Source organism: Bombina bombina, chromosome 9, assembly GCF_027579735.1.
Source record: "Bombina bombina isolate aBomBom1 chromosome 9, aBomBom1.pri, whole genome shotgun sequence".
Classification (NCBI taxonomy): domain Eukaryota; kingdom Metazoa; phylum Chordata; class Amphibia; order Anura; family Bombinatoridae; genus Bombina; species Bombina bombina.
Window position 1 is genome coordinate 282,927,381 of NC_069507.1, and position 72,089 is coordinate 282,999,469.

The window sequence follows — 72,089 nt, forward strand, 5'->3', positions numbered from 1 at the left end:
AAAGGGGCTTATTAAAAAGAAGATAAAATATTAATGAGGATGAGATTCTAGAGCTCAGAGCATAGAGAAATCATCAGTATTAGAATGTATAGCGTCTCTCATTAACATGACGTATATTAGTGACATACACAGCTCCCAGGGTACATATCACCATCAAACAGTCCCTGAGGGGCCCCATAATACTGACTTATAGAATCTCTCCAGACCAGAGAGCTTTAGAGAATCGGGCACTAAGGGGCGTTTCCCTGCATTTCTATATGTGATGGAGTCACAAGCCCAGTGCAATATGAAGGTTCTGCTGCGTCTACACGTTGTATTTTATATCACTTTACACTGGAGAAGATTATGTTTTTTTTATTACATTTAAGCTTTGCACTTTCTATTTTGTATGTTAATGCATTTAGATTCTGTATACAGCAGTTTATTTAGGATTGTGGTTTTACAAATTCCGATTATGCTTTGACAGTTTCTGTGTAACTTTAACAAATAAGGATCATACTTCTATTTCTGTTTATTTGGAAAAAAATTACAAATGACATTGAACTTTATATTTGTTCTGTGTAAAATAAAACATAGTTCCAGAAATTGTGAGACACATGGGAGTCCCCAGAGTGTGTCTGAATCTCTTTCAGTACTCATTATATTCTCTAAGCACCTTTAGATCTCACTGATTTATCTGCTGTATGATGTTGATGTTGGACAATATTTACACTAATCTACCTGTAATGAATACTAAACTAGAGGAAAATACAAGTTAAAGTGCCAGGAACTCCCCTGGTAACCTCTCCCTTTTGAGATTCTGTACACCAGGGAGCCACATTAATTTCAATGGAAGGCATCTCTCATCTCTCTGTGACGTCCAGGTTATGTCCCATTTATTAGAGTTTGGTGAGTTGAGCCCCTGTGCACTATAATTTCTTTAAATCAATTTATAAAAATGTTTTACAGAATTATTTTAATATTTTTATTTTCTCTTAAGTTTCATATTTATTTTCCTTTTGTTCTTTTATTTAGTGAACGATATCTAAACAAATAAAAAAAATTGCTGACTTTTTCTAAAACTAAACTGTCAGTCACAAAAACCTATACTCTCAAAACAGAGGAATTAACAGAGCCAGGAAAGGAAGAGGGAGTTTTCCCGGGCGCTCCCAATTTTGGCACAGATTACAAGTGGAGCACTATTGCAGGGTTTGCTATCAATATCGCTGACCCACTCTAGGATTATTAATCTTGTGTTACACAGAATTACTAGAGTGTTTAGCGCCCCCTATACTTTCAGTGGGTAGTACAGCTGCACTAAACCACTTATATTACAAGTTGTAAGCTACGTAAGAAGTGTTTGAAAGTGATACAGTATATGACAAGGTGTTTGACAGGGAAGGGCTCAAAGGTGTGTGTGTGTATTCTTACCCATATGCACATTACATACACACTTACCCATATGCACACATATTTACATACACACTTACCTATATGCACACATATTTACATACACACTTACCCATATGCACATTACATACACACTTACCCATATGCACACATATTTACATACACACCTATATGCACACATATTTACATACACACTTACCCATATGTGCACATATTTACATACACACTTACCTATATGCACACATATTTACATACACACTTACACATATGCACACACACTTACCTATATGCACACATATTTACATACACACTTACCCATATGCACATTACATACACACTTACTCATATGCACACATATTTACATACACACTTACCCATATGCACATTACATACACACTTACCCATATGCACACATATTTACATACACACTTACCCATATGCACACATATTTACATACACACTTACCCATATGCACATTACATACACACTTGCCCATATGCGCACATATTTACATACACACTTACTCATATGCACACATATTTACATACACACTTACCCATATGCACACATATTTACATACACACTTACCCATATGCACATTACATACACACTTGCCCATATGCGCACATATTTACATACACACTTACCCATATGCGCACATATTTACATACACACTTACCCATATGCACATAACATACACACTTACCCATATGCACACATATTTACATACACACTTACCTATATGCACACATATTTACATACACACTTACCCATATGCACACATATTTACATACACACTTACCCATATGCACATTACATACACACTTACCCATATGCACACGTATTTACATACACACTTACCTATATGCACACATATTTACATACACACTTACCTATATGCGCACATATTTACATACACACTTACCTATATGCGCACATATTTACATACACACTTACCCATATGCGCACATATTTACATACACACTTACCCATATGCGCACATATTTACATACACACTTACCCATATGCGCACGTATTTACATACACACTTACCTATATGCACACATATTTACATACACACTTACCCATATGCGCACATTTTTACATACACACTTACCCATATGCGCACATATTTACATACACACTTACCTATATGCGCACATATTTACATACACACTTACTCATGTGCGCACATATTTACATACACACTTACTCATATGCACACATATTTACATACACACTTACCCATATGCACACACACTTACCCATATGCACACATATTTACATACACACTTACCCATATGCACATTACATACACACTTACCTATATGCACACATATTTACATACACACTTACCCATATGCACACATATTTACATACACACTTACTCATATGCACACATATTTACATACACACTTACTTATATGCACACATATTTACATACACACTTACTCATATGCACACATATTTACATACACACTTACTCATATGCGCACATATTTACATACACACTTACCTATATGCACACATATTTACATACACACTTACCTATATGCACACATATTTACATACACACTTACCTATATGCACACATATTTACATACACACTTACCTATATGCACACATATTTACATACACACTTACCTATATGCACACATATTTACATACACACTTACCTATATGCACACATATTTACATACACACTTACTCATATGCGCACATATTTACATACACACTTACCTATATGCGCACATATTTACATACACACTTACTCATGTGCGCACATATTTACATACACACTTACTCATATGCACACATATTTACATACACACTTACCCATATGCACACACACTTACCCATATGCACACATATTTACATACACACTTACCCATATGCACATTACATACACACTTACCTATATGCACACATATTTACATACACACTTACCCATATGCACACATATTTACATACACACTTACTCATGTGCGCACATATTTACATACACACTTACTCGTATGCGTACATATTTACATACACACTTACTCGTATGCGCACATATTTACATACACACTTACTCGTATGCGCACATATTTACATACACACTTACCTATATGCACACATATTTACATACACACTTACCCATATGCACACATATTTACATACACACTTACTCATATGCACACATATTTACATACACACTTACTCATATGCACACATATTTACATACACACTTACCTATATGCACACATATTTACATACACACTTACCCATATGCGCACATATTTACATACACACTTACCCATATGCGCACATATTTACATACACACTTACCTATATGCGCACATATTTACATACACACTTACTCATGTGCGCACATATTTACATACACACTTATTCATATGCACACATATTTACATACACACTTACCCATATGCACACACACTTACCCATATGCACACATATTTACATACACACTTACCCATATGCACATTACATACACACTTACCTATATGCACACATATTTACATACACACTTACCTATATGCACACATATTTACATACACACTTACTTATATGCACACATATTTACATACACACTTACCTATATGCACACATATTTACATACACACTTACCCATATGCGCACATATTTACATACACACTTACCTATATGCGCACATATTTACATACACACTTACTCATGTGCGCACATATTTACATACACACTTACTCATATGCACACATATTTACATACACACTTACCCATATGCACACACACTTACCCATATGCACACATATTTACATACACACTTACCCATATGCACATTACATACACACTTACCTATATGCACACATATTTACATACACACTTACCCATATGCACACATATTTACATACACACTTACTCATGTGCGCACATATTTACATACACACTTACTCATATGCACACATATTTACATACACACTTACTCGTATGCGCACATATTTACATACACACTTACTCGTATGCGTACATATTTACATACACACTTACTCGTATGCGCACATATTTACATACACACTTACCTATATGCACACATATTTACATACACACTTACCCATATGCACACATATTTACATACACACCCATATGCACACATATTTACATACACACTTACCTATATGCACACATATTTACATACACACTTACCTATATGCACACATATTTACATACACACTGTTAGGTGTTTCCCCATGGGGGTAAGTGTCAAGTCAGGCCGAAGCCACTGTACCACCTGAGGCAGATGTAGATTATCTGATAAGGATCCCTTAGAATGACTCAGACCACGCAGCAATATGATCTAAAGCCAATCATGTTTATTGAACAGTGCAAGCCTATCTTATAGACTTCAGTAACAGCATACAGGGTTAAGGGGATGACACGTTAGGACCGCGTCATCTTACACAGTTCTATAGAGTAAAGCACAGTGTGATTCTGGAAATTCCCCAGCTCATAACAATATACTATAGTCATAATAAACCATGCATCTGCAGATACACCAAGGTCGCTGGACCATCTTATTGACATTATATTCTTCTGGGAGTACAGCCAGGGACATCTACAAGGTTAGCTAGCTCTGCAGAATAAGATGACAAGCATATATTTCTCACTACAGAATGAACCATTATAATAAAGTCTAATCATTACAAAATGGATGCTAATCATCACAAGATGGCTGCGAGGAACAAGATGGCGCCCAAAAACAAGATGGCGCTAGTCAGGTTCACATTAACCCCTAACATACCATCCTTTTATTCTAACAGAATAACATAAAAAATAGACAGGCATAGAAAATTAGTAAAGCCTTATATTATGGTAACAGAACTCTATGTGAGAATACTAAAGAGAAAAATATTCCTATGTCGTGATATACTTTTATAGGCTAATTGTCACTACATATAGGTACAGCCCCTCCAATACCTTCCATCTATCTTCCAGCCCTCCCAAAACTACCGGTCTACCGGCACAGAGACCCAACCAGCCCCCCATCTACCCCCAAACAACGCTGCATCGTTTATTTCTCCACCTGCATTGCTAGCACCCCCCAATATGTCCAACAGTTCCTTCTCCACAGTAAAGCATGACATAGCAACAGCACAACTGTCTCTAGGTGGCCTCTGATCCATTTAAGAACAGTCTTTGTCCATTGAGAGCGCTTCACCTTGGCACTTTGCTATAATACAGTTCTCCAACAGTTCATTTGCAGTAGGGGTGCTTATCCAGTGTTCTTCCGCAGGGAGATGCTGGAAATCTGATGGTTTGTTCATGGGGTAGACAAGGCAACCAGTGGATACCCATGGCAAGCAAACACTCGAGTCACAGGGAGTCTAGGAAGCAAACAGAAACAGTACAGGATGAGTACACACCGCAATACAATCACAATTATGTCCCAATAAAACGTCACTTTCATCCTATGTCATTTAAAATCAAACAAAACATTGTTGATATATAATACAAACTAAATACATTGACATTTCTCAGAGAATAATTTACAACTTCTCTATACACTTTTAAATGATACTGCATGAATACTACGCAAGTGAAAAACCTGCCAGACTTCATCAAGGGCCTGAATGGTTATGCTAAAACTTATGCTAAGGCCTGCCCTGTAGCAAAAATGAAAAAAAAGAAAACAGTCAATAAAAATAAATGAATTTCTTTATACTGTCACTTTTAACTTCTAAAAAATAAAAGAACCTCATGTTGCTTTATTCTGCATGGCTGCTATCTATAATGTTTATAATTCTCCAACTATGATCTTAATATTCAACAATCTCATCTGATATAAACACTACTAGTTTACTAATTATTTTATGCAACCTAAATTCTCTCACACTCCTGTATGAGGAAAGCATACAAACAGAACATCATTTCAAACTACAAACTCTTTTAAAGGTAAACACATCTTTATGGTAAGATAATTACTCTCTTTGACAAACATCAGAAATGACCAAATTCACTTTGCAGATACCATACTAATTAACAAAAGGGAAAAATACATTTGCTTTCATAAACTATAATTATGCTATTCCCTAAACAAATATTTCTCCGTATATTTAATATAAACTTCTAGCTGAGATGTGTCCTCCTTATGTTCTAGAGGGTGAAGGGTCTAAAATATTATGATATATTACAGCATTTTCCTTAAACATATTTTTATACTCAGTGGGCCATTCAATAGGGTACAATACTGCGAAGTTCACAGTTACATTTATCTAAAGGGTAAATTTGTTAAGCACATAAACTACAATGTGCATTAATACCAATAAAGCATATGATTTCTTATACCAAATATGATCAATAAAAATAAAACAAATACAAGAGAATACAAAACAAGCAATATAAGGAATCGAGTTAAAACAATACTCCCCTAATTTAATTGGTTGACCCTGTAACAGCATAACAGGTCCTCCATATCGAGCAGCAAGGCACAGTCCAGAAAAGGATAGTCTTTATGTCCCGAAGACACACATCAGAGGAAACAGTCATGGATTACCCAGAGTCCAGTTCTGGGACTGGTACCATCATGCAAAGCAAAGAATGGATCCAAAGATAGTTCAGCAACTTTTACTGCAGTATGGTGGTTAAAACAAGCTTGACAAAAGGTCTTTCATCTTCATCTTTTCTTTCTTTAAAGGTTTACTTGCATTCAATCTTTAATCTTTTGAAGAGTGCACTTATGGAATTTTATCTGTACAGATTTTACCTAAATATGGAAACTCAAAAATAATTCAGTTAGTGTCTTTTAATCTCTGGATACAGCAGCATACTCTCATCCTGCAAATACAAATATAGTGTTAAGAACCAAATAGAAAAATTAAACATTTTAGGCATCTGAAATATGAGAGCAAAATACAACACAGAAAGACAATGAAGAGATCTAATCCACCAGGGAGGGAAAAAAGGAGTGGGGTTTGGGTATACAGGCTACGACCGGGGTGGCCATCAAGGTAGATGATGTCCGTGGCCAGATTCCCAATGAAGGAAAGTTCTAGACAATCCTAGGGACGTAGTGCATCCTGCATAGGGGTAAGACAAGAAAATTTAGGGCACAGCTGGTGGTTAGGCAATAACATTGTAAGAGGAGATTCAAAACGTCTTAGGTTCACCTCCTAAAAACAATCACCCCCATTACATAAAGATACTCATCAATACTTCCCCCTTGTTTGCGTGAAACATCTCATGTGACACGCAAACACAACATAACAAGAAACTAAACGACAAATCATGCACTCCACTCATGCAGAGACAATTCTCAATAGCAAGCAAAATCAAAGACACTTCACTATTCAATATGCTGTCCATATAGCACGCTTCCACACACAGTCACAAAAGAGAAAAACATAACAAACAAACATTGAAAACCAATTGTTCTTGTCTTTCACAAAACAAAACATTAGCTGCCGACACAAATTTCAAACAACCACAATTAACCTAAAATTCAACACATATTCTGACATTCGCTGAAATGCAACACTCACAAAACACTACAAACAATTAAAAACATCCCCCTAAGAACCATCTATACCCAGGCTCTGCAATGTCTACTATGTACAAAACTTTGATATCACACAGATAAAGCAATCACAGCAGATGCCCAAGAAACTTCAGTTGCATATTGTACAAATAAAATTGCGCTTATTTGGGAACGATCAGATAACCATGGTACAGCCACCGTTCTCCTGCCGCATGCACCATGCAAATCCACTGTTAAAGGGACATCCTAGCATAAATGAAAATTTCATTATTCAGATAGGACTTTTAATTTTAACCAACTTTCCAATGTACTTTGATCATCAAAATCACCTTCTTTTTTTTTTTTTTTTCTTGGTAGTGTTAGATTAAACCAAACATAGGTAGGCTCATATGCTAATTTTTAAGCCTTTGAGGGCTGCCTCTTATCACAAGCTGTTTAAATCTCTTTGCAACACCAGGAGACAAAATACACGTAAACCATATAAATAAAACTGTGTGGTGGAAGAAGGCCCCTAGACACAAGGCATGTCAAAACTATCATCAGATAAATTAGCAAGTTATGTAAATGCAGTAGAATCAGATAAATTGTGCATCATTTGTTTGCCGTCCCCTATTGCCTTAATATAGGGGTGTTTATAGCAGTGATGTGCAGTCACTAGAGGCAGGTGAGGCAGTGCTTCACCTCTCATATGGGCAAAAATATATATATTTTTTATTGGCTTTAAAAAAAAAATTTAAAAAAAATTGAAATTTATTTTTCCCCAGCATTTTTTTTTTACAGCTAGATGTTGTGCAATGGAGAGGCACAAGCAGGTCTGCCCACCATTACACAACATGCTGCGCCACCTACTGGATGAAAGTGGTCCTTAAGTGCTTTATTTGAGGCAGTCCTATTTGGGCTGACCCAATCCAGTGAGAGGCATTAGTAAGTGGAACTTAGGGTTGGGGCTGGATGTTAAATCATATAAAACAAAATAAAAACGGAAAAAAACTACTTTCATTTATTTTGTTGCTGTCCTGTGAAGCTGCCAGCTTTTGCTAAAGTGAAAAAGAGAGTTCTGTATTTCCCCTCTAAGTGCAGTGGAATGTTCCACTGTCACTTCCTTAATACAGACAGAGGCAGAGCAGGAAGAGAGATGCAGTCAATGAGCAGTGTTTTAGCCACATCTTAGTAAGTTCTGCAACCTTAGATTTCACTGAAAGGGATTCTGTTAGTGAAAATTATAATTTAATAATTTTTTTTTTTACTGTTTTACAACAGTTAAAGAATCGTTTTTGTATTTTGTTTCCTCAAACTTTACACCCACTAACATAGCAGCTTGCCTCTGTACTAATTTATAGTCTTACTTTCTGAACTCTCTGTAGCTCTGCTGTTTCTTCATATTCTGCCATATCTTCAGAAGGATATTAACAAACTTGAATCTGTGCAAAGGAGGGCTACCAAAATGGTACATGGTCTAAAAAATAAAACTTACCAGGATAGGCTCAATGACCTAAATATGTATAGCTTAGAGGAGAGAATGGAAAGAGGTGATATGATAGCAACTTTCAAGTACATTAAAGGGTTTAGTAAAACTGAGGCTGTGGGTATTTTACATAAAATGGAAAATTCAAGAACAAGGGGTCATGAGCTCAAGCTAAAGGGTAGTAGATTCAGGAGTAATTTGAGGAAGCACTTCTTTACAGAAAGAGTGATTGATTTATGGAATAAACTTCCTCAAGAGGTAGTAGCAACAAACACTGTGGGGGACTTTAAAAATGCATGGGACAAGCATAGGGCTATCCTATGAACTAGATAAGTTTATACTGTTAGGTAAGGTCGGGCAGACTTGCTGGGCCTATGGCTCTTATCTGCCGTCAATATCTATGTTTCTATGTTTCTATGTTTTATTACTTAAAAATGCAATGATCCCTCTTCCCCCCCCCACCCTTGTGTGTGTGTGTCTCTCTATCCATCTCTCTTCTTATGGGTTGTTCTCCCGCATGGTCTCTTTCTCTGTCTCTCTTCCTCCCCCTCTGACTCTCTCATCCCTTATGTGTCTCTCTAACCCTCTGTGTTTGATTGTCTGTGTCTCTCTCTCTCTCTTTCTCTCTCTCTAACTCTCTGTGTGCGATTGTGTCTCTCTCTCACACCCTCTGTGTGTGATTGTGTCTCTCTCTCTTTCTCTCTAACCCTCTGTGTGTCTCTCCCCCCATCTCTCTCTCCCTCTCCCCCCCCCCCGAGTGCTTTTCTGTGTTTCTGTCTACCATTCATTTATTTAATTAATGAATTGGTAGTGCCATCTGATAGTGTGGCTTTATTTAAAGGGGTGGGGTCAAGCGCCCCACCATCTTTAAATTTCACCAGCCGCCACTGGATCAAGACATTTTTATATTTACTGAATAATGAAAGAATCTATAAGCATAATTTGCAGCATTAAAGTAAAAAGTATGTTTTAAACATATTTTAACCCTTTGAGTGCTAATGACGGCTCTGAGCCGTCACACAGTTTCTCACTCTGGTGCTAATGACGGCTCAGAGCCGTCATGAGCACTCTCCCACCTTGAGGGAGATCTGGGGGCTCCTTACTGATCCTACCCCAGCGATCGTGCCTGTAGAGTGACAGGCATCGACGGGGCTTCACGTGATGCGCAGTGACATCACACGCAATTACGTGATGACGTCACCGCTCAACTTTATTTATACTTATCAATTTTAGGTATAGGAGGAGGGGGCATGCTGCTTAGAAGCCTGTATCTCAGAAATAAAAAAGTTTAAAACATTTTTTTCAAAAATAAAAATAATTAAATAAAATATTAGCACCCAGGTGGGAAATGGCTTAGCAGCCAAAGGGTTAATGGGTTGGAATTCTATATCTCATAATCAGAGCTAGCATTTTGTTATCTGGCAAGTGTTTCTGTTACAATCCTTTAGACTAAAATCAGATGTTTACTAAGTTGACCGATTTTCCAAGAAACCATTTAAAGGGACATGAAACCCATATGTTTTCTTTCATGATTTAGAAAGAGCATGCAATTTTAAATAACTTTCCAATTTACATCTAATATCTAATTTTCTTCTTTCTTTTCATATACTTTGTTGAAAATCATATCTAAATATGCTCAGTAGCTACTGATTGGTGGCTGCACATAGATACCTTATGTGATTGGCTCACCCATGTGCATTGCTATTTCTTCAACAAAGGATATCTAAAGAATGAAGGCGTATCCTAGCCACTGCCTCACCAGCCTCTGACGTCACTGCACGTCACTGGTTTATAGTAGACACATTATAGACCATGGCTTAGCTGTTAAGCAGCAATCAAACTTATTGCAATTATAGTTGTAGACTAGTTAGTAACCAAATAACTATATATATTTTAAAGTGTCACTTAAATCACTTCATTAAATAATATCTCATTTATTTATTGAACGCAGTGGGGGTTAGTTTAAATAACAAAGAGTTCTGTAATATCTGTGAGATACAGTTTGACAGCAGACGGCAACAGAAACAAAATTATCAGTTTTAAGCTATATTCTGTGACAGAATATAATATAAATACTGGTTTCTTTGTAGTGAGCAATTTATATTTATCATTTTTTATAACATAGAACACCAGTACTACCGCTTTAAATGTAAAGTACAAATCATTCTCTCTGCGACAAAGCCAAACACAAGAGAGAACTTTTTTTTTTTTTTAAAGAAAACCAAAACATGCACAGTGTTATCATTCTTCTCAAGGATAGTAAGGCAAGCTCAAAGTTTCATTTTTACTTAAAGGAGAAACACTGTTTACTGCTTAAAAATATAAAATTCACACTAAAACTTTATAAATGCTACTTATTTCAACAACAACAAAAATATTGGATCTAACGATGTGTATAATTTGATATTCAACATTCTGCAGCTCTCCAGCCAAATATAACAACCGCATATAACACAAAAATAAGCTTTCTACTCAAGAATAACAATAAAATTTCCCCTTTAAATTATTCCCAATGATCCATTGGTCTTACTTATAATAAAAATGTATACTGACGTTCATTAAATAGCCTAAGCAAGCATAAGCAGCATAAAAACGCACTCACAGTGGGATGCAGGCTAGTTAAAGGGACATTTTACCCCAAACTAAAAAATAATCTTTAATTGAAGCTGCTAACACAGTGAAATATACTAGTGTTAGGCTTACAGTAAACCTCATTGTCTTTTCTGTAAATATTCCCTTAAATTCTCAGATGTTATATCAGTTTGCCTGTATCCCTTTAAATATTTTCACTCCTCTGTTTTTTGTTTTTTTTCTTGTGTTTTTTTTTTTCCGCTAGTCTCACAGATCGCTACACTAAAATTGTAGACAACTTATCACTTCAGTTTGCATTACAGAGAGAATTAAGTTATACTGCAAAAAGAAATATCTGCTATCTAAACAGCAGATTTAAAATAAATATATACAAAGAAAGGTCTCTTAAAATATATTTTGCAAACTACTAATACAGTGTTATTGCTGCTCCTGAACTCCTTTCACATTAGTCAACTGATCCTTTAAATAATAAAATGACAATTTTCTATTGCTCCGTCTACGCACTGAGCTCTGATTTTACAGACAAATATAAGATAAGGATTATCCGAAATTCAACCCATTACAATTTACATCAGCTATACACAAACTTACAAATGCAACTTCTCCTACATTTTATACTATGCAGCTTGTATAACAAGTCATTGAAAATACACTAATATAAAAACAATTGTACAGTGGACTGTCCCTTTAAGGACTAACCATTCATCATGTAAATCTCATATATATACCCTAACCATAATTTAGGCTGCTTGTATGATTTACCACACAAATTCCACCTCTGTACTGTAGCATGACCTGCAGATTAATTTACTTGCAACAAAAACGGACGCACTTTTAGATAAACTTTCAATTACAGCCTATAACTATATTTCATCGTGTGCACTAACTCCGTGCACAGACCTTACAAATACAACATACGTTAACCCACTAATCATACAAGAAACAGTTTCATATTTACCAGAGCGTGACAAACGCACTTTCAAAGCCACTTTCAAAGCCGTTACTTCACTTGCTAAAACAATATCATATATTTACATGCCGAAAAACAATTATCACTTAAAACTAAAACTGCTTATTAATGCCACATACTTAAAACATGCTGCTGACTTTAAAATACAGGTATAAAAAAATAACACTACAAAATACCTTCTTACAACGTCTGATTTCCCAGCAGAGAAACAGAAAGAAACATTTTTACAGCGATACAGACACACAAGCTCATTCCATCTCGCATACCAGAGATTCACTCCTTTTTTTCTTTCTCAGAAAAACATCTATTTCATAGCGTAACAAATACCAAATATAAAAAGACCACAAGATTAACTTGTCACCAAGTTCAAAATGTATTGGAGTCAGAAGAATCCCCGCAGAATGGCCATTTCTGCAGAGATTGTAACCAACATTTTCAAATAATACATTCTGTTTTTTGGTTTAAAGTAAATCTGTTACACGCATACCACAGTGAGAACCGACAGACCATCACACATTATGCATCTCAATATACAAAATTTCCTTTTCATTACTGCAAACAAACAAAAAGTCTTACAAACGGAGCTGCTGTAACAGTTTTTTTCTTTTTTCTGTTCTCTGATCTGTGTACACGCTCAGTGGTGGCCCCCCTTCTTTGCCTGCTACATTTTTTAACACAGAGATTTCTCTATTTACCACACAGCAGTACTCACTGACAGTGTTTTGAAATGCTTCTGTCTTTTGCAGAAACTATTAACTCTTTTTTTTTTTTTCCGACCTTATACATGTAATTTTCTCTGTGCATTATTATCTATAAGCAGATCCCATTCCTCCACACAATAATAGCCACAATAATAACATGCATAGCCACTTAATATTTTCTAAGCAATTATATAGCAGCAAAACACAAACAAAGCAAAGCAAGTATCAGATATCAACATGAGTTTCAGGTGGGTAACAAAACTCTATTATGGGAATGAATATGGGAAACTTTAACACACGTGAGACTCACTCACTGCCAACTTTCCTGGGGGAGCTTAACTTAAAATCTTTCGTCAAATGGCATTCATTTATTTCTTGCGCGCTTATCACAGACAGGACTCACAATACCTGTCGTAACCCAGCACAGGACTCTTAACCTGTCTGGAGGGGTTATCACAACTGCCGGCAGGACTATAACCTCCGCAAACCTGCATCTCAACCACAGGAACCCCTTAACCCTTTATCATATATTATCAACACCTATTACCAGACTAAATTTAGGTTCAGATTCACAGAAGGAAAGCATGGTAAAAGCACTCATACTCACCCACGGTGAATCCCACATAACTGACACCAAAATTGTTGGGTGTTTCCCCAGGGGGGTAAGTGTCAAGTCAGGCCGAAGCCACGGGCCCACTGTACCACCTGAGGCAGATGTAGATTATCTGATAAGGATCCCTTAGAATGACTCAGACCACGCAGCAATATGATCTAAAGCCAATCATGTTTATTGAACAGTGCAAGCCTATCTTATAGACTTCAGTAACAGCATACAGGGTTAAGGGGATGACACGTTAGGACCGCGTCATCTTACACAGTTCTACAGAGTAAAGCACAGTGTGATTCTGGAAATTCCCCAGCTCATAACAATATACTATAGTCATAATAAACCATGCATCTGCAGATACACCAAGGTCGCTGGACCATCTTATTGACATTATATTCTTCTGGGTGTACAGCCAGGGACATCTACAAGGTTAGCTAGCTCTGCAGAATAAGATGACAAGCATATATTTCTCACTACAGAATGAACCATTATAATAAAGTCTAATCATTACAAAATGGATGCTAATCATCACAAGATGGCTGCGAGGAACAAGATGGCGCCCAAAAACAAGATGGCGCTAGTCAGGTTCACATTAACCCCAACACACACTTACCCATATGCGCACATATTTACATACACACTTACCTATATGCACACATATTTACATACACACTTACCTATATGCACACATATTTACATACACACTTACCTATATGCACACATATTTACATACACACTTGCCCATATGCACACATATTTACATACACACTTACCCATATGCACACATATTTACATACACACCCATATGCACACATATTTACATACACACTGTGCCTGCTTTAATAAACAATATTAAAAGTATAAACCATATATAAAAAACAATCATTATGTTAAAAGAAAACAATATGTCTAAAATACTAGGTGCACCTAGACATGGGTAAAAGTCTAAATGTAATACAAATAATTGCACATACTGGAAGATGTAATAGTGTTCCCTCAAATATGAGTACAATGAATCCCAAATTTATCTGATGGAATTAGATTAGCTTGTAGTCACTCCATTCAAATTAGTCTGATATTAATGAGTCCAAAATCCATAAATCAGTGCTGTGGATCCTCTGCTGATTATCCTAGTGTCCAAAACAATCGTGTCCAAAAAATAGTGATATAATCCAATGTGTGAAAAAATGAAACATGTGGAAGCTAAGCAATGTGAAAAAGCAAAAATAGATAAAAAGTGTACACAAAATGTGAAGATACAATCTATGTGAAAAATCAGGAGAAAAACAAAAAATGAGAAAATGTAAAACATGAAAAATATGGAAAAAATCTGGAAAAAATCTATGAAAAGATCGTCTATGTGAAAAATAGTCTATGTGAGAAATGGTGAATATCCAATAATGATAATGTTTGGTGAAGTTTGACCAATCCTCTAGTGGATGTCCTTTATGGTGAATCTCCCAATCCCAGTGAGATATCTGTAAATATATAAAATAATAGTGCAATACCGCTACTAAAAATTCCAAATATTGAAATAAGGCTTACTAGTTGGTCAACGCGTTTCTGCCCTTAAGTGGGGTCTTTTTCAAGACTAAAGTGGTTTACTTGTGGGTAGCCTTATATACCTTAATTTACTTGCCATTATTTCCATTTAGGTTATTATTTGGCGCCAAACTTTTGGTTCATTTCCTGTGTTGTACTATTTCTCTTCCCCTTGCGTTTTAGTCTGTCAACATCCTTTTCTTTACCTGATTTCCCTGTGTTACATTGTTTATCCTCCCCTACGTTATGTGTGTATTTGCTTCGTTACCTTTGTGACCGGAAGTTCTATCAAACACTACGTCATGTCTGTTTTCAAGCCTGTGATGTTTTGTTTGGTGATAGCTTATTTCGTGTTGTCACTTCCTGTACTGTGATAATGTCTTCCCTATATTGATATGTATTCCTTTTCGTTATGACCGGAAGTTCTGTTAAGTGTCGTCATCTCCGTGTGTACCATCAATCATTTCACCCCTATTTAATATGCTTTCGATTTGTGTTAGTAATTTGTTTTGTATGTGATCTGTCCGGTTTCTGTATATATGTATTTTGTTTCCTAATGATTATTTGTTCCATATATATATTTTGTTTCTTAATCTTTATTTGTTCCATAGTTACCGGGTGAGAGTTGGAATTACCTCTATGTGTTTTTCTTTGTATTCTACTTTGTAAATTTCAAATGTCGATAAACATTATGTTCTGCTTAATAAATTCAGAATCTCAATAACATTAAATATTAATGAATATAAATGCATAGTTGGTTCCTTATTCTTATTTTATTGTCTTTGTTCCTACAGTGTGCCGTGTTCTTATGTGTGTTAATAAAACATAATGTGTGATGACCTCTTTACTAGTGTTATTAGTCTTCTACAATTACATATGTATAACAGGAGTGAATATGCTCAGAATGTTTAACATATTAAAATATTTAGAATCTTATATATTAAATTATATATATATTCGGAAATTTTAAAAATATAAATATTCAGAAATTTTAAAATGATTTGGGTATATTTATATTTTCTTTTTCTATTTGCAGACTCTTTTACTTTTAAACTGTTATATTAGCTTCAGCCTATCATATTATGACCACTTGAATAATAACAGTGTGCACAATTATTAATTCTTAATTAGGCAGGCTCCTTGACTCAGTAATATCAATGATAATATTAGATCCCATATGAAACCATTCTCCCGGATTTAGTGGTAGTGAATATGTTCAGAGTATTTGAATATTGCAAACATCTAGAATATTTTGAATATTTTAAATGTATTCATATTTTCTTTGATTATATTGAGTATATTTATACTTTATTTCTTTCTTCAATGCAGGTTCTTTAGCTGCATTATCATAAGTAGTATTTTATCTTTATGGTTATATCATTTATGAATTTTGAATTTTTGTTTTAGGTTTGTATTCGGCCCTAGAATTTGCATCTTTTTCTGTCAGCTATTCTCTTAGCTTTAACTCCCAATTAAATTAGTGTGAAAACACATATAAGTCTGGGTTTTATCTGCCAGATGGATAGTGACTTTACCACGTAACCTTTATATATCTTAATTTCTTGTTTCATTATCTTTCAAAATTATGTTTGACCCATTCTGCCCCATTTTGTGTTGAGGTTATTTATAGTATATACTATGTGGACATGTGAGTTACCTATTTTCACATTGTGGTAAAAACAGATGGTGTGGACTTTCTTTGCCATGTCTATATATTTGTGATGTGTGTCATTTTATATATATATATATATATATATATATATAGGCATCAAGTAGTTAGTGAAGCACTCCAGGTATCCAGCAAACAAATGCAATTGCAAATTGCCCAGGGTGCTCGTTAGGTAGTCATATAGGTAGCAAGAATTGAACGGCACTCACTGGGTCTTGATATAGAATATTTAATAATATATAACGTTTCGGGGTCTCCCCCTTTCTCAAATAAACAAAACACGAACAGTGAACAAACTTACCCATTCCTATATACAGACATTGAATAGTGTGAGCGCGGCGCTGCCGACAGCGTCCGGAAGTGACTCCTCCCCCTGTGTGGTTGCGCTAAGCAACTTCTGTAGTCATAGCAACCAGATGCGTGTGCTGCAGCGTCTACAAGTGAATACAAACATTATGGCATAGCAACAGGGTATATGGTATAACACATTACATTTATGAAGACTCTCAACCTGACTTAAATTCTATAGCAATTATAGCGCAGTGTATATCGCAAATGTAAGTGCAATAATCAGGCCAATATGCACAGGCTAACTCAGTAGAATACACTTTCAAAAAGGCATAATTGAAACCTGATTCACAAAGTGTTACTCATAGGCACAAATAGCGGTTAATAGAACAGCAGATGACAATACTAGTAAATAGGAGCATACCCTAGTATTGAGATAAGCATATGTAGGAAAAGTCATAATTCTATATAAATATTCTAGAATGCAAAGAATACATATATAGGTTTTTGGGAAAAATGGATTAATTATTCTAAAACCTATAGCTACAGAGAATAAATTGATCATACAAAAATAGACTATACAAAATATATGGGTAATTTCTGGATACTAAAAAATTGATCTAGAGAAAAATTGATCAAAAATGATCCAGGGAAAATTCAATCCCCAAAAAATGGATCCAAAGAGAATTTAACCAAGAAAAAATTAAGTCCAAAAGAAAAAATTGGTCCAATGTAAAGGTATAGATCCACTGTAAAAAAATAGTCCAATGAAAAGATTTAATCCAATAGAAAAAATAATAATCTGAGAAGAAATAATAAAAATTACAAAAAATTAATCCAAGAGCAGGATATTAATCCAAGGAAGAAATCCAAGAAAAAAACTCCTGTTAAAAGAAGAAAAGCACTGTTATCCTTGGTCATACATCACAAGGTTCCACGGTGGCATAGATCAGTCGTAATCAAGCATTAATCCTGCAAACCACACAACTCTATGCAAAACTGGTGAAACTAAAGAAAAAAGAACAAGATCTGATTCTACATGGATCATTCTTATTAGAATACCATTGTAAGAAATTTATACCTAGAGGATTCAGGATAAGGAATACCCCTACAATAGGGAGAAATAATCCTGGGTTTTGCACTAAATGGTGTAACATTTTAAATAAATGTTTTCTGGACCTATTACTTTTAGTAATAGAAAAGGTAACAAGATTACTGGAAATTAATAAATCAGAATTACAAAAATTTGAAGAATTACACCTTCACAAACTACGTGCTGAAGAGGATAAAAACTGGATCACCAAACTGAAAGAGAAGGTGGACAAGTATGATTCAGAACTTATTGCCTTCAAAAATAAAAAGCTTGAAGATGTCACCAATGATTACAAGAATAAAACTGTATATAGATGGTTACTGATAGTGATGTCGCGAATAGTTCGCCGGCAAATAGTTCCCGGCGAACATAGCATGTTTGCGTTCGCCGCGGCGGGCGAACATATGCGATGTTCGATCCGCCCCCTATTCGTCATCATTGAGTAAACTTTGACCCTGTATCTCAAAGTCTGCAGACACATTCCAGCCAATCAGTAGCAGACCCTCCCTCCCAGACCCTCCCAGCTCCTGGACAGCAGCCATTTTAGATTCATTCGGAAGCTGCATTGTTAGTGAGAGGAGGGACAGTGTAGCTGCTGGTGATTTAATAGGGAAATTGATAGCTAGGCTAGTGTATTCAGTGTCCACTACAGTCCTGAAGGACTCATCTGATCTCTGCTGTAAGGACAGCACCCCAAAAAGCCCTTTTTAGGGCTAGAACATCATTTTTTATTTTATTTTTTTTCCTGTGTAATCTAATTGCAGCTGCCTGCCAAGCCACTTGCCCAGTGCCACCACTCATATCTGGTATAACAGTAATGTAAATTTTAAAAAAAAAAACGTTTTTGACTGTGAAACATCAGTCTGCTAGTGTAATCTAATTGCAGTTGCCTGCCTGCCTGCCAGCGTGTGTGCCAGGCCCACTTGCCCAGTGCCACCACTCATATCTGGTGTAACAGTAGTGTAAATTTAAAAAAAAAAAAATGTTGACTGTGAAACATCAGTCTGCTTGTGTAATCTAATTGCAGTTGCCTGCCTGCCAGCGTATGTGCCAGGCCCACTTGCCCAGTGCCACCCCTCATATCTGGTGTAACAGTAGTGTAAATTTAAAAAAAAAAAACTTTTTTGACTGTGAAACATCAGTCTGCTACTGTAATCTAATTGCAGTTGCCTGCCTGCCAGCGTGTGTGCCAGGCCGACTTGCCCAGTGCCACCACTCATATCTGGTGTAACAGTAGTGTAAATTTAAAAAAAAAACTTTTTTGACTGTGAAACATCAGTCTGCTTGTGTAATGTAATTGCAGTTGCCTGCCTGCCAGCGTGTGTGCCAGGCCCACTTGCCCAGTGCCACCACTCATATCTGGTGTAACAGTAGTGTAAATTTAAAAAAAAAAACTTTTTTGACTGTGAAACATCAGTCTGCTACTGTAATCTAATTGCAGTTGCCTGCCAGCCAGCGTGTGTGCCAGGCTCACAGCGTATACTGTGCCCACTTGCCCAGTGCCACCACTCATATCTGGTGTAACAGTAGTGTAAATTTAAAAACAAAAAACTTTTTGGACTGTGAAACATCAGTCTTCTTTTTTGTGTCAGGCTCACAGCGTATACTGTGCCCACTTGCCCAGTGCCACCACTCATATCTTGTTTAATAGTAGTGTAAGTGTACATTTAAAAACAAAAAAAAATTTTGGACTGTGAAACATCAGTCTGCTTTTTTGTGTCAGGCTCACAGCTTATACTGGGCCCACTTGCCCAGTGCCACCACTCATATCTTGTTTAATAGTAGTGTAAGTGTACATTAAAAAAAAAAAAACTTTTTGGACTGTGAAACATCAGTCTGCTTTTTTGTGTCAGGCTCACAGAGTATACTGTGCCCACTTGCCCAGTGGCACCACTCATATCTTGTTTAATAGTAGTGTAAGTGTACATTTAAAAAAAAAAAACTTTTTGGACTGTGAAACATCAGTCTGCTTTTTTGTGTCAGGCTTACAGCGTATACTGTGCCCACTTACCCAGTGCCACCACTCATATCTTGTTTAATAGTAGTGTAAGTGTACATTTAAAAAAAAAAAACTTTTTGGACTGTGAAACATCAGTCTGCTTTTTTGTGTCAGGCTCACAGCGTATACTGTGCCCACTTGCCCAGTGCCACCACTCATATCTTGTCATACCTGATGTTTTAAAGCACGTTATTCCAAACAATTTAGGAATGTTAGGTGATTTATGCCCTTTATGGATTAAAACCAGACTCTGCATCAACTATGTAATTTTTCGTGGGAGTTTTGCCATGGATCCCCCTCCGGCATGCCACAGTCCAGGTGTTAGTCCCCTTAAAACAACTTTCCCATCACTATTGTGGCCAGAAAGAGTCCCTGTGGGTTTTAAAATTCGCCTGCCCATTGAAGTCTATGGGGGTTCGCCCGGTTCGCAAACTTTTGTGGGAGTTCGCGTTCGCAAAAAACGGGAAGGTCGAGGCAGTGTACCAGGAGGGGGCGGTTCAGGCAGACCCCCAAGAATGTTTCGGAGGGGGAACAGAATACGGATCTGATCATAATTCTCAGTGTCCACATTCTTACCAAAGATGAGACCAATATTCTAAACAAAGGACTCTCGTTTGTGCCTTCTACAAGGGCGAATGACTTTGACTTATATGTGGACACTCAGAAATTCACAAGAAAACTCAGACTCAAAGAATTTTTCAGAGAAGAAACCGAACCTAATGAAGATAGAGGTCTTAGGAAACAGGGATCTTTTGATCCCCAGAGTAATAATGCCTCAATCAAAACCTTCAATCGTTTGATGACACAAAAATCTACTGAGGTAACATCCTATAACGTACCCTACAGAAACAATATGTCTAAAGCTGAAAGGGCAGCACTAAAATCCATACAAGAAGACAACAGTATTGTCTTGCGTGAAGCCGATAAAGGGGGTGCTGTGGTTCTACTGAATTATAGAGATTATAGAGAGGAGGTGATGCGCCAACTTGGTGACCTGACTACATACAGAAGACTGCAAGGGGATCTGATGTTACAATTCAAGAAACAGGTAGATGAACTAACCAGTGACCTACTTACAAGTAACTGTATCGATAAAAAACTACGAGAATACATGGTCACGGATTTTCCTAGAACACCTGTACTGTACATGCTCCCAAAGGTACACAAAAGCCTGGAGAAACCACCTGGTCGACCCATAGTGTCTGCCATCAATTCAGTCCTACAACCCATAGCAACCTATTTGGACAAGATCTTACAACCTTTGGTACGCAACACGGAATCATTCCTTCTAGACTCCACAAGTATGATACATCTTCTACTCCAACAACCAGAGGTAGATGAAAATCTTATATTAGTGACCCTGGATGTCTCATCTCTATATACGAAGATTCCCCATGATGAAGGAATAAGGGCGGTGAGAAACCACCTACAGGAACATCCATATATAGGACCAAATATTGATGCCTTGATTGAGCTTCTTAAAGTCTGCCTGGAACTCAACTACTTTCATTTTGAAAGAGACTTCTACCTCCAAATTGCAGGAACAGCCATGGGGTCCAATGTGGCCCCATGTTATGCAAATTTATTTATGGCAGAGTTGGAAACAAAGAGAACAAATCTCTTCAGGGACGCAAGAATAACCTTATTTCGCAGATACATAGATGATCTGTTTTTCCTATGGCACTGATCAGAGGTGGATTTATTACATTGGACCGAGGAACTAAATAGAGTGCACCCTACTGTAAAATTCAAACTAACATATAACAAGAACACAGTGGATTTCTTGGATCTACGGATTTACAAAAATGAAGGAAAAATCTGCACAACACTCTATTCTAAAAGTACAGACAAGAACTCGATACTCCATGCGACCAGCTGCCACCCACCGAGCCTAAAAAAAGCACTGCCAGTATCACAGTTCAAAAGAACTATAAGGAACAATACAGATCCACAGCTCCGAACCAAACAACTGATGGAAATGGAAGAAAAATTCAGATTGAGGGGTTATCAAAAAGGCCTACTAAAAGAATGCAAAGACAAAGATTCCCATCTGACCCAACAAGAGGCACTAAAAACCAAAGAATACACTAAAGAAGAAGAAAAAATGACCTTTATCACTACATTCACATTGGGCAAAAATGATTTTGTACAGGAATTGAGAACTAACTGGTCATTATTGTCATCAGATAAAGATCTACCATTCCAGACCATGGATCCTCCTAGAGTGGGATATCGGAAAGTGCATTCCCTAAGAGACAAACTGATAAAAACGGATCCCAGGAGTTGCTACATAAAGGATACTTGGTTGCAGAATAAACCAGGCTGCTATAGATGTTTAAGCTGCACAACCTGTAATGGCTTAACAACAGGCAGCACATTTAACCATCCATATAGGACAAAGAAATTTCCTATTACATTCAGAGTAACCTGCACCACTAAATATATCATCTATCTTTTGCATTGTATCTGTGGCCTTTTTTACGTCGGGAAGACGGTAGATGATCTCAGGACCAGAATGGCCAATCACCGGTCTGCAATTAAAAGAGCCATAGAAACCGGGGATTCAGACCAGCCGGTTGCAAGACATTTTTCACAGGCCAGACATACCATTAAAGATTTGAAATATGTCATAATTGACCATATACCACCATTAACACGGGGAGGAGATAGAGCCAAACTACTGCTTCAACAGGAATCAAGATGGATCCACACCTTGGGTACGATGTCCCCCCAAGGACTCAATATTAACTTGGATTGGCACTGCTTCTTGTGAACCACGACTGATCTATGCCACTGTGGAACCTTGTGATGTATGACCAAGGATAACAGTGCTTTTCTTCTTTTAACAGGAGTTTTTTTCTTGGGTTGTTTCTTGGATTTCTTCCTTGGATTAATATCCTGCTCTTGGTTAATTTTTAGTAATTTTTATTATTTCTTCTCAGATTATTATTTTTTCTATTGGATTAAATCTTTTCATTTGACTATTTTTTACAGTGGATCTATACCTTTACATTGGACCAATTTTTTCTTTTGGACTTAATTTTTTCTTGGTTAAGTTCTCTTTGGATCCATTTTTTTGGGATTCAATTTTCCCTGGATCATTTTTGATCAATTTTTCTCTAGATCAATTTTTTAGTATCCAGAAATTACCCATATATTTTGTATAGTCTATTTTTGTATGATCAATTTATTCTCTGTAGCTATAGGTTTTAGAATAATTAATCAATTTTTCCCAAAAACCTATATATGTATTCTTTGCATTCTAGAATATTTATATAGAATTATGAATTTTCCTACATATGCTTATCTCAATACTAGGGTATGCTCCTATTTACTAGTATTGTCATCTGCTGTTCTATTAACCGCTATTTGTGCCTATGAGTAACACTTTGTGAATCAGGTTTAAATTATGCCTTTTTGAAAGTGTATTCTACTGAGTTAGCCTGTGCATATTGGCCTGATAATTGCACTTACATTTGCGATATACACTGCGCTATAATTGCTATAGCATTTAAGTCAGGTTGAGAGTCTGCATAAATGTAATGTGTTATACCATATACCCTGTTGCTATGCCATAATGTTTGTATTCACTTGTAGACGCTGCAGCACACGCGTCTGGTTGCTATGACTACGGAAGTTGCATAGCGCAACTACACAGGGGGAGGAGTCACTTCCGGACGCTGTCGGCAGCGCCGCGCTCACACTATTCAATGTCTGTATATAGGAATGGGTAAGTTTGTTCACTGTTGGTGTTTTGTTTATTTGAGAAAGGGGGAGACCCCGAAACGTTATATATTATTAAATATTCTATATCAAGACCCAGTGAGTGCCGTTCAATTCTTGCTACATATATATATACACACATCTCTCTCTCTTCTATTAAATGCAGCTCCAATCTTCTTAGTGGTTTTAATCCCACTTATCTCATATCTATATCTTGAGTGTTTTGTTTAAATTATTTTATATTTTATTTTATTTGTCAATCAACTCTATTTGATGACTTTTGATTGTAGATCTCTATTTTCAGACCTTATCATTTATGGTGGCTTACGTTTCAAAATCACGAGGCTTTTAGTGCAGGGGAATAGACTTTGATTTACCTTCTGTCAAATTGCGGTGAACATATTTGTCTTCCTACATGGTGGCCATATTCAAGGTTGTTTTGCATTACTTTCCAAACTTCAAAGGGAACAAACCTTAGTTTTACTATTTAGCGTGTTGCTTTTCCTTTATAAGGTGGAGAATATTCATCCACTTGTAGGAAGGGTGTGTTTAGATCTGATTTCGACTTTGAGGTTGGTTTATGCATTCATCTTTGTAAGATCTTCCTTATAGTTTGGGCCTTTTAGGTGTAGGCAATTTATATGTTCATTCTTTCTATTAGGGTAGACTCCCCTTCTCTAAATCAATATCAGGCAAGAGATTAGGGTTTTTTCCCTGCTTAAGCTGCAAAGCATGTAAATGCAGGAAAAAAGCAAGCAGGTTGATTGCAACTAACTCGGGCCACGAACATGTAGTCCAAGATCTAATCAGATGCCAGGACAGAGGGGTGATATACTGTGAGGAATCAGTACAACACCCTTATATGCATACATATATATATGAATAACCACTCAGTCTCACACCCCACTTCGGGTTTTATTACAAGAATAAACCCTGGTTTGCTCATAGACATGAGGGTGACCAACATTGGTCAAAGGTAGTGGAACAGTACTTATTAGTACCTATACACAGAGGACATACCTACACTAACTAAATCTAAACTATAGCTATGGAATACAAAAGGGGAAATAAGTAATTCAAAGGCCCAGAGTGGAATTCCTAATATTGAGCAAAATGTAGCATTGAGTAAGCTGGTACATATATGTATAACACAATTTGTTAAATGGAATAGCAAGCAATAAGATTCCTGTAAATTAGCAGCAGTAGATGGCAGTGGTGAGTAAGTGTGCAGCATAGGTATGAATCAGTAAAAGAGAAACAATCTCCAATTTAAAGTAACTGAATATCAGTCAAAAGTAGCAATACATCAGCAAGTAGTAAAAGTCTTATCTATGCCAGTAAAGTGTAAGGATGTGTTATTTGAATGAACTCTGTACCGTACATAGATTCTGTCCTCAGGTGCTGCTAGTGCTGACAGGCTACGTGGCTACAGGAAGTCCTGAGTCTGAGTTTGAGATCACTGTGTCGCTCTGCAGAGTGACGTAACACACTCCAACGTGTAGAGATGCAGTACTGTGTGAGAAAAGAACTTGCAGTCGGTGGTGAGTGAAAATCAAAAATAACACGTTACCAAATAGTGCTGGCAGTATGGTGAACCGCTGAGGGAATTAGAGAGCTGAGATCCCAGGAACAATTAATGAGGATTCAGAGTTCAGTCTGTGCTGATCCAAAGTGAGGCTAGAGTGAAGATTCTCAGTAGTATCAAATTACCTAGCAATGATTGATGGACACAGGTAAGCTTAAATAGGATGTGCTGATCACATGATGTAGAAAGTTAAAGTGACAGTATGTCAATTAGGTGGTTCCTGACAGTATACCCCCCTCAAGAGTCCCCTTCCAAATCAAGGACGGGGCCGGTCAGGATGACGTCGATGGAAGAGGGAGACCAACCTCGGAGCCAAGATGTTGGAAACAGGTTCCCAGGAATCTTCCTCAGGTCCGTAGTCCTTCCAACGAACAAGATACTGTAGAGCACGTCTGTAGATACGAGAATCAAGAATATCGGCAACTTCATAGCTTTTAATATCCGGATCAGGCATGGGAAGAGTAGTCGGTGTGGCAGGAGGCCTCGTAGGATTGTGAGGTTTAAGCAAGGATACATGGAAGGTGGGATGTATTTTAAAAGAAGGTGGTAGTTCCAAAGTAACGGCATTAATGTTGAGAACCCTGAGGATTTTGTAGGGTCCGATGAAAAGACTGCCCAATTTCTTGCTAGGAATTTGTAGTTTGAGGTTCTTTGTGGATAACCAAACTAGATCTCCAGGTTTATACGGTGGTGGCTGAGATCTCCGTAGATCATAGTAATGCTTCTGCTTAGCTTGGGCTAATGTCAGGGTTTCCTGAAGTAACTTAAAAGTTTGTTTAAGGCTATTGATAGAATCCGTTACCATAGGAGAAATGTTGTCATTCCTATGGAGAAGATGGTAAGTAGGGTGATAGCCATAATTTACATAAAAAGGGGTAAGCTTTGTTGAAGTATTGACAGTGTTGTTAAAAGAGAATTCAGCAGTCGGAATAAGAGCATACCAGTCATCTTGTTGGAAGTTGCAAAAACATCTAAGGTATTGTTCAAGAGTCTGGTTAGTCCTCTCGGTCTGACCATTTGACTGGGGATGGTATGCCGAAGTAAGATGTCTGTCAATATGTAAACATTTACAGAGATGAATCCAAAACTTGGAAGTGAATTGGGACCCCCTGTCAGTTGTTATGGAATCAGGGAGTCCATGGAGACGTACCACATTTTTTAGGAAAGTTTCAGCTGTTTCCGATGCAGTTGGAAGACCCAGCATAGGAATAAAGTGGGCCATTTTAGAGAACTGGTCGACCACAACTAAAATGGTGTTATGGTTGGAGGAAGTAGGAAGATCAACAACAAAATCCATGGCGATATGCCGCCATGGCCTGTCTGCTATAGGTAGAGATAGAAGATGGCCATAAGGTCTGATATGAGAAGGTTTACAGGTAGCACATACAGGACAAGTTTGAACATAATGCTTCACACTGTTTGCAATGCCAGGCCACCAGAAATCCCTTTGAATAAGGTGTGGCATTTTCCGAATACCTGGGTGTCCAGACAGAGGAGTTTCATGTGCATTACGCATAACTGTATCTCTGAGAGTCTGAGGGACATATACCTTCCCCTTCGAATGGAAAAGTCCATGGGAATCTTTTTGTAGCTGTAAGTTTTGTATGCTTGGATCGGTCTTCTGGTGCTTACGGAAATAAGCAACCTGATGCATGGTGATCCCAATGAATTTATGGGGTGGAATTATAGTTTCCTGTGCATACTGCTTGAAAGGTCTAGGTGAGGATCTGGAGAGAGCATCAGCCTTTTGATTTCTAGAGGCTGGGCGATATGTGATAACAAAGTTAAAACGTGTGAAGAAAAGGCTCCAATGCACTTGGCGAGCCGATAACGTTTTATTAGTCTTTAAATACTGCAAGTTTCTGTGGTCTGTGTAGATAATAGTGGGATGGCTTGCGCCTTCCAAAAGATGGCTCCAATATTCAAGAGCTGCCTTGATTGCTAAGAGCTCCTTTTCGCCAATAGAATAGTTTAGTTCGGCATTATTCATAGTCCGAGAATAATACGCTACTGGATGCAGAGGTTCTTCTTCCGTTAGTCTTTGGGATAGAATTGCGCCTAGTGCATAATCCGAAGCATCCACTTTGAGAAAAAACTGCTTCTCGGGATCCGGAAACTGAAGAACAGGAGCGGTGACAAACCTTTTCTTGAGCATGTGGAAAGAACATTCAGCTTCTGGAGTCCAGCGAAATTTGGTTGATTTTCTTGTGAGTGCTGTTAAAGGCTTCACTATTGCTGAGAAATCCTTGATGAACTTTCTGTAAAAATTCGAGAAGCCTAGGAATCTCTGTACATCCTTTTTGGAAGCTGGTGGGGGCCAGTTGGTAATGGCCTCTACTTTGTTTGACTCCATCCTAATACCTCTAGGGGAAATGTGGTAGCCTAGGAATGAAATAGTCTCGGAATGGAAGATACATTTCTCCAATTTAGCAAACAGCTGGTTCTTTCTAAGTCTGAGTAGAACAGTCCTAACATGATTAATGTGGTTATCGATGGTGTCTGAATATATGAGGATATCATCCAAATAAATGACTACACAAGTGTCAAGTAGATCTTTAAAGATATGATTAATGAAATACTGAAATGTGGCGGGTGCGTTGCTGTCATGTTCTTACCTGCATGAGTACACCTTTAAGCACTGCTTACTTAAACCTACTCCTCCCCCTTCCAGGTGCCAATTAATGTTAGTGTATAGCGTGCAAACTTCTGAGTAGCTGCTTGTTCTAACCTCTTGGCTAACTGAATTATTGCTTCCAAAACTAGGATTACAATTATACTTCAAATAAGGGATTCTTCCAGACAACTACCACTTCCAGACTTACAGACATTACGGACTTTATTACTCTCAACAACAGAGATCTCATTCTCAGCTCCTCTGCCTATTTTGTTGGGAGTAAAGCCCCAAAGTTATCTCTGGACAACCTCCGATAATACTGCACTGAGCAATTGTTATCACAAGGTGTCTAACTATTGATGCTCACATACGCACCTTCAAACAACCCCTGAAGTCTTGCTGATCACCGCTTCCATACAGCGTTCCGGCACAGGAGCCGCGCTGTGAACTTTTTACACAACCTCTGTCTGTCAGCGTCTCCTCGCCGCTGATTGGTCACACGCTACACACCCCTCTCAGGCTGTCAGCTATTTGCAGCGGTAGCACTTCTCACATCGCTGGCTCAGTCTCCGATACAGCCTAAGGACTCCATGTTATTAAAGCGCTGCTGGGTGCTCAAGCATTGACCCGGTTCAGCTAGGGGTTTACAAACCTTGATACTCGAACTTGTAGGTGCAAGCTGCCTCCAGCATAACAGGATAATATACAACTTTCACTCCACTTGATCCTATTTGCTCACCACTCTCCTGTAACCAGTTAACAGGAGTAAGACTTTTAGTATTCACCTGCTTAACCCTTTCCTGTCTGCAGTTGAGATCCACCTTTTCAGTATAAAAATCAGACATCTCTCACATATTAATTGGCCTAAAAGGAATAAGTATGGATCCAGCGGACCTCCCTAATGTAGTATACAACCTCTCTCAAAGGGTTGACCAGTTGTCACAAGGATTGAGAGAGTTGCAATTACAGAATGATAGCCTAAGGGCAGCCGTCAGAGACAACACCCCAGAACCACAGGTGTGTTTGCCTGAGAGATTCTCTGGCGATAGGAAATTGTTTAGGCAGTTCAGAAATGCCTGCTATCTCCTATTCCCGATGAGGCCAACGACCTACCATACAGAGAGACTCAAAGTGATGACTGTCATCTCTTTCCTATCTGGTGAACCTAGGGTATGGGCTGGCAACCTGTTCGAGAATAATGACCCTATCCTTGCTTCTTTAACTGATTTCTTCACACAAATGAGTTTGTTATATGAAGACACACAGAAACAACTGACAGCTGAGGCCAAGATGCGCTCACTGAGACAGGGCCGCCGCCCAGTAGAGGAATATCTATCTGAATTCAAACTCTACATCAAGGATTCAGAATGGAGTGAGGTAGCCTTGCGCAACCAGTACCGGCTGGGGTTGTCAGATGCTCTAAAGGACGAACTTGCTCGTACAGACCTTCCTAGGACCCTGGAAGGTATTATGACCTTATCTGTTCAGATTGACCGGAGAATCAGAGAAAGAAGGTCAGAACGGCAACAAACCGAAGCACCTCAAAGATATTCTCCAGGGTTGCCTAGCGCAAAAGATTCATCTGTACCCATGGAGATTGGGTTCACCAAAGGGCCCCTAACTTTGGAGGAAAGACATCGCCAACAACAGAAAAATCTTTGCATGTATTGTGCATCCCCTAATCATCCTGTTAAGGACTGTCCTTTATTGCTACGTCAAAAAAGAAGTAAGTCGAAACATATTAGTGATTGTTTGACTAATAAAGTGGTTGATGTCGCTTACTGTACCTTATCTCTATCCCTACAGTGGGACCTCCAGGTGTTCAGAGCGGAAGCAATCATTGACTCCGGAGCATTCTCCAATTTCATCGATCTTTCCCTTGTAAATAAGAATAAAATACCCCTGTGTGTTAAAGCAAAACCTGTCTCCATTCGTGTGATTGATGGTACTCTTGTTAGTTCTGGGCCTATTACACACCACACCATCCCACTCAAAGTTACTACAGGAAAAGGGCACACAGAGTACCTGACTTTTGATGTTATTCCCTCTCCTCTATACCCTATAGTGTTAGGCTTGTCCTGGCTACAACAACATCAACCTGCAATCTCTTGGCAGTCTTTACAAGTTGATCTAAATTCAACATACTGCAAGACTTCGTGCTACCCCCATCAACAGCTACTACAAGTCTCCAAAGCAGCAATACCACATGAATATCATGATTTCTATGACGTATTCGACAAAAAACAAGCTGATACTCTACCTCCTCATCGTATATATGACTGCCCCATTGAGTTACTACCTGGATCCAACATTCCAAACGGACATATATATCCGCTCTCCCAACCCGAACTAGAACATCTCAAGGCATACTTAGATGAAAACTTAAAGAAAGGGTTCATTAGACCTTCTACCTCCCCAGCAGGAGCCGGGATCTTTTTCGTGAAGAATAAGGACAACTCCTTACGTCCCATAATAGACTATCGTGAGTTAAATAGGAGAACTAAGAAGAACAGGTACCCTCTTCCGCTAATCCGAGAATTAGTGGAACGTCTTAGTAAAGCAACTATTTACACCAAGTTGGATCTCAGAGGGGTATACAACCTGATCAGGATCAGGGAGGGGGACGAGTGGCTCACCGCTTTCCGGACACGCTACGGACTCTATGAATACCTGGTCATGCAGTTTGGGCTATGTAATGCCCCAGCTACCTTCCAATATTTCATTAACGATATATTCAGAGATCTATTGGACGTATGCTTAGTGATATACTTAGACGACATCCTGATATACTCAAACAACCTGGAAGACCATAAAAAACATGTTCGTTGGGTGTTAGGAAGACTAAGAACACACCAGTTGTATGCTAAACTAGAGAAGTGCTCTTTCCATACTGAAGAAATCACCTTTCTGGGCTACAATATCTCCTCCTCAGGAGTTAAAATGGAAAATGGGAAAATTGACACCATCCTCAAATGGCCTACCCCTACAAGCAAGAAAGAGGTCCAGCGATTCCTGGGTTTTGCGAATTTTTATCGCAAGTTCATTAAAGGATTTTCCATGATTGCAAAACCTCTCTGTAAACTTACAGGTACTCAAACTCGTTTCCTCTGGACATCTGAAACAGAAAAAGCCTTCAACTTTCTCAAACATTGCTTCACCACTGCTCCCATTCTCCAATTTCCAGATGCAAATCTCCAGTACATCCTAGAGGTTGACGCCTCAGAGTACGCTCTTGGTGCAATTCTTTCACAGCGCAAATCTCCTTCTGATCCCATCCATCCTGTTGCATATTTCTCCAGACTTATGACTTCAGCCGAACAAAACTATGCTATAGGCGAAAAGGAACTTCTGGTGATCAAGTCAGCTCTCGAACACTGGAGACACCTCTTAGAAGGAACAATCTATCCAATACTCATTTATACGGACCACAAGAATTTAGAATATCTCCAATCAAGTAAAACACTGTCAGCCAGACAAGCTCGTTGGAGTTTGTTCTTCACCAGATTCAACTTCCTCATTACTTATCGCCAAGGCTCAAGGAATGGCAAGGCCGATTCTCTTTCTAGACATCTACACCGGCAGGACCGAAATATACAGCCACATTCCATCCTCTCACCGCAACATTTCCTGGGTCTCACTGAAGACATGGTTCACACCTTACGTTCACAACAACAGGATGATACAACAATCCCCAAAGAGATACAACAAACTGATCCCAGAGGGATTACTCATGTAAAGGGTAAGATATACATACCTCCTAATCTAAGAGACGAGGTTCTACGTGATCATCATGAATCCCCTTTAACTGGGCACCCAGGCATCCACAGAACCAGTGAACTCATCGGTAGAAACTTTTGGTGGCCTAACCTCAGACAATCTGTAGACAACTATGTTAAGACATGCCATGCCTGTACAGTTTCTAAATCACAAAAGACCAAACCATCGGGCTACCTCCAACCACTGCCCATTCCAGAAAGACCCTGGCACACAGTCGGTATGGATTTCATTGTTGATCTACCTGTATCAAACCAATCTAACACCATCTTAGTGGTTGTAGATTTATTGACAAAAATGGCCCATTTTATTCCCTATAAAAAGTTACCCACGGCCTCCGAAACTGCATCCTTATTTCTAAAACATGTCATCCGTCTTCACGGTCTACCATCCATCATAGTATCCGACAGGGGCTCACAGTTATCTTCTAGGTTTTGGAGACAACTCTGCGTGGTTCTAAAAATAAACCATCGTTATAGTACAGCATACCACCCGCAAACCAACGGGCAAACAGAGCATGTAAAGCAGTGGATAGAACAGTACATACGCTGTTACTGTTCCCACCAACAAGACGACTGGGAGAATAACATTCCCATGGTAGAATTTGCCTACAACAACTCCTTAAACGGTTCTATTAAATGTTCTCCCTTTTATGCAAATTATGGGTACCATCCAACTTTCCATCTCTTCCCACATCTGAACACTACCTCTCCTCATGTCGACGATACTTCAAAGACCTTATCAGACATCTTCGATTTTCTCAAGGATAACATAAGTTTCGCCCAGCAAAAACAGAAACATTACTATGACTCCAAGAGAAGCAAGCCACCACTCTACCGTTCAGGAGATATGGTCTGGCTTTCGACCAAACATCTGAAACTGAAAACTCCTTCCCGGAAGTTTTCACAATTATACATTGGTCCCTACCAGATAACTAATGTTGTCAACGAAAATGCTGTAACATTAGCTCTTCCTCCGGAGATCCCGGTTCACCCCACTTTTCATGTGTCTTTGATAAAGCCATATGTTACCACCAGACTGCAATCTTCGGATCACCCTAAACCTCCCGTAGTTGTGGAAGAGGACATCTATGAAATATCTTCAATTCTGAACTCCAGACTCCGTCGAGGGCAGTTACAGTACCTAATCAGGTGGAAGGGTTTCTCCTCTGACGAGGATTCTTGGGAACCGTCCACCAACCTCAATGCCTCCCGTTTGGTTGCTCGTTTCCACCGGGAAGGCCTGGACCTACCGCTGCGGAGCAGCTCCCTTGAGGGGGGGATCTGTCATGTTCTTACCTGCATGAGTACACCTTTAAGCACTGCTTACTTAAACCTACTCCTCCCCCTTCCAGGTGCCAATTAATGTTAGTGTATAGCGTGCAAACTTCTGAGTAGCTGCTTGTTCTAACCTCCTGGCTAACTGAATTATTGCTTCCAAAACTAGGATTACAATTATACTTCAAATAAGGGATTCTTCCAGACAACTACCACTTCCAGACTTACAGACATTACGGACTTTATTACTCTCAACAACAGAGATCTCATTCTCAGCTCCTCTGCCTATTTTGTTGGAAGTAAAGCCCCAAAGTTATCTCTGGACAACCTCCAATATTACCGCACTGAGCAATTGTTATCACAAGGCGTCTAACTATTGATGCTCACATACGCACCTTCAAACAACCCCTGAAGTCTTGCTGATCACCGCTTCCATACAGCGTTCCGGCACAGGAGCCGCGCTGTGAACTTTTTACACAGCCTCTGTCTGTCAGCGTCTCCTCGCCGCTGATTGGTCACACGCTACACACCCCTCTCAGGCTGTCAGCTATTTGCAGCGGTAGCACTTCTCACATCGCTGGCTCAGTCTCCGATACAGCCTAAGGACTCCATGTTATTAAAGCGCTGCTGGGTGCTCAAGCATTGACCCGGTTCAGCTAGGGGTTTACAAACCTTGATACTCGAACTTGTAGGTGCAAGCTGCCTCCAGCATAACAGGATAATATACAACTTTCACTCCACTTGATCCTATTTGCTCACCACTCTCCTGTAACCAGTTAACAGGAGTAAGACTTTGAGTATTCACCTGCTTAACCCTTTCCTGTCTGCAGTTGAGATCCACCTTTTCAGTATAAAAATCAGACATCTCTCACAGTTGCACAACCCGAATGGCATTACTAGATATTCATAAAGGCCATATCGGGTGCGGAACGCTGTGAGCCACTCGTCTCCCTCTCTCATCCTGACCAAGTTGTATGCACCGCGTAAGTCAAGCTTAGTTTATATTTTGGCACCCTGGAGACGTTCAATCAACTCCGGGATAAGAGGGAGAGGATATCGATTTTTTATTGTGCACTTATTGAGTTCCCTGTAGTCAATGATTGGTCTAAGGGTGTCATCCTTATTACGGACGAAGAACATGCCGGCCCCTGCCGGTGAGGAAGATGGCCTTATGAAACCTTTTTCTAAATTTTCATTGAGATATTGTTTCAAATGAGTGAGTTCTGGTTGTGAGAGAGGGTACACATGACCTACAGGAATCTTTGAACCGGGTATGAGATCAATAGGACAATCAAATGGCCTATGGGGTGGCAAAGCTTGAGCTTGTTTTTTGTCAAACACATCTTTAAAATCTGAGTACTCATCTGGGATCATTTGTGTAGAGGACTGTAACAGAATAGGTTCAGGCATGCAGTTAGTTCTACAGAAATGAGAATCAAAGGTAAGAGTGCCTTGAAGCCAGTTTATCGTGGGCTGGTGTTGTTTCAGCCAATTAAAACCCAAGATTAGAGGAAAAAGAGGTGAGTGTATAACATCAAAGGTGCACACTTCAGTATGACCATTTGGAAAAGTTAACTGTATAGGTCGAGTGTGATGCGATATAGGACCTGAATTAATTAAAGACCCATCCACAACACGTATTGCGAGTGAAACAGTTTTCTTTATTAGTGGAATATTATACAAGTGCACAAAAGTGGAATCTATAAAGCTGTTTGTGGCTCCTGAATCAATCACCGCCACCGCGGATACCACCTGATGATCCCACTGCAGAGAAACAGAATGATTAAAATGTGAAGTGTTATTTGAAACATTTTTATGCTTAAGCTCAGGATTAAACCTTTCATGCTTACCCTTTCTTGACTTTTGCAGGGTTGGGCATTCCTTTACGGTGTGGTCCTTGGAGGCACAATAAAGGCACAAGTTGTTTAACCGGCGTCTAGTCTTTTCCTCTGGCTTAAGAGGCCCACGAACAAAAGCTATATCCATAGGTTCATCCTGGTTTTTAGGAGTACTAATAGAACTAGAGCTGTATGATTTCCTTTGGAATAGGTCTGATGTGCCCCTTTCATGCTTCCTTTCTCTGAGGCGACGGTCTATATTAATCATGAGAGTCATTAAATTCTCAAGATTATCAGGCATGTCTATACGGGCAAGTTCATCTTTTAATAAGTCGGATAAGCCGATGCGAAATTGGTTTTTTAAGGCTGGGGTGTTCCACAAAGTATCCGGAGCCCACCTTTTAAACTCAGCTATATATTCTTCAACGGGACGCCGGCCTTGTTTCAAGGACCTAATAGCTGTTTCTGCAGTTGTCTGCTTATCATGGTCCTCATATAGAAGAGACATAGCTGAGAAAAGGACTCTAGAGAATCCAGTATAGGATCGTCAGTCTCATAATAAGTATTCGCCCAACTCTTTGGTTCACCCCTCAAATATGAGATGACTGTGAGAACTTTTATTCGATCAGTCGGGTAACTACGTGGTTTTAAGGAGAAGTAAAGTGTGCAAGAGTTTTTAAAATCACGAAATTGTGATCTTTCACCAGAAAATGTGTCAGGAGGACAAGGTATAGGCTCAGGAGGTGGGGCTTCAGCAGTAACAGGTTTTTGCTGTTAAATTTACGCAGCTCCAGATTTTCTGCTTGCATTTCTCTCAACCCCTGGATCATGAGATCCATATTTTTTGAGTTCCAACACGGTTAGTCAATTCTGCTACATCCATTTTCTGTGAAAGAGAATATATATATGTAGAGAGGGTGAACAGTTTAATGGCTAGGTAATATGTGAGGAATCAGTACAACACCCTTATATGCATACATATATATATGAATAACCACTCAGTCTCACACCCCACTTCGGGTTTTATTACAAGAATAAACCCTGGTTTGCTCATAGACATGAGGGTGACCAACATTGGTCAAAGGTAGTGGAACAGTACTTATTAGTACCTATACACAGGGGACATACCTACACTAACTAAATCTAAACTATAGCTATGGAATACAAAAGGGGAAATAAGTAATTCAAAGGCCCAGAGTGGAATTCCTAATATTGAGCAAAATGTAGCATTGAGTAAGCTGGTACATATATGTATAACACAATTTGTTAAATGGAATAGCAAGCAATAAGATTACTGTAAATTAGCAGCAGTAGATGACAGTGGTGAGTAAGTGTGCAGCATAGGTATGAATCAGTAAAAGAGAAACAATCTCCAATTTAAAGTAACTGAATATCAGTCAAAAGTAGCAATACATCAGCAAGTAGTAAAAGTCTTATATATGCCAGTGAAGTGTAAGGATGTGTTATTTGTATGAACTCTGTACCGTACATAGATTCTGTCCTCTGGTGCTGCTAGTGCTGACAGGCTGCGTGACTACAGGAAGTCCTGAGTCTGAGATCACTGTGTCGCTCTGCAGAGTGACGTAACACACTCCAACGTGTTAGAGATGCAGTACTGTGTGAGAAAAGAACTTGCAGTTGGTGGTGAGAGAAAATCAAAAATAACACGTTACCAAATAGTGCTGGCAGTATGGTGAACCGCTGAGGGGATTAGAGAGCTGAGATCCCAGGAACAATTAATGAGGATTCAGAGTTCAGTCTGTGCTGATCCAAAGTGAGGCTAGAGTGAAGATTCTCAGTAGTATCAAATTACCTAGCAATGATTGATGGACACAGGTAAGCTTAAATAGGATGTGCTGATCATATGATGTAGAAAGTTAAAGTGACAGTATGTCAATTAGGTGGTTCCTGACATATACCTCATACAATGTACATGTGGAATGCAGTACATAGGACAGACATCCAGACCCCTGAGGGATAGGATTAGACAGCATATACTTCTAATTGACAAGAATAATCTAGATACACCTCTATACAAACATTTTACAATGAAATACCAAGGTAACATCAAAGATATGAGTTACATGGGAATACAAAAAGTCAGAGAAAACTGGAGAGGTGGAGATTTTGAAAGAAAACTCAGAGCCAGTGAATCTAGATGGATATTTGATCTAGATTGCCTATATCCAAAAGGCCTAAACCATAAGGAAGATCTCATACATCTCCTAAAGACGAAACACATGAATCAACCTCAATATTGAAACAAATGGTGAAAGCTGTCAATCTAGATATTGATCTAGAGAAGGGGAGTCTACCCTAATAGAAAGAATGAACATATAAATTGCCTACACCTAAAAGGCCCAAACTATAAGGAAGATCTTACAAAGATGAATGCATAAACCAACCTCAAAGTCGAAATCAGATCTAAACACACCCTTCCTACAAGTGGATGAATATTCTCCACCTTATAAAGGAAAAACAACACGCTAAATAGTAAAACTAAGGTTTGTTCCCTTTGAAGTTTGGAAAGTAATGCAAAACAACCTTGAATATGGCTACCATGTAGGAAGACAAATATGTTCACCGCAATTTGACAGAAGGTAAATCAAAGTCCCCCTGCACTAAAAGCCTCATGGTTTTGAAACGTAAGCCACCATAAATGATACGGTCTGAAAATAGAGATCTACAATCAAAAGTCATCAAATAGAGTTGATGGACAAATAAAATAAAACATAAAATAAAATAATTTAAACAAAACACTCAAGATATAGATATGAGATAAGTGGGATTAAAACCACTAAGAAGATTGGAGCTGCATTTAATAGAAGAGAGATGTATATATATATATATATATATATATATATATATATATATATATATATATATATATATATATAAAATGACACACATCACAAATATAATAGGATTCTATCAGCCAATCGGAATTAAGGTAGGAATATTCTGATTGGCTGATGGAATCAGCCAATCAGAATCAAGTTCAATCCGATTGGCTGATCCAATCAGCCAATCCGATTGAGCTTGCATTCTATTGGCTGTTCCGATCAGCCAATAGAATGCGAGCTCAATCTGATTGGCTGATTGGATCAGCCAATCGGATTGAACTTGATTCTGATTGGCTGATTCCATCAGCCAATCAGAATATTCCTACCTTAATTCCGATTGGCTGATAGAATCCTATCAGCCAATCGGAATTCGAGGGACGCCATCTTGGATGACGTCATTTAAAGGAACCGTCATTCGGCGAGTAGGCGTCGTTAGAAGAGGATGTTCCGCGTCGGCTTGGAAGAAGATGGCTCCGCTCCGCTCCGCTCCAGAAGAAAGAAGATTGAAGATGCGGCTTGATAGAAGACTTCATCTCGATGATGGACTTCCGACTTCAGCCCGATGATGGATTTCTTCAGCCGCCGCTTGGATCCAGACTTCAGCCCGAGGATGGACGTCACTCTTTTGCCCCCCGCTTGGGCTTGGATCAACACTTCCAAGGACCGATCGGTGAACCTGGTATGGTGAAGATAAGGTAGGAAGATCTTCAGGGGCTTAGTGTTAGGTTTATTTAAGGGGGGTTTGGGTTAGATTAGGGGTATGTGGGTGGTGGGTTGTAATGTTGGGGGGGGGGTATTGTATGTGTTTTTTTTTACAGGCAAAAGAGCTGAATTCTTTGGGGCATGCCCCGCAAAGGGCCCTGTTCAGGGCTGGTAAGGTAAAAGAGCTTTGAACTTTTTAAATTTAGAATAGGGTAGGGCATTTTTTTATTTTGGGGGGCTTTGTTATTTTATTAGGGGGCTTAGAGTAGGTGTAATTAGTTTAAAATTGTTGTAATATTTTTCTAATGTTTGTAAATATTTTTTTATTTTTTGTAACTTAGTTCTTTTTTATTTTTTGTACTTTAGTTAGTTTATTTCATTGTATTTATTTGTAGATATTGTATTTAATTAATTTATTGATAGTGTAGTGTTAGGTTTAATTGTAGATAATTGTAGGTATTATATTTAATTAATTTATTGATAGTGTAGTGTTAGGTTTAATTGTAGATAATTGTAGGTAGTTTATTTAATTAATTTATTGATAGTGTAGTGTTAGGTTTAATTGTAACTTAGGTTAGGATTTATTTTACAGGCAATTTTGTAATTATTTTAACTATTTTAGCTATTAAATAGTTCTTAACTATTTAATAGCTATTGTACCTGGTTAAAATAAATACAAAGTTACCTGTAAAATAAATATAAATCCTAAAATAGCTATAATATAATTATAATTTATATTGTAGCTATATTAGGATTTATTTTACAGGTAAGTATTTAGCTTTAAATAGGAATAATTTATTTAATAAGAGTTAATTTATTTTGTTAGATTTAAATTATATTTAATTTAAGGGGGTGTTAGGGTTAGGGTTAGACTTAGCTTTAGGGGTTAATACATTTATTAGAATAGCGGTGAGCTCCAGTCGGCAGATTAGGGGTTAATGTTTGAAGTTAGGTGTCGGCGATGTTAGGGAGGGCAGATTAGGGGTTAATACTATTTATTATAGGGTTAGTGAGACGGATTAGGGGTTAATAACTTTATTATAATAGCGGTGCGGTCCGCTCGGCAGATTAGGGGTTAATAAGTGTAGGCAGGTGGAGGCGACGTTGTGGGGGGCAGATTAGGGGTTAATAAATATAATATAGGGGTCGGCGGTGTTAGGGGCAGCAGATTAGGGGTACTTAGGGATAATGTAAGTAGCGGCGGTTTACGGAGCGGCAGATTAGGGGTTAATAATAATATGCAGGTGTCAGCGATAGTGGGGGCGGCAGAATAGGGGTTAATAAGTGTAAGGTTAGGGGTGTTTAGACTCGGGGTACATGTTAGAGTGTTAGGTGCAGACGTAGGAAGTGTTTCCCCATAGGAAACAATGGGGCTGCGTTAGGAGCTGAACGAGGCTTTTTTGCAGGTGTTAGTTTTTTTTTCAGCTCAAACAGCCCTATTGTTTTCTATGGGGGAATCGTGCACGAGCACGTTTTTTAAGCTGGCCGTGTCCGTAAGCAACTCTGGTATCGAGAGTTGCAGTGGTGGTAAATATGCCTGTACGCTCCCTTTTTGGAGCCTAACGCAGCCATTCTGTGAACTCTCAATACCAGAGGTATTTAAAAGGTGCGGCCAGAAAAAAGCCAGCATTAGCTACGCGGGTCGTTACCGACAAAACTCTAAATCTAGGCGTTAGGGTTTACTTTATCGGTACGTATTTAGTTTTAAATAGGAATTATTTAGTTAATTATAGTAATTTTATTTAGATTTATTTAAATGATATTTAAGTTAGGGGGTGTTAGGGTTAGACTTAGGTTTAGGGTTAATAAATTTAGAATAGTGGCGGCGACGTTGGGGCGGCAGATTAGGGGTTAATAAATGTAGGTAGGTGGCGGCGATGTTAGGGACGGCAGATTAGGGGTTAATAATCTTTAACTAATGTTTGCGATGCGGGAGTGCGGCGGTTTAGTGGTTAATATGTTTATTATAGTGGCGGCGACATTGGGGGCGGCAGATTAGGGGTTAAGAAGTGTAGGTATGTTGAGGCGACATTGGGGAAGGCAGATTAGGGGTTAAGAAATATAATGTAGGTGTCGGCGATGTTGGGGCCAGCAGATTAGGGGTTCATAAGTATAATGTAGGGGGCGGCAGTGTCCGGAGCGGCAGATTAGGGGTTAAAAATAAAATGTAGGTTGCGGCGATGTCGGGGGCGGCAGATTAGGGGTTAATAAGTGTAAGATTACGGTTGTTTAGACTCTGGGTTCATGTTAGGGTGTTAGGTGTATACATAGGAATCAATGGGGCTGTGTTAAGGAGCTTTACTCTGCTTTTTTGCAAGTGTTAGACTTTTTTTCAGCCGGCTCTCCCCGTTGATTCCTATGGGGAAATCGTGCACGTTACACCAGCTCACTGCTAACGTAAGAAGCGCTGGTATTGGAGTGCGGTAATGAGCAAAATTTTGCTCAACGCTCACTTCTTGTCTGGTTTGTAAAAACCCGTAATGCCAGCACTGTCTGTAAGTGAGCGGTGAGCATAAACTGCACGTTAGCACCGCACAGCCTCTAACGCAAAACTCGTAATCTAGGCGACAGTGTTTCCCTTGGAGTCCAATAGAGCATGTGTGACTCATGAACGTGCATGTAGACTCTGTCCTAAATTTTCCATTAGCGCGTGCAAAGATCAATCTTGTGATGTTTGTGGAAAGAGGCTCAACACCCGGGGGGCAACAGTTATTTGGAGATTGCAGAATCGTCAGATGTCAATCAACTTAGCAATATGGCAGACGGAGGAACAACGCTAATCTTACGATCAATAAAGGGTAAAAATTGTACAAAATAATTAAATACTAAAGTTTTGATGAATGAAACTCTGCCTAATTTTGTCAATTCTTTCCTAAGATGTCAGTTACTATGGACAACGTTACATTCACTTTAATCTCCTAAAAAAGGACAAAATAAATAAATGCCTGAGTGCTCATTGCTACTGCTCAGTGCCAGATATCTCCTAAAAAACAAATCACACAGAGGTAAGGACAAAATAAATAAATAAATAAATGCCAGAGTGCTCATTGCTACTGCTCAGTGCCAGATATCTCCTAAAAACAAATCACACAGAGGTAAGGACAAAATAAATAAATAAATAAATAAATAAATGCCAGAGTGCTCATTGGACAAAATAAATAAATAAATAAATGCCAGAGTGCTCATTGCTACTGCTCAGTGCCAGATATCTCCTAAAAAAAATCACACAGAGGTAAGGACAAAATAAATAAATAAATAAATGCCAGAGTGCTCATTGGACAAAATAAATAAATAAATAAATGCCAGAGTGCTCATTGCTACTGCTCAGTGCCAGATATCTCCTAAAAAACAAAGCACACAGAGGTAAGGACAAAATAAATAAATAAATAAATGCCAGAGTGCTCATTGCTACTGCTCAGTGCCAGATATCTCCTAAAACAAATCACACAGAGGTAGGGACAAAATAAATAAATAAATAAATGCCAGAGTGCTCATTGCTACTGCTCAGTGCCAGATATCTCCTAAAAAACAAATCACACAGAGGTAAGGACAAAATAAATAAATAAATAAATGCCAGAGTGCTCATTGGACAAAATAAATAAATAAATAAATAAATAAATAAATGCCAGAGTGCTCATTGCTACTGCTCAGTGCCAGATATCTCCTAAAACAAATCACACAGAGGTAAGGACAAAATGAATAAATAAATAAATGCCAGAGTGCTCATTGCTACTGCTCAGTGCCAGATATCTCCTAAAACAAATCACACAGAGGTAAGGACAAAATAAATAAATAAATAAATGCCAGAGTGCTCATTGCTACTGCTCAGTGCCAGATATCTCCTAAAAAAACAAATCACACAGAGGTAAGGACAAAATAAATAAATAAATAAATAAATAAATAAATGCCAGAGTGCTCATTGCTACTGCTCAGTGCCAGATATCTCCTAAAAAAAAATCACACAGAGGTAAGGACAAAATAAATAAATAAATAAATGCCAGAGTGCTCATTGCTACTGCTCAGTGCCAGATATCTCCTAAAAAAACAAATCACACAGAGGTAAGGACAAAATAAATAAATAAATGCCAGAGTGCTCATTGCTACTGCTCAGTGCCAGATATCTCCTAAAAAAAATCACACAGAGGTAAGGACAAAATAAATAAATAAATAAATGCCAGAGTGCTCATTGCTACTGCTCAGTGCCAGATATCTCCTAAAAAACAAATCACACAGAGGTAAGGACAAAATAAATAAATAAATAAATAAATGCCAGAGTGCTCATTGCTACTGCTCAGTGCCAGATATCTCCTAAAAAAACAAATCACACAGAGGTAAGGACAAAATAAATAAATAAATAAATAAATGCCAGAGTGCTCATTGCTACTGCTCAGTGCCAGATATCTCCTAAAAAAAATCACACAGAGGTAAGGACAAAATAAATAAATAAATAAATGCCAGAGTGCTCATTGCTACTGCTCAGTGCCAGATATCTCCTAAAAAAAAATCACACAGAGGTAAGGACAAAATAAATAAATAAATGCCAGAGTGCTCATTGCTACTGCTCAGTGCCAGATATCTCCTAAAAAACAAATCACACAGAGGTAAGGACAAAATAAATAAATAAATAAATAAATGCCAGAGTGCTCATTGCTACTGCTCAGTGCCAGATATCTCCTAAAACAAATCACACAGAGGTAAGGACAAAATAAATAAATAAATAAATGCCAGAGTGCTCATTGCTACTGCTCAGTGCCAGATATCTCCTAAAAAACAAATCACACAGAGGTAAGGACAAAATAAATAAATAAATGCCAGAGTGCTCATTGGACAAAATAAATAAATAAATAAATGCCAGAGTGCTCATTGCTACTGCTCAGTGCCAGATATCTCCTAAAACAAATCACACAGAGGTAAGGACAAAATAAATAAATAAATAAATGCCAGAGTGCTCATTGCTACTGCTCAGTGCCAGATATCTCCTAAAAAAACAAATCACACAGAGGTAAGGACAAAATAAATAAATACATAAATGCCAGAGTGCTCATTGCTACTGCTCAGTGCCAGATATCTCCTAAAAAAAATCACACAGAGGTAAGGACAAAATAAATAAATAAATAAATGCCAGAGTGCTCATTGCTACTGCTCAGTGCCAGATATCTCCTAAAAAACAAATCACACAGAGGTAAGGACAAAATAAATAAATAAATAAATAAATGCCAGAGTGCTCATTGCTACTGCTCAGTGCCAGATATCTCCTAAAAAAACAAATCACACAGAGGTAAGGACAAAATAAATAAATAAATAAATAAATGCCAGAGTGCTCATTGCTACTGCTCAGTGCCAGATATCTCCTAAAAAAAAATCACACAGAGGTAAGGACAAAATAAATAAATAAATGCCAGAGTGCTCATTGCTACTGCTCAGTGCCAGATATCTCCTAAAACAAATCACACAGAGGTAAGGACAAAATAAATAAATAAATAAATAAATGCCAGAGTGCTCATTGCTACTGCTCAGTGCCAGATATCTCCTAAAAAAACAAATTACACAGAGGTAAGGACAAAATAAATAAATAAATAAATAAATGCCAGAGTGCTCATTGCTACTGCTCAGTGCCAGATATCTCCTAAAAAAAATCACACAGAGGTAAGGACAAAATAAATAAATAAATAAATAAATAAATGCCAGAGTGCTCATTGCTACTGCTCAGTGCCAGATATCTCCTAAAAACAAATCACACAGAGGTAAGGACAAAATAAATAAATAAATGCCAGAGTGCTCATTGTTACTGCTCAGTGCCAGATATCTCCTAAAAAAAAACTCACACAGAGGTAAGGACAAAATAAATAAATGCCAGAGTGCTCATTGCTACTGCTCAGTGCCAGATATCTCCTAAAAAACAAATCACACAGAGGTAAGGACAAAATAAATAAATAAATGCCAGAGTGCTCATTGCTACTGCTCAGTGCCAGATATCTCCTAAAAAAACAAATCACACAGAGGTAAGGACAAAATAAATAAATAAATAAATGCCAGAGTGCTCATTGCTACTGCTCAGTGCCAGATATCTCCTAAAAAACAAATCACACAGAGGTAAGGACAAAATAAATAAATAAATAAATGCCAGAGTGCTCATTGCTACTGCTCAGTGCCAGATATCTCCTAAAAAAACAAATCACACAGAGGTAAGGACAAAATAAATAAATAAATAAATAAATGCCAGAGTGCTCATTGCTACTGCTCAGTGCCAGATATCTCCTAAAAAAAATCACACAGAGGTAAGGACAAAATAAATAAATAAATGCCAGAGTGCTCATTGCTACTGCTCAGTGCCAGATATCTCCTAAAACAAATCACACAGAGGTAGGGACAAAATAAATAAATAAATAAATAAATAAATGCCAGAGTGCTCATTGCTACTGCTCAGTGCCAGATATCTCCTAAAAAACAAATCACACAGAGGTAAGGACAAAATAAATAAATAAATAAATGCCAGAGTGCTCATTGGACAAAATAAATAAATAAATAAATAAATAAATGCCAGAGTGCTCATTGCTACTGCTCAGTGCCAGATATCTCCTAAAACAAATCACACAGAGGTAAGGACAAAATAAATAAATAAATAAATGCCAGAGTGCTCATTGCTACTGCTCAGTGCCAGATATCTCCTAAAAAAACAAATCACACAGAGGTAAGGACAAAATAAATAAATAAATAAATGCCAGAGTGCTCATTGCTACTGCTCAGTGCCAGATATCTCCTAAAAAAAAATCACACAGAGGTAAGGACAAAATAAATAAATAAATAAATGCCAGAGTGCTCATTGCTACTGCTCAGTGCCAGATATCTCCTAAAAAACAAATCACACAGAGGTAAGGACAAAATAAATAAATAAATAAATAAATAAATGCCAGAGTGCTCATTGCTACTGCTCAGTGCCAGATATCTCCTAAAAAAACAAATCACACATAGGTAAGGACAAAATAAATAAATAAATAAATAAATGCCAGAGTGCTCATTGCTACTGCTCAGTGCCAGATATCTCCTAAAAAAAATCACACAGAGGTAAGGACAAAATAAATAAATAAATGCCAGAGTGCTCATTGCTACTGCTCAGTGCCAGATATCTCCTAAAACAAATCACACAGAGGTAAGGACAAAATAAATAAATAAATAAATGCCAGAGTGCTCATTGCTACTGCTCAGTGCCAGATATCTCCTAAAAAACAAATCACACAGAGGTAAGGACAAAATAAATAAATAAATAAATAAATGCCAGAGTGCTCATTGCTACTGCTCAGTGCCAGATATCTCCTAAAAAAAACAAATCACACAGAGGTAAGGACAAAATAAATAAATAAATAAATAAATAAATAAATGCCAGAGTGCTCATTGCTACTGCTCAGTGCCAGATATCTCCTAAAAAAAATCACACAGAGGTAAGGACAAAATAAATAAATAAATAAATGCCAGAGTGCTCATTGCTACTGCTCAGTGCCAGATATCTCCTAAAAACAAATCACACAGAGGTAAGGACAAAATAAATAAATAAATGCCAGAGTGCTCATTGTTACTGCTCAGTGCCAGATATCTCCTAAAAAAAAACTCACACAGAGGTAAGGACAAAATAAATAAATGCCAGAGTGCTCATTGCTACTGCTCAGTGCCAGATATCTCCTAAAAAACAAATCACACAGAGGTAAGGACAAAATAAATAAATAAATGCCAGAGTGCTCATTGCTACTGCTCAGTGCCAGATATCTCCTAAAAAAACAAATCACACAGAGGTAAGGACAAAATAAATAAATAAATAAATAAATAAATGCCAGAGTGCTCATTGCTACTGCTCAGTGCCAGATATCTCCTAAAAAAAATCACACAGAGGTAAGGACAAAATAAATAAATAAATAAATGCCAGAGTGCTCATTGCTACTGCTCAGTGCCAGATATCTCCTAAAAACAAATCACACAGAGGTAAGGACAAAATAAATAAATAAATAAATAAATGCCAGAGTGCTCATTGCTACTGCTCAGTGCCAGATATCTCCTAAAAAAAATCACACAGAGGTAAGGACAAAATAAATAAATAAATAAATGCCAGAGTGCTCATTGGACAAAATAAATAAATAAATAAATAAATAAATGCCAGAGTGCTCATTGCTACTGCTCAGTGCCAGATATCTCCTAAAACAAATCACACAGAGGTAAGGACAAAATGAATAAATAAATAAATGCCAGAGTGCTCATTGCTACTGCTCAGTGCCAGATATCTCCTAAAACAAATCACACAGAGGTAAGGACAAAATAAATAAATAAATAAATGCCAGAGTGCTCATTGCTACTGCTCAGTGCCAGATATCTCCTAAAAAAACAAATCACACAGAGGTAAGGACAAAATAAATAAATAAATAAATAAATAAATAAATGCCAGAGTGCTCATTGCTACTGCTCAGTGCCAGATATCTCCTAAAAAAAAATCACACAGAGGTAAGGACAAAATAAATAAATAAATAAATGCCAGAGTGCTCATTGCTACTGCTCAGTGCCAGATATCTCCTAAAAAAACAAATCACACAGAGGTAAGGACAAAATAAATAAATAAATGCCAGAGTGCTCATTGCTACTGCTCAGTGCCAGATATCTCCTAAAAAAAATCACACAGAGGTAAGGACAAAATAAATAAATAAATAAATGCCAGAGTGCTCATTGCTACTGCTCAGTGCCAGATATCTCCTAAAAAACAAATCACACAGAGGTAAGGACAAAATAAATAAATAAATAAATAAATGCCAGAGTGCTCATTGCTACTGCTCAGTGCCAGATATCTCCTAAAAAAACAAATCACACAGAGGTAAGGACAAAATAAATAAATAAATAAATAAATGCCAGAGTGCTCATTGCTACTGCTCAGTGCCAGATATCTCCTAAAAAAAATCACACAGAGGTAAGGACAAAATAAATAAATAAATAAATGCCAGAGTGCTCATTGCTACTGCTCAGTGCCAGATATCTCCTAAAAAAAAATCACACAGAGGTAAGGACAAAATAAATAAATAAATGCCAGAGTGCTCATTGCTACTGCTCAGTGCCAGATATCTCCTAAAAAAACAAATCACACAGAGGTAAGGACAAAATAAATAAATAAATAAATAAATGCCAGAGTGCTCATTGCTACTGCTCAGTGCCAGATATCTCCTAAAACAAATCACACAGAGGTAAGGACAAAATAAATAAATAAATAAATGCCAGAGTGCTCATTGCTACTGCTCAGTGCCAGATATCTCCTAAAAAACAAATCACACAGAGGTAAGGACAAAATAAATAAATAAATGCCAGAGTGCTCATTGGACAAAATAAATAAATAAATAAATGCCAGAGTGCTCATTGCTACTGCTCAGTGCCAGATATCTCCTAAAACAAATCACACAGAGGTAAGGACAAAATAAATAAATAAATAAATGCCAGAGTGCTCATTGCTACTGCTCAGTGCCAGATATCTCCTAAAAAAACAAATCACACAGAGGTAAGGACAAAATAAATAAATACATAAATGCCAGAGTGCTCATTGCTACTGCTCAGTGCCAGATATCTCCTAAAAAAAATCACACAGAGGTAAGGACAAAATAAATAAATAAATAAATAAATGCCAGAGTGCTCATTGCTACTGCTCAGTGCCAGATATCTCCTAAAAAACAAATCACACAGAGGTAAGGACAAAATAAATAAATAAATAAATAAATGCCAGAGTGCTCATTGCTACTGCTCAGTGCCAGATATCTCCTAAAAAAACAAATCACACAGAGGTAAGGACAAAATAAATAAATAAATAAATAAATGCCAGAGTGCTCATTGCTACTGCTCAGTGCCAGATATCTCCTAAAAAAAAATCACACAGAGGTAAGGACAAAATAAATAAATAAATGCCAGAGTGCTCATTGCTACTGCTCAGTGCCAGATATCTCCTAAAACAAATCACACAGAGGTAAGGACAAAATAAATAAATAAATAAATAAATGCCAGAGTGCTCATTGCTACTGCTCAGTGCCAGATATCTCCTAAAAAAACAAATTACACAGAGGTAAGGACAAAATAAATAAATAAATAAATAAATGCCAGAGTGCTCATTGCTACTGCTCAGTGCCAGATATCTCCTAAAAAAAATCACACAGAGGTAAGGACAAAATAAATAAATAAATAAATAAATAAATGCCAGAGTGCTCATTGCTACTGCTCAGTGCCAGATATCTCCTAAAAACAAATCACACAGAGGTAAGGACAAAATAAATAAATAAATGCCAGAGTGCTCATTGTTACTGCTCAGTGCCAGATATCTCCTAAAAAAAAACTCACACAGAGGTAAGGACAAAATAAATAAATGCCAGAGTGCTCATTGCTACTGCTCAGTGCCAGATATCTCCTAAAAAACAAATCACACAGAGGTAAGGACAAAATAAATAAATAAATGCCAGAGTGCTCATTGCTACTGCTCAGTGCCAGATATCTCCTAAAAAAACAAATCACACAGAGGTAAGGACAAAATAAATAAATAAATAAATGCCAGAGTGCTCATTGCTACTGCTCAGTGCCAGATATCTCCTAAAAAACAAATCACACAGAGGTAAGGACAAAATAAATAAATAAATAAATGCCAGAGTGCTCATTGCTACTGCTCAGTGCCAGATATCTCCTAAAAAAACAAATCACACAGAGGTAAGGACAAAATAAATAAATAAATAAATAAATGCCAGAGTGCTCATTGCTACTGCTCAGTGCCAGATATCTCCTAAAAAAAATCACACAGAGGTAAGGACAAAATAAATAAATAAATGCCAGAGTGCTCATTGCTACTGCTCAGTGCCAGATATCTCCTAAAACAAATCACACAGAGGTAGGGACAAAATAAATAAATAAATAAATAAATAAATGCCAGAGTGCTCATTGCTACTGCTCAGTGCCAGATATCTCCTAAAAAACAAATCACACAGAGGTAAGGACAAAATAAATAAATAAATAAATGCCAGAGTGCTCATTGGACAAAATAAATAAATAAATAAATAAATAAATGCCAGAGTGCTCATTGCTACTGCTCAGTGCCAGATATCTCCTAAAACAAATCACACAGAGGTAAGGACAAAATAAATAAATAAATAAATGCCAGAGTGCTCATTGCTACTGCTCAGTGCCAGATATCTCCTAAAAAAACAAATCACACAGAGGTAAGGACAAAATAAATAAATAAATAAATGCCAGAGTGCTCATTGCTACTGCTCAGTGCCAGATATCTCCTAAAAAAAAATCACACAGAGGTAAGGACAAAATAAATAAATAAATAAATGCCAGAGTGCTCATTGCTACTGCTCAGTGCCAGATATCTCCTAAAAAACAAATCACACAGAGGTAAGGACAAAATAAATAAATAAATAAATAAATGCCAGAGTGCTCATTGCTACTGCTCAGTGCCAGATATCTCCTAAAAAAACAAATCACACATAGGTAAGGACAAAATAAATAAATAAATAAATAAATGCCAGAGTGCTCATTGCTACTGCTCAGTGCCAGATATCTCCTAAAAAAAATCACACAGAGGTAAGGACAAAATAAATAAATAAATGCCAGAGTGCTCATTGCTACTGCTCAGTGCCAGATATCTCCTAAAACAAATCACACAGAGGTAAGGACAAAATAAATAAATAAATAAATGCCAGAGTGCTCATTGCTACTGCTCAGTGCCAGATATCTCCTAAAAAACAAATCACACAGAGGTAAGGACAAAATAAATAAATAAATAAATAAATAAATAAATGCCAGAGTGCTCATTGCTACTGCTCAGTGCCAGATATCTCCTAAAAAAAACAAATCACACAGAGGTAAGGACAAAATAAATAAATAAATAAATAAATAAATAAATAAATGCCAGAGTGCTCATTGCTACTGCTCAGTGCCAGATATCTCCTAAAAAAATCACACAGAGGTAAGGACAAAATAAATAAATAAATAAATGCCAGAGTGCTCATTGCTACTGCTCAGTGCCAGATATCTCCTAAAAACAAATCACACAGAGGTAAGGACAAAATAAATAAATAAATGCCAGAGTGCTCATTGTTACTGCTCAGTGCCAGATATCTCCTAAAAAAAAACTCACACAGAGGTAAGGACAAAATAAATAAATGCCAGAGTGCTCATTGCTACTGCTCAGTGCCAGATATCTCCTAAAAAACAAATCACACAGAGGTAAGGACAAAATAAATAAATAAATGCCAGAGTGCTCATTGCTACTGCTCAGTGCCAGATATCTCCTAAAAAAACAAATCACACAGAGGTAAGGACAAAATAAATAAATAAATAAATAAATAAATAAATGCCAGAGTGCTCATTGCTACTGCTCAGTGCCAGATATCTCCTAAAAAAAATCACACAGAGGTAAGGACAAAATAAATAAATAAATAAATGCCAGAGTGCTCATTGCTACTGCTCAGTGCCAGATATCTCCTAAAAACAAATCACACAGAGGTAAGGACAAAATAAATAAATAAATAAATAAATAAATGCCAGAGTGCTCATTGCTACTGCTCAGTGCCAGATATCTCCTAAAAAAAATCACACAGAGGTAAGGACAAAATAAATAAATAAATAAATGCCAGAGTGCTCATTGCTACTGCTCAGTGCCAGATATCTCCTAAAAAAAAAATCACACAGAGGTAAGGACAAAATAAATAAATAAATGCCAGAGTGCTCATTGCTACTGCTCAGTGCCAGATATCTCCTAAAAAACAAATCACACAGAGGTAAGGACAAAATAAATAAATAAATAAATAAATGCCAGAGTGCTCATTGCTACTGCTCAGTGCCAGATATCTCCTAAAACAAATCACACAGAGGTAAGGACAAAATAAATAAATAAATAAATGCCAGAGTGCTCATTGCTACTGCTCAGTGCCAGATATCTCCTAAAAAACAAATCACACAGAGGTAAGGACAAAATAAATAAATAAATGCCAGAGTGCTCATTGGACAAAATAAATAAATAAATAAATGCCAGAGTGCTCATTGCTACTGCTCAGTGCCAGATATCTCCTAAAACAAATCACACAGAGGTAAGGACAAAATAAATAAATAAATAAATGCCAGAGTGCTCATTGCTACTGCTCAGTGCCAGATATCTCCTAAAAAAACAAATCACACAGAGGTAAGGACAAAATAAATAAATACATAAATGCCAGAGTGCTCATTGCTACTGCTCAGTGCCAGATATCTCCTAAAAAAATCACACAGAGGTAAGGACAAAATAAATAAATAAATAAATGCCAGAGTGCTCATTGCTACTGCTCAGTGCCAGATATCTCCTAAAAAACAAATCACACAGAGGTAAGGACAAAATAAATAAATAAATAAATAAATGCCAGAGTGCTCATTGCTACTGCTCAGTGCCAGATATCTCCTAAAAACAAATCACACAGAGGTAAGGACAAAATAAATAAATAAATGCCAGAGTGCTCATTGCTACTGCTCAGTGCCAGATATCTCCTAAAACAAATCACACAGAGGTAAGGACAAAATAAATAAATAAATAAATGCCAGAGTGCTCATTGCTACTGCTCAGTGCCAGATATCTCCTAAAAAAACAAATCACACAGAGGTAAGGACAAAATAAATAAATAAATAAATAAATGCCAGAGTGCTCATTGCTACTGCTCAGTGCCAGATATCTCCTAAAAAAAAATCACACAGAGGTAAGGACAAAATAAATAAATAAATAAATGCCAGAGTGCTCATTGCTACTGCTCAGTGCCAGATATCTCCTAAAAACAAATCACACAGAGGTAAGGACAAAATAAATAAATAAATGCCAGAGTGCTCATTGTTACTGCTCAGTGCCAGATATCTCCTAAAAAAAAACTCACACAGAGGTAAGGACAAAATAAATAAATGCCAGAGTGCTCATTGCTACTGCTCAGTGCCAGATATCTCCTAAAAAACAAATCACACAGAGGTAAGGACAAAATAAATAAATAAATGCCAGAGTGCTCATTGCTACTGCTCAGTGCCAGATATCTCCTAAAAAAACAAATCACACAGAGGTAAGGACAAAATAAATAAATAAATAAATAAATGCCAGAGTGCTCATTGCTACTGCTCAGTGCCAGATATCTCCTAAAAAACAAATCACACAGAGGTAAGGACAAAATAAATAAATAAATAAATGCCAGAGTGCTCATTGCTACTGCTCAGTGCCAGATATCTCCTAAAAAAACAAATCACACAGAGGTAAGGACAAAATAAATAAATAAATAAATAAATGCCAGAGTGCTCATTGCTACTGCTCAGTGCCAGATATCTCCTAAAAAAAATCACACAGAGGTAAGGACAAAATAAATAAATAAATGCCAGAGTGCTCATTGCTACTGCTCAGTGCCAGATATCTCCTAAAACAAATCACACAGAGGTAGGGACAAAATAAATAAATAAATAAATGCCAGAGTGCTCATTGCTACTGCTCAGTGCCAGATATCTCCTAAAAAACAAATCACACAGAGGTAAGGACAAAATAAATAAATAAATAAATGCCAGAGTGCTCATTGGACAAAATAAATAAATAAATAAATAAATAAATGCCAGAGTGCTCATTGTTACTGCTCAGTGCCAGATATCTCCTAAAAAAAAACTCACACAGAGGTAAGGACAAAATAAATAAATGCCAGAGTGCTCATTGCTACTGCTCAGTGCCAGATATCTCCTAAAAAACAAATCACACAGAGGTAAGGACAAAATAAATAAATAAATGCCAGAATGCTCATTGCTACTGCTCAGTGCCAGATATCTCCTAAAAAAACAAATCACACAGAGGTAAGGACAAAATAAATAAATAAATAAATAAATAAATGCCAGAGTGCTCATTGCTACTGCTCAGTGCCAGATATCTCCTAAAAAAAATCACACAGAGGTAAGGACAAAATAAATAAATAAATAAATGCCAGAGTGCTCATTGCTACTGCTCAGTGCCAGATATCTCCTAAAAACAAATCACACAGAGGTAAGGACAAAATAAATAAATAAATAAATAAATGCCAGAGTGCTCATTGCTACTGCTCAGTGCCAGATATCTCCTAAAAAAAATCACACAGAGGTAAGGACAAAATAAATAAATAAATAAATGCCAGAGTGCTCATTGCTACTGCTCAGTGCCAGATATCTCCTAAAAAAAAAAATCACACAGAGGTAAGGACAAAATAAATAAATAAATGCCAGAGTGCTCATTGCTACTGCTCAGTGCCAGATATCTCCTAAAAAACAAATCACACAGAGGTAAGGACAAAATAAATAAATAAATAAATAAATGCCAGAGTGCTCATTGCTACTGCTCAGTGCCAGATATCTCCTAAAACAAATCACACAGAGGTAAGGACAAAATAAATAAATAAATAAATGCCAGAGTGCTCATTGCTACTGCTCAGTGCCAGATATCTCCTAAAAAACAAATCACACAGAGGTAAGGACAAAATAAATAAATAAATGCCAGAGTGCTCATTGGACAAAATAAATAAATAAATAAATGCCAGAGTGCTCATTGCTACTGCTCAGTGCCAGATATCTCCTAAAACAAATCACACAGAGGTAAGGACAAAATAAATAAATAAATAAATGCCAGAGTGCTCATTGCTACTGCTCAGTGCCAGATATCTCCTAAAAAAACAAATCACACAGAGGTAAGGACAAAATAAATAAATACATAAATGCCAGAGTGCTCATTGCTACTGCTCAGTGCCAGATATCTCCTAAAAAAATCACACAGAGGTAAGGACAAAATAAATAAATAAATAAATGCCAGAGTGCTCATTGCTACTGCTCAGTGCCAGATATCTCCTAAAAAACAAATCACACAGAGGTAAGGACAAAATAAATAAATAAATAAATAAATGCCAGAGTGCTCATTGCTACTGCTCAGTGCCAGATATCTCCTAAAAACAAATCACACAGAGGTAAGGACAAAATAAATAAATAAATGCCAGAGTGCTCATTGCTACTGCTCAGTGCCAGATATCTCCTAAAACAAATCACACAGAGGTAAGGACAAAATAAATAAATAAATAAATAAATAAATGCCAGAGTGCTCATTGCTACTGCTCAGTGCCAGATATCTCCTAAAAAAACAAATCACACAGAGGTAAGGACAAAATAAATAAATAAATAAATAAATAAATGCCAGAGTGCTCATTGCTACTGCTCAGTGCCAGATATCTCCTAAAAAAAAATCACACAGAGGTAAGGACAAAATAAATAAATAAATAAATGCCAGAGTGCTCATTGCTACTGCTCAGTGCCAGATATCTCCTAAAAACAAATCACACAGAGGTAAGGACAAAATAAATAAATAAATGCCAGAGTGCTCATTGTTACTGCTCAGTGCCAGATATCTCCTAAAAAAAAACTCACACAGAGGTAAGGACAAAATAAATAAATGCCAGAGTGCTCATTGCTACTGCTCAGTGCCAGATATCTCCTAAAAAACAAATCACACAGAGGTAAGGACAAAATAAATAAATAAATGCCAGAGTGCTCATTGCTACTGCTCAGTGCCAGATATCTCCTAAAAAAACAAATCACACAGAGGTAAGGACAAAATAAATAAATAAATAAATGCCAGAGTGCTCATTGCTACTGCTCAGTGCCAGATATCTCCTAAAAAACAAATCACACAGAGGTAAGGACAAAATAAATAAATAAATAAATGCCAGAGTGCTCATTGCTACTGCTCAGTGCCAGATATCTCCTAAAAAAACAAATCACACAGAGGTAAGGACAAAATAAATAAATAAATAAATGCCAGAGTGCTCATTGCTACTGCTCAGTGCCAGATATCTCCTAAAAAAAATCACACAGAGGTAAGGACAAAATAAATAAATAAATGCCAGAGTGCTCATTGCTACTGCTCAGTGCCAGATATCTCCTAAAACAAATCACACAGAGGTAGGGACAAAATAAATAAATAAATAAATAAATGCCAGAGTGCTCATTGCTACTGCTCAGTGCCAGATATCTCCTAAAAAACAAATCACACAGAGGTAAGGACAAAATAAATAAATAAATAAATGCCAGAGTGCTCATTGGACAAAATAAATAAATAAATAAATAAATAAATGCCAGAGTGCTCATTGCTACTGCTCAGTGCCAGATATCTCCTAAAACAAATCACACAGAGGTAAGGACAAAATAAATAAATAAATAAATGCCAGAGTGCTCATTGCTACTGCTCAGTGCCAGATATCTCCTAAAAAAACAAATCACACAGAGGTAAGGACAAAATAAATAAATAAATAAATGCCAGAGTGCTCATTGCTACTGCTCAGTGCCAGATATCTCCTAAAAAAAAATCACACAGAGGTAAGGACAAAATAAATAAATAAATAAATGCCAGAGTGCTCATTGCTACTGCTCAGTGCCAGATATCTCCTAAAAAACAAATCACACAGAGGTAAGGACAAAATAAATAAATAAATAAATAAATAAATAAATGCCAGAGTGCTCATTGCTACTGCTCAGTGCCAGATATCTCCTAAAAAAACAAATCACACATAGGTAAGGACAAAATAAATAAATAAATAAATAAATAAATGCCAGAGTGCTCATTGCTACTGCTCAGTGCCAGATATCTCCTAAAAAAAATCACACAGAGGTAAGGACAAAATAAATAAATAAATGCCAGAGTGCTCATTGCTACTGCTCAGTGCCAGATATCTCCTAAAACAAATCACACAGAGGTAAGGACAAAATAAATAAATAAATAAATGCCAGAGTGCTCATTGCTACTGCTCAGTGCCAGATATCTCCTAAAAAACAAATCACACAGAGGTAAGGACAAAATAAATAAATAAATAAATAAATAAATAAATAAATGCCAGAGTGCTCATTGCTACTGCTCAGTGCCAGATATCTCCTAAAAAAAACAAATCACACAGAGGTAAGGACAAAATAAATAAATAAATAAATAAATAAATAAATGCCAGAGTGCTCATTGCTACTGCTCAGTGCCAGATATCTCCTAAAAAAAACAAATCACACAGAGGTAAGGACAAAATAAATAAATAAATAAATAAATAAATGCCAGAGTGCTCATTGCTACTGCTCAGTGCCAGATATCTCCTAAAAACAAATCACACAGAGGTAAGGACAAAATAAATAAATAAATGCCAGATTGCTCATTGTTACTGCTCAGTGCCAGATATCTCCTAAAAAAAAACTCACACAGAGGTAAGGACAAAATAAATAAATGCCAGAGTGCTCATTGCTACTGCTCAGTGCCAGATATCTCCTAAAAAACAAATCACACAGAGGTAAGGACAAAATAAATAAATAAATGCCAGAGTGCTCATTGCTACTGCTCAGTGCCAGATATCTCCTAAAAAAACAAATCACACAGAGGTAAGGACAAAATAAATAAATAAATAAATAAATGCCAGAGTGCTCATTGCTACTGCTCAGTGCCAGATATCTCCTAAAAAAAATCACACAGAGGTAAGGACAAAATAAATAAATAAATAAATGCCAGAGTGCTCATTGCTACTGCTCAGTGCCAGATATCTCCTAAAAACAAATCACACAGAGGTAAGGACAAAATAAATAAATAAATGCCAGAGTGCTCATTGTTACTGCTCAGTGCCAGATATCTCCTAAAAAAACTCACACAGAGGTAAGGACAAAATAAATAAATAAATAAATGCCAGAGTGCTCATTGCTACTGCTCAGTGCCAGATATCTCCTAAAAAACAAATCACACAGAGGTAAGGACAAAATAAATAAATAAATAAATAAATGCCAGAGTGCTCATTGCTACTGCTCAGTGCCAGATATCTCCTAAAAAAACAAATCACACAGAGGTAAGGACAAAATAAATAAATAAATAAATAAATGCCAGAGTGCTCATTGCTACTGCTCAGTGCCAGATATCTCCTAAAAAAAATCACACAGAGGTAAGGACAAAATAAATAAATAAATAAATAAATAAATAAATAAATGCCAGAGTGCTCATTGCTACTGCTCAGTGCCAGATATCTCCTAAAAACAAATCACACAGAGGTAAGGACAAAATAAATAAATAAATGCCAGAGTGCTCATTGTTACTGCTCAGTGCCAGATATCTCCTAAAAAAAACCTCACACAGAGGTAAGGACAAAATAAATAAATAAATAAATGCCAGAGTGCTCATTGTTACTGCTCAGTGCCAGATATCTCCTAAAAAACAAATCACACAGAGGTAAGGACAAAATAAATAAATAAATAAATAAATAAATGCCAGAGTGCTTATTGCTACTGCTCAGTGCCAGATATCTCCTAAAAAACAAATCACACAGAGGTAAGGACAAATTCAGTTAGAAAATGTTCCTGAGTGCAACTAACCTTCTGATTTCTAGTCCGGTAACAAACGTTGCAATTGCATGATGGATGGATCCTTCTGACTGGGACAGTTCCTCCTTCCCCATGATGACCATGCTGTGAAGAGGCTGTGCTTACAGAGATCATGGTTATGTGAAGTGACCAGGTTACCGTTGCTTGTGCAGTTTAGCTGGTGCTGACAGTTACATAACTCACCAGACACGTAGCGCAGCAGCTCTGGGGTCAGGGCAGGCGGACACAGTCCTAGCTAGAGTAGAGCCGACTAACTCACCTCCACCAGACTCACAGTGGCTCAGCTCCGTTGTCAGACTGACTGACTCAGAGACACTGACCTAGTGCTTATGCTGCCATGATCACACAGTCACTGCATAATTCACCAGACTCCAAACCCGGACATTTGTTACAGTGATCCAGGCTGTGTCTGCCGAGTGCTCGTCTTTAGTGCCGGCTAAAGTTACAGCCTTACACAGGAACAATTCTAACTAGTAACTAAACCACCATGCTAAACTTCCTAAACATAAATATGCTTTATATACCGTGCTGACTTTGAGCACAGAATATAAAGCATATTTGTGTTTAGGAAGTTTCTGAGTGCAGCATGATGGTTTAGTTACTAGTTAGAATTGTTCCGGTGTAAGGCTGTAACTTAAGTCGGAGTTCTGTTTCCCTACCGCGTTATGTTTTCCTACCTACGTAACGCTTACGGCCATGCCTACAATAAACTTGAAAATACCCCTTGCACGCATGCGCTCACTGCCGCAGTAGGCAAACATTATAGAACATCAGTCTACAAAAAAAACTTGGAAATACACTTGTGCACGCATACGCTCACTGCCAAAGTCAGCAAATATTACTGAACACTGTCCACAATTTTGGCACTAGCTGGGGATATCAAAATACATTTTTTTAAAAAAAGGCTTCCTACAACTATGTTATTTTATTCTGTATATTCAATATTATTATACTGATTTTGTTGATTAAAGCAGTGAACATTTTAAAATAAAGCAGACATAGGGGCCTATTTATCAAACCGTCAACTTACTTCCATTCGATCGTACCAATACGCTCGCTTAAGATCGCCTAACTTCGCTGCCGCGGACCTGAATACGCTCTCTAAAGTTACCAAAAAAGCTGTCAAAAAGCCGTGCACCAAGTACGGGGCGATGAGCAGCGGACTGTTGTTAACTGACAGTCATCGATCTCGCTGCTCTTCGGCTTTTTCCCAGCTTTATTGGTATACTGTCAGCAAACAACCACACTATACTAAACTGTTTTACCCCTATCCCGCCGCAACTAAATAAACTTATTAACCCCTAAACCGCCGCTCCTGGAGCCCACCGCCACTCTAATAAACGTATTAACCCCTATCCTGCCGCTCCCGGAGCCCACCGCCACTCTAATAAATGTATTAACCCCTATCCTGACATTCCCAGAGCCCACCGCCACCTACATTATGTTATTAACCCCTAATCTGCCGCCCCCTACACCGACATTATACTTATTAACCCTTAATCTGCTGTCCCCAACGTCGCCGCCACTATATTAAATTTATTAACCCCTAAACCTAAGTCTAACCCTAACACCCCCTAACTTAAATATAATTAAAATAAATCTAAATAAAACCTACTATTAATAAAAAAATAATTCCGATTTAAAACTAAACCCTTACCTATAAAATAAACCCTAAGCTAGCTACAATATAACTAATAGTTACATTGTAGCTATCTTAGGTTTTATTTTTATTTTACAGGCAAGTTTGTATTTATTTTAACTAGGTACAATAGTTATTAAATAGTTATTAACTATTTAATAACTACCTAGCTAAAATAAATAGAAATTTACCTGTAAAATAAAACCTAACCTAAGTTACACTAACACCTAACCTTACACTACAATTAAATAAATTCCCTACATTAAAAACAATTACCTAAATTAAATTAAATTACCTAAATTACAAAAAAACAACAACACTAAATTACACAAAATAAAAAACAAATTACAGATATTTAAACTAATTACACCTAATCTAATAGCCCTATCAAAATAAAAAAGCCCCCCCAAAATAATAAAACCCCCTAGCCTAAACTAAACTACCAATAGCCCTTAAAAGGGCCTTTTGCGGGGCATTGCCCCAAATTAATCAGCTCTTTTACCGGTAAAAAAAAATACAAACAACCCCCCCAACAGTAAAAACCACCACCCACACAACCAACCCCCCAACTAAAATACTAACTAAAAAAAAACCTAAGCTTCCCATTGCACTGAAAAGGGCATTTGGATGGGCATTGCCCTTAAAAGGGCATTTAGCTATTTTGTGGCCCAAAGCCCTAACCTAAAAATAAAACCCACCCAATACACCCTTAAAAACCCCTAACACTAACCCCCTGAAGATTGACTTACTGTTCTGAAGACCGGACATCCATCCTCAAGGAAGTGGCAGAAGTCTTCATCCAACCGGGCTGAAGTCCTCAACAAAGCCGGGAGAAGTCTTCATCGAAGCCGGGCGAAGTGGTCCTCCAGATGGGCAGAAGTCTTCATCCAGACGGCATCTTCTATCTTCATCCATCTGACGCGGAGTGGCTCCATCTTCAAGACATCCAACGTGGAGCATCCTATTCCTTCTGATGACTACCGACGAATGAAGGTCCTTTAAGTGACGTCATCCAAGATGGCGTCCCTTAGATTCCGATTGGCTGATTGGATCAGCCAATAGGATGAAAGCTCAATCCTATTGGCTGATTGCAACAGCCAATAGGATTTTTTCAACCTTAATTCCGATTGGCTGACAGAATTCTATCAGCCAATCGGAATCTAATGGACGCCATCTTAGATTACGTCATTTAAAGGAACCTTCATTCGTTGGTAGTCGGAAGGAAGAGGATGCTCCACGTCGGATGTCTTGAAGATGGAGCCGCTCCACGTCGGATGGATGAAGATAGAAGATGCCGTCTGGATGAAGACTTCTGCGGGCTTGGATGAAGACTTCAGCTGCTTCGTTTAGGACTGTCGGATCTTCAAAACTGTAAGTACATCTTCTGGGGTTAGTGTTAGGATTTTTTTAAGGGTTTATTGGGTGGGTTTTAGTTTTAGATTAGGACTTGGGCTGCAATAGAGCTAAATGCCCTTTTAAGGGCAATACCCATCCAAATGCCCTTTTCAGGGCAATGGGGAGCTTAAGTTTTTTTTAGTTAGAATTTTATTTGGGGGGTTGGTTGTGTGGGTGGTGGGTTTTACTGTTGGGGGTTGATAGTATTTTTATTTACAGGTAAAAGAGCTGATTACTTTGGGGCAATGCCCCGCAAAAGGCCCTTTTAAGGGCTATTTGTAGTTTATTGTAGGCTAGGGTTTTTTTTCATTTGGGGGGGGCTTTTTATTTTCATAGGGCCCTTTGATTAGGTGTAATTAGTTTGAAGCTTTTTTGTAACTTAGTGTTTATTTTTTTGTGTGACTTAGTTTTTTGTAACTTTGTAATTTTTAAGTGTAGAATTAAATAATTTGAGTAGGGTTAGGTGTTTAAATATATAATATAGTTAATTTAATTTGTAGTTTAATTTAATTTTAGTATAAAAGTTAGGTTAGATTCATTTTAAGTTTAATATAGTTTAATGTAATTGTAGTATAATAGGGTAGGTAATTAGTAGTTTACTATAGTTTAATTTAAATATAAAGGTAAGTTTAAATTTATTATGTATATTATCAGAAATGAAATCAGCTCTCAACATAATTCCATTCTCTCACCCCCTCAAATGCTCTCAATCAACCACAACCCACATAACCTTAAACTTAGCTCATTCTCCCCTGTTACTGAGGAAGAAGTTTCTGCCCTTATACTGTCCTCTCACCTCACTACCTGCCCCCTTGACCCTATCCCCTCACAGCTACTCCCCTCCCTCTCTGCTTCCCTTACCCCTTTACTCACACACCCTTTCAACCTCTCCCTCAGCACTGGTATATTTCCCTCATCGCTGAAACATGCACTGGTCACACCTATCCACAAAAACCTTCCCTTGATCCTACCTCCCCATCCAACTACCACCCTATTTCCCTCCTCCCTCTTGCATCAAAGCTTCTCGAAAAACTAGTTTATGCACGCCTATCCCATTTCCTTACAATAAACTCCTTCCTTGACCCATTGCAATCTGCATTTCGTCCCCATCACTCCACAGAGACAGCAATTGTTAAGGTTACCAACAACCTACTTACAGCAAAATCAAAACGCCACTTAGCTCTGCTTATCCTCCTTGATCTGTCCGCAGCCTTTGACACTGTTGACCACCCTCTTTTGCTCCAAACCCTCCAATCCTTCGGCATCTGTGACACAGCCCTCTCGTGGCTCTCTTCCTACCTGTCAAACTGTACCTTTAGTGTAGCCTTCTCTGGGGCCTCCTCTGCCCTGTCACCACTTTCTGTTGGAGTACCGCAAGGCTCTGTCCTCGGTCCCCTTCTCTTCTCAATCTACACATCATCACTAGGTTCCCTAATAAAGTCCCACGGTTTACATTATCATTTGTATGCCGACGGCACCCAAATCTACTTCTCTGCACCAGACCTATCTCCTTCCTTGCTAACCCATGTCACTAACTGTCTTTCTCACATCTCTAACTGGATGTCCTCTCACTACCTCAAGCTAAATCTCTCCAAAACTGAGCTCCTTATTTTCCCCCCTTCTTCAAAACTATCCACCCCCAATCTCTCTATAACTGTCGACAACTCCATCATTACCCCTACCCCGCATGTCCGATGTCTCGGGGTCACATTTGACTCAGATCTTTCTTTCACTCCTCACATTCTGTCATTGGCTAAAGCCTGCCGCTTCCACCTTAAAAACATCTCTAAAATTAGACACTTCCTTACACAAGACACAACTAAGATTTTAATCCACTCTCTCATTCTTTCCTGCCTCGATTACTGCAAATCTGTCCTCTCTGGTCTCCCCACCTGCCGCCTAGCTCCTTTACATTCCATAATGAATGCCTCTGCCAGACTCATCTCCCTTACACGTCGCTCTTCATCTGCTGCACCTCTCTGCCAATCCCTTCACTGGCTTCCTCTTGCCTCTAGGATCAAACACAAAATTCTCATTCTGACATACAAAGCCCTCAACTGCACTGCTCACCCCTATATCTCAGACCTTGTCTCCAGATACTCTCCGTCCCGTCCCCTTCGCTCTGCTCACAAACTCCTCCTCTCCTCCTCTCTTGTCACCTCATCACACTCCCATTTACAGGACTTCTCCAGACTGGCTCCCATCTTGTGGAACTCTCTGCCTCGCTCCACAAGACTCTCTTCTAGTTTTAAAAGCTTCAAGTGCTCCCTAAAGACTCTACTGTTCAGGGATGCATACAACCTACGCTAACCTTACTTTATACCAGTTCCTCTCCTCCATTGCTATCCCCTGAACCCCCTTAGCATGTAAACCTAAGAGTCCAGCTGTTTGTAGATCACCTTCTAAAGATCTGACTACAACAGTGCAACTCTTGGCAGGGCCCTCTACCCATTTGATCCCTATAATTGTTTTGTTGTACTCCGCATTTGTTTATAGCTCTGTGGAATCTGTTGTCGCTCTAAAAAAAAAACGATAATAATAATAAAAAATAATGATGAGTTAATATTTCATATAAAGTTAGCGGGTTGTTAGGTTTAGGGGTTAATAGTTTAATTTAGTTTATGGCGATGTGGGGGGCTGGCGGTTTAGGGGTTAATACGTTTATTTAGTTGTGTTGGGCTCCAGGAGTGGCGGGATAGGGGTTAATACTTTTATGTAGGTGGCGGCGTTGTCTGGGCGGCAGATTAGGGGTTAATAAGTATAATGTAGGTGGCGGCGATGTTGGGGCGGCAGATTAGGGGTGTTTAGACTCAGCGTTTATGTTAGGGTGTTAGGTGTAAATGTAACTTTATTCTCCCATAGGAATCAATGGGATATTGGGCAGCAGTGAACATGAGCTTTCGCTGCTTTCAGACTCCCATTGATACCTATGGCATCCGCCGCCTCCAGGGCGGCAGATTGAAAACCCGGTACGCTGGCCCGGAATAGTGCCGAACATACCTGGTAGACATTTAATAACTAGCAAAATTAGTCAGATATGCCGAATTTGCATTCAGAATATCTGTAATGACGTAAGCATCGATCTGTGTCGGACTGAGACTGGCGGATCGTATGTTACATCACAAAATTCTACTTTTGCCGGTCTGTAGCTTTTGATAACTAAGGGGAATCAAGCTCACCACAATTACGCTGCGGAATTCTAGCGTATTTGCGGTTGACGACTTGATAAATAGGCCCCATAATATAGTTACAAAATGTATTAACGTTTCATCATGAAAGGGAATTTTGCAACTATTTTCATTATGTTTGCTTTATTGAAATACGTTCACTCGTTTAATCAAATAAATCAGTATAATAATATTGAATATGCAGAATAAAATTAGCTAGTGAAAAAATTGTGGACGGTGTTTTGTAATTGTTACGGTTGCCTCCAGGCTGGCTGGAAGTTGGACCGTAGAAAAAGGATGCTCCTAGCGATCCCCAAAGGATCTTCAGCACCGTAGACACTATAACTACTGCGTAGCCACCATAAGTAATGCAGACTCTACGAACCACCGCTGCTGGGCTGGTATCTCGCCGTCTGCTCTGCGCCCTGGACCTACGACCAGGCTCCAGTAGGTGAACCTCTTCCTTCTTTAGAGCGAAGCAGGATCAGGAACAAGAGCTCTTACAGGAGCTCAGTAGCTAAGGGAGTATATAGAGCATAGCAATCCCTGTAGTGATTACAGCTGTCCCCTACAAACATGAGTCAAAGCTGCAAGTTAGAGGGTCAGAATAGGTCTGATGTGCTGGAACACACAGCCTGGTTTTTATTGAGGTTACATGCAAACAGGACACTCTCAGGGGGAGGCATAAAATCCCCAATCACAATTTTGATACATTTAGATAGAGACAACGCCCTTTGACAGGCCACAACAGCAGATAACATTACACACAATAAAACAATGCAGTCCACCTTATCACTACTAGCAGTCTGATTAGACAATGGCAAGGTTTTTCACTAAACTTAATTAGAGCTGATCCCAGCAAACTTGTATTTAGAATGCTTCTTGAAGCTGAACAAAGTTATCTCTTTAGTTCTGACCGAAGGGTCTGTCACATAGCACTTAATGGCACACAATGAAAACCAATGCCTCTGTAACAGTGCTCCCCCTCTGTGGAACACTCTGCCTGTGTGGCACCTGGCTCAGCAAGTCCCATTCACTGAACCAAGTGGGAGAAAGCCAGGGACAAGCTATTTTACAGGTCTGGGGACATAGTCTTAAAGGGGCATTGTTCACCAAAGTCACAATATGTCCCCAGACGGTTCTTAAAGGGCCATACACACCCAATAAAAGTTAATATGTTCTCAGGGGCACAATCTTCCAGGGGCCATAGTCATGAGGAAGGAGGCTGGCAAATAGGCTTCTCCACAATCCATGGAAGCAGGGCAATGTTTCATTTAAAGGGCCAGTTACAAATAGCAGTTTGTAACATATCTCCCCTTTTGGAGGGAGACTAACCAGGCACCTGACCTTCTGTCGGTCAGTGCCTAAGTTAGTCTCGCAACCCACCCACAAATAAACATTAGCAGCAAAGTAGCCCCCCCACAATACGTAGTACTGGCCTGTAGGTTGCAGGTTGTAGGATGAAAGTGTAGCATCCTCGGCCTTCCTGGCGCAGCTGGGCAAATAGCTGGTGGTACTTGGGGGGCAGAGGCCAGCGGCACTCTGCCCTGGTGCCAGCGCTTCTGCTGGGGTGAGGGGTTTGCAGGCCAGTCCTGTAACAAGGGGGTCTGTAGGGCAGAGGCCAGCAGCGCTCTGTCCTGATGCCAGCTCTTCTGCTGGGGGAATTGGGGCATAATCCTGCCCGGTGGCAAAGGGAAAGTGGGGGTCAGTGGGGGTTAACATCTCCACTGTTAACGATGGGCCCAAGTTAGGAGTTAGCTGGGGAGGGGGAGATTGGCTTACCTCCTCCTCCTGATACTCCGGCGGCCGTTGGGAAGGGAGGTTGATGCTCTCCGCTTCCTGTGGAACATGCTGCGGCTGGGGAGAGAGACCGGTTGTCTCCTCTCCCTGGAAGGCACACTCTAGCTGGGGAGGGAGGTCGATGCTCTCCCCTCCCCTCCCTGTAGCTGGGTCTGTCGCTGGGGATCTAGGCCTCCTGCCCAGCATCCCTGTAGGGCCAGTAGAGAGACTGCGGTCCCATCTCCACCTGCCTGCTGGGGGTCCTCCCAGGACCAGTCTATGAGGCCTGCTGCCTCGGGTATCTCTGGTTGGGGTTGGGGAAGGAGACCGGTTGTCTCTTCCCTCTGCACGGTATACTGCCACTGGGGAGGGAGGTTGCTGCTCTCCTCTCCCTGTGGAACATGCTGCGGCTGGTGAGAGAGACCAGGTGTCCATACCCTCAAACTCCACAGTTGGCGCTCAAAGGCTCGTGCCGCTTCGTTCTCCGTATCCAATTCCCGGATGATGCAACTGACTACCTCCTGCGCAGGGTCTGGACCATATCAGACTAGCCGCCTCTTTACCTCTGGAACGAAATCCGCGCCCTCATAGCGACGGATCCGGTTGAGGTGCTCTTCACATGGTTCTGACCAGTATCTTGTCAGCTCCATGCTGCTGTAGGTAGGGACGCTGCGCAGTGGCTAGCGTTGCCCTCAATAACTCTCCTACGATGCCAGTGCTGTTGGGGTGCTGCTCCTTGCGCTAGGACGCGATCCCACCGCTGCCGCCAAAATGTTATGGTTGCCTCCAGGCTGGCTGGAAGTTGGACCGTAGAAAAAGGATGCTCCTAGCGCTCCCCAAAGGATCTTCAGCACCGTAGACACTATAACTACTGCGTAGCCACCATAAGTAATGCAGACTCTACGAACCACCGCTGCTGGGCTGGTATCTCGCCGTCTGCTCTGCGCCCTGGACCTACGACCAGGCTCCAGTAGGTGAACCTCTTCCTTTTTTAGAGCGAAGCAGGATCAGGAACAAGAGCTCTTACAGGAGCTCAGTAGCTAAGGGAGTATATAGAGCATAGCAATCCCTGTAGTGATTATAGCTGTCCCCTACAAACATGAGTCAAAGCTGCAAGTTAGAGGGTCAGAATAGGTCTGATGTGCTGGAGCACACAGCCTGGTTTTTATTGAGGTTACATGCAAACAGGACACTCTCAGGGGGAGGCATAAAATCCCCCATCACACATTTGATATTAGATAGAGAGACACTCCCTTTGACAGGCCACAACATTACTTCAGCAGATAACATTACACACAATAAAACAATGCAGTCCACCTTATCACTACTAGCAGTCTGATTAGACAATGGGAATGTTTTTCACTAAACTTAATTAGAGCTGATCCCAGCAAACTTGTATTTAGAATGCTTCTTGAAGCTGAACAAAGTTATCTCTTTAGTTCTGACCGAAGGGTCTGTCACATAGCACTTAATGGCACACAATGAAAACCAATGCCTCTGTAACAGTGCTCCCCCTCTGTGGAACACTCTGCCTGTGTGGCACCTGGCTCAGCAAGTCCCATTCACTGAACCAAGTGGGAGAAAGCCAGGGACAAGCTATTTTACAGGTCTGGGGACATAGTCTTAAAGGGGCATTGTTCACAAAAGTCACAATATGTCCCCAGACGGTTCTTAAAGGGCCATACACACCCAATAAAAGTTAATATGTTCTCAGGGGCACAATCTTCCAGGGGCCATAGTCATGAGGAAGGAGGCTGGCAAATAGGCTTCTCCACGATCCATGGAAGCAGGGCAATTTTTCATTTAAAGGGCCAGTTACAAATAGCAGTTTGTAACAGTAATATTTATCGACTTCGGCAGTGAGCGCATGCGTGAACAAGTGTATTTCCAAGTTTTTGGTAGACTGGTGTTCTATAATGTTTGCCGCAGACTGCGGCTGTGAGCGCATGTGTGCAAGGGGTATTTGCAAGTTTATTGTAGGCATGGCCGTAGGTAGGAAAACGTAACGCGGTAGGGAAACATTACAGAACACCGGCACTAAAGGCGAGTGGGTAAACAAGCACTCGGCAGTCACTGTAACAAGAAGAAGCAGCTGCAGGCAGTGCTTAGGACTTACAGTAATAAAACTTTTGAGACGTATTAAATTAACAGTTAATCATCCATCCCCTACCCTGTTATGCTCTTCCTTCCTGCTGGCGCCACTTGAGCCCTCTAGCTGCTCTGCCTCTTCCTCCAGTCCGGTATGATGACATTGGCTCCCACTCTAAGACTCGGCTTTGTTAGTGGCCTCAAATGGGGTCTTAATAGCCATGCTATAATGCCCTCAACCACCCAGTGGGTGGCACTGGGGCAAACGTCTCATAGGCAAGTTATGGAGAGAAGCCGGCCTGCTCACGGCCTCTCTCCATAGCTTAACATAGGAAGACATTTTGTTTTTATGATTTTTTTTTTTTTTTAAAGCGTTATTTATTTTCTCCCACATATGACACTCACCTGCTTCCAATGACTACACGTCCCTGCATGCACCTCCGGCTAATCATGGTGCTGACATATTGGTACCTAGGTTACACTGCAGGTATGTGAGGGAGAGTTACTGCACATTATACATTAAATACATCTCATGCACCTCCTGCTAATCATGGTGCTGATATATTGGTACCTAGGTTACACTGCTGGTATGTGATAGTTACTGCACATTATACACTAAATACATCTCATGCACCTCCTGCTAATCATGGTGCTGACATATTGGTACCTAGGTTACACTGCAGGTATGTGATAGAGAATTACTGCACATTATACACTAAATACATCTCATGCACCTCCTGCTAATCATGGTGCTGATATATTGGTACCTAGGTTACACTGCTGGTATGTGATAGTTACTGCACATTATACACTAAATACATCTCATGCACCTCCTGCTAATCATGGTGCTGACATATTGGTACCTAGGTTACACTGCAGGTATGTGAGGGAGAGTTACTGCACATTATACACTAAATACATCTCATGCACCTCCTGCTAATCATGGTGCTGACATATTGGTACCTAGGTTACACTGCAGGTATGTGATAGAGAGTTACTGCACATTATACATAAATACATCTCATGCACCTCCTGCTAATTATGGTGCTGACATATTGGTACCTAGGTTACACTGCTGGTATGTGATAGTTACTGCACATTATACACTAAATACATCTCATGCACCTCCTGCTAATTATGGTGCTGACATATTGGTACCTAGGTTACACTGCAGGTATGTGATAGAGAGTTACTGCACATTATACACTAAATACATCTCATGCACCTCCTGCTAATTATGGTGCTGACATATTGGTACCTAGGTTACACTGCAGGTATGTGATAGAGAGTTACTGCACATTATACACTAAATACATCTCATGCACCTCCTGCTAATCATGGTGCTGACATATTGGTACCTAGGTTACACTGCAGGTATGTGAGGGAGAGTTACTGCACATTATACATAAATACATCTCATGCACCTCCTGCTAATCATGGTGCTGACATATTGGTACCTAGGTTATACTGCAGGTATGTGATAGAGAGTTACTGCACATTATACACTAAATACATCTCATGCACCTCCTGCTAATCATGGTGCTGACATATTGGTACCTAGGTTATACTGCAGGTATGTGATAGAGAGTTACTGCACATTATACACTAAATACATCTCATGCACCTCCTGCTAATCATGGTGCTGACATATTGGTACCTAGGTTATACTGCAGGTATGTGATAGAGAGTTACTGCACATTATACACTAAATACATCTCATGCACCTCCTGCTAATCATGGTGCTGACATATTGGTACCTAGGTTACACTGCAGGTATGTGATAGAGAATTACTGCACATTATACACTAAATACATCTCATGCACCTCCTGCTAATCATGGTGCTGATATATTGGTACCTAGGTTACACTGCAGGTATGTGATAGAGAGTTACTGCACATTATACACTAAATACATCTCATGCACCTCCTGCTAATCATGGTGCTGACATATTGGTACCTAGGTTACACTGCTGGTATGTGATAGTTACTGCACATTATACACTAAATAAATCTCATGCACCTCCTGCTAATCATGGTGCTGACATATTGGTACCTAGGTTACACTGCAGGTATGTGATAAAGAGTTACTGTACATTATACACTAAATACATCTCATGCACCTCCTGCTAATCATGGTGCTGACATATTGGTACCTAGGTTACACTGCAGGTATGTGAGGGAGAGTTACTGCACATTATACATAAATACATCTCATGCACCTCCTGCTAATTATGGTGCTGACATATTGGTACCTAGGTTACACTGCAGGTATGTGAGGGAGAGTTACTGCACATTATACACTAAATACATCTCATGCACCTCCTGCTAATCATGGTGCTAACATATTGGTACCTAGGTTACACTGCAGGTATGTGATAGAGAGTTACTGCACATTATACACTAAATACATCTCATGCACCTCCTGCTAATCATGGTGCTGACATATTGGTACCTAGGTTACACTGCAGGTATATGATAGAGAGTTACTGCGCATTATACACTAAATACATCTCATGCACCTCCTGCTAATCATGGTGCTGATATATTGGTACCTAGATTACACTGCAGGTATGTGATAGAGAGTTACTGCACATTATACATAAATACATCTCATGCACCACCTGCTAATCATGGTGCTGACATATTGGTACCTAGGTTACACTGCAGGTATGTGATAGTTACTGCACATTATACACTAAATACATCTCATGCACCTCCTGCTAATCATGGTGCTGACATATTGGTACCTAGGTTACACTGCAGGTATGTGATAGTTACTGCACATTATACACTAAATACATCTCATGCACCTCCTGCTAATCATGGTGCTGACATATTGGTACCTAGGTTACACTGCAGGTATGTGATAGAGAGTTACTGTATATTATACACTAAATACATCTCATGCATCCTGCTAATCATGGTGCTGACATATTGGTACCTAGGTTACACTGCAGGTATGTGATAGAGAATTACTGCACATTATACATTAAATACATCTCATGCACCTCCTGCTGATCATGGTGCTGACATATTGGTACCTAGGTTACACTGCAGGTATGTGATAAAGAGTTACTGCACATTATACACTAAACACATCTCATGCACCTCCTGCTAATCATGGTGCTGACATATTGGTACCTAGGTTACACTGCAGGTATGTGAGAGTTACTGCACATTATACACTAAATAATTCTCATGCACCTCCTGCTAATCATGGTGCAGACATATTGGTACCTAGGTTACACTGCAGGTATGTGATAGTTACTGCACATTATACACGAAATACATCTCATGCACCTCCTGCTAATCATGGTGCTGACATATTGGTACCTAGGTTACACTGCAGGTATGTGATAGAGAGTTACTGCACAGTATACACTAAATATATCCCATGCATCTCCTGCTAATCATGGTGCTGACATATTGGTA